This window comes from Pogoniulus pusillus, chromosome 7, assembly GCF_015220805.1.
Source record: "Pogoniulus pusillus isolate bPogPus1 chromosome 7, bPogPus1.pri, whole genome shotgun sequence".
NCBI lineage: Eukaryota > Metazoa > Chordata > Aves > Piciformes > Lybiidae > Pogoniulus > Pogoniulus pusillus.
The window spans coordinates 28,026,123-28,093,878 of NC_087270.1; the positions used below are offsets into that span (position 1 = coordinate 28,026,123).

General features: G+C 44.2%; 3 protein-coding genes across 3 annotated transcripts; 2 read left to right on the forward strand and 1 right to left on the reverse strand.

Moving 5' to 3' along the window:
- Nucleotides 1-4,349: 4,349 nt before the first annotated feature.
- Nucleotides 4,350-10,860, forward strand: TP53I3 (tumor protein p53 inducible protein 3). Its single transcript, XM_064146786.1, has 6 exons — nt 4,350-4,436; nt 6,045-6,187; nt 7,038-7,305; nt 8,538-8,750; nt 9,335-9,531; nt 10,497-10,860. The coding sequence occupies exons 2-6, from the start codon at nt 6,050-6,052 to the stop codon at nt 10,683-10,685; spliced, it is 1,005 nt and encodes a 334-aa protein (XP_064002856.1). The 5' UTR covers nt 4,350-4,436; nt 6,045-6,049; the 3' UTR covers nt 10,686-10,860.
- Nucleotides 10,861-12,662: 1,802 nt separating this feature from the next.
- On the forward strand, nt 12,663-17,558 carry SF3B6 (splicing factor 3b subunit 6). Its single transcript, XM_064146356.1, has 4 exons — nt 12,663-12,820; nt 13,136-13,254; nt 15,209-15,347; nt 16,119-17,558. Exons 1-4 carry the CDS (start codon nt 12,791-12,793, stop codon nt 16,206-16,208), a joined length of 378 nt encoding a protein of 125 aa, XP_064002426.1. The 5' UTR covers nt 12,663-12,790; the 3' UTR covers nt 16,209-17,558.
- A 5,522-nt stretch (nt 17,559-23,080) lies between these two features.
- Nucleotides 23,081-59,243, reverse strand: FKBP1B (FKBP prolyl isomerase 1B). Its single transcript, XM_064146357.1, has 4 exons — nt 58,922-59,243; nt 56,431-56,478; nt 25,993-26,105; nt 23,081-23,551 (listed from the first exon to the last, which is right to left on the reverse strand). The coding sequence occupies exons 1-4, from the start codon at nt 58,956-58,958 to the stop codon at nt 23,423-23,425; spliced, it is 327 nt and encodes a 108-aa protein (XP_064002427.1). The 5' UTR covers nt 58,959-59,243; the 3' UTR covers nt 23,081-23,422.
- Between the last annotated feature and the right edge of the window lie 8,513 nt (nt 59,244-67,756).

Sequence of the window (67,756 nt, forward strand, 5' to 3'; positions counted from 1 at the left end):
CCTGCTGAGAGCTCAGAACGCCTGGTTCTTGGCTGGTGGGTCTGCTTGGTGCCAGGCTGGCAGAGGCAGGCCTTTACTGCAGCCTCCACTTCTTCACACTTCACAGGCCCTGCACCGTGTTTAACCAAAATGCATCTGCCTGCACACAGGCCAACAGAAGATGGAAGTGGATTGCTTGTGGGTTTCAGTCTTTCCTATGTTCCCTTCAGCCTCGACTATCAGAGCAACCTCAGGCTGTTTCACGTTCTGCTTTCTCTAATTCTTGGCCACAGTTTTTGTCAGTGTCATGTAGCAGGTTGAGCTTCTGTTTTCTTGTGCTCCAAATATGATTCTGCCTTATCTGTGTCATATGTGGCAGCTGTGATGGCTCTATTAGAGATTAGGTTTTGCAGGTCTTCACTGCTGACAGTATCACAGAACCACAGAATACTTTAGACTAGAGGGACCTTTAAAGATCATCTAGTCCAACCTCCTAGAGATAAGCAGGGACATCTCCAACTAGATTGCTCATAGCCTGTTCAACCTTGGGGCTGGGGCATCTACCACCATTCTGAACAACCTGTGCCAGTGTTTCACCACCCTCACTGTAAAGAATTCTTCCTTGAATCTAGTCTAAATCCATCCTCAAATTAACTTCAACAGACAGGAAGTTTGATGCACATTTATGTGGTGGGCTATGAACTGAGGAACAGACACATATCCCATCCTGGTAACATTAATAGGGATTACTGGGTCAAAATGGGTATAAAATACTACTAAAGCAGAGTAGTCCTTCCAGATATGGAGTCTTTCCAAGTGATTGTGCCCATCCTAATCTAAAAACTGGGCCTTATATGTTACATTAATTTCAGACTAGCTTCACCCAACTCTTTTTCTGCAGTGCTGCTACAAATGCAGCTCGAGCAGATCCCAAAGCTGCCATTGTGTTGTTTAGCCCTAGGTCTGTCCTGCTGGCTCAGCAGTGAACTCAGGAGCCTATCACAGCTGATAGTAGTTTTTTTGCTGCCATGAGGGGAAGGCAGAGAGTATAAAGTTGGGAGATTGGGGGGAAAAAATGCCAACAGTGGCAAAATGCTGTAACAATTTGCACAAAAGTTATTTGATCTTGCAAATAGTCACACTGTAATTGGCCACTGTTCCTGAGTAAAGTCTGAGGTCTAAGAGTTTCCAGGGTCAGATCTGCAGTGGTTTTGACAATATGTTTCTGGGGTTTATTCTTGCTGTTCTGGATGATTTCTTTGCAAAACAAAAGCTAACTAGCTTTTCTTCACATGTCAGGAGATGTTTCTAATGTGTGAAGAAGTTAGAAAGTGCTCAGTGTTTATTCTTTAAACCAGATAATGCCTTGTGAATACAGATGCTAATATTTACCATTTTTAGCTAGAAATGCAGCTGTCTTCCTTCACGTACTGCACAGTCTGAGGTGGATTTAAGCCTGGTCACCACTGCATATGATTTTTATTGTTGTTGATTTATTTATTCTCTCATTTATTTCTTTCTGGTATTACAGGGGACTACTTTAGAGAGAAGGGCAACTGATTCAGCAGAAAATGTGGACTTCTTCAACCTCAGAGGGACTGCACATGAGAAACTATAGTACAGATGTTTGAAGCATTATCCAGTTTAAACAAGAAACTCCTTTACAACATTCCTACTGCTGAGTTTTCTTCTGTGTTTCATGAACACTTGAGGGCTGTCTGCTCCTAACAGGACCACCCTATGTATCTATAACCTAAGTTTCCTAACAGAATTCAAAGTAATGTCTCCAAGATTCAGTTTAAGATTCTCATCTTAATCTCTCTAATGTTGTCTTTTAGCCCATTTCCAGATAAGAAAAGTAACAATCTCCCCAAGCAAAGAAATGTTTCTCAGTATGTACAGCATCACAGATCCAAAGGGCAAACTGTTACATTAACAGATTTTCAGATTGACCTGGACATCTTTCAGTATTCCAAATAAAACAAATTTTCAACTTGTCCTTTTGCATTGTCACTGACTCCTATAGAAAGTTATCTTGAATTGAAGTGGATTGCAAATTTCTGGGAGGACTGGGGAGGGGGGGACAATGTCACTACCAAGCTTGAATCAGACTGTGTACTGTAAGACATAAAGAATCCAGATTTGAGTAAACCTGTACAGGGGACAGCTAAGGCTGTCTGCATCACCAGGTGAAGAGCAGCCTCCAGACGACCAGGCTCCATGATCTTTTTCATCTGCAGAAACAAATAAAGCACTATCTTTTGGAGCCAATGAGAACAAAATAATGTTTGGCTGTATTTGATTCAAAATTTGGTTAGCTTCAAAGAAAGGTTTAAAAGCCTGAACCCAAATAGCTCAGAATTCATAGGAAAAAAATCCACAGAAGGAGAGACTGAGGGAGCTGGGGTTGTTTAGCCTGGAGGAGACTCAGGGGTGACCTCATTGCTGTCTACAACTACCTGAAGGGATACTGTAGCCAGGTGGGGGTTGGCCTCTTCTGCGAGGCAACCAGCAAGAGAACAAGGGGACACAGTCTCAAGCTGTGCTGGGGAAAGTATAGGCTGGATGTTAGGAGGAAGTTGTTGTCAGAGAGAGTGATTGGCATTGGAATGGGCTGCCCAGGGAGGTGGTGGAGGCACCGTCCCTGGAGGTGTTCAAGAAAAGACTGGATGAGGCACTTAGTGCCATGGTCTAGTTGACTGGTTAGGGCTGGGTGCTAGGTTGGACTGGATGATCTTGGAGGTCTCTTCCAAGCTGGTTGATTCTATGATTCTATGACTATGATTAACAGACATACATCCTTTTTAAATACCCTGAAGTGTCTTTTTTTCCCAAAACACCTCTCAGATACCCAAGGGCTAGTCACTAGGACACAGAGAAGGGCATGATGAAACCTGTTCCTCTGAGGAAAACAGCAAGGCTCAATGAAGAAATGTGGTCAGGTGGCTAAAACAAGTTAGAAGTGCACCAGGCTGATGGACATGAACCAGTCAACTTTGAGCACTGATGTCTTACGGGAACAAGAGCAGAATAAAGCCTCCTCAGTGAATATAAAGTGTCATAAATAACAGGCATAAACTGGTGTTCATGCAAGTTAAGGCTTTAATAGAGTTGCAGGAATCAAGCAATGTACAGGCCTGGGTGCGCAGGGAGACTCTGCTCTACCTTAACACACTCCTTTTGTTTTCAGTTTTCTCTTTTTATATCCTCTTCTATTACATATTCATTACTAATTCTAAGAAAAGGTTGGGTTTTGCTTATCAGTTCTAAGAATGGGAGGTGTCTCTTCCACGCATGTCTCTTTTTACTCGGTGGTCCCTCTGGTGGTCTTCAGGGATGAAGTAAGGAGTCTTATTCAGGTGTCCGCTCCGTGAACTCCAAACTAGTCCTCTGATTGCTCATGCCAAAGGCTGTCTCTTCCACCTGCCTCACTCCTCCACCAAGCTTTCTAGCTTCTAATTATGTATCGCTGTTATCTTAAGCCAAGTGTATGCTTCTGTGATGGTTGTGCAAGGAGGAGTGCAGCTCCATTCAAACCCCCCCTTCCTCCCTGTCTCGGGCCTCTTGCCACGAATTGATCGGATCAAATGTATATTTCTCACAATCTGAACCAGTCAGCTTTGAGCACTGATGTCTTACGGGAACAAGAGCAGAATAAAGCCTCCTCAGTGAATATAAAGAATCATAGAATCATAGAATCGTAGAATCAACCAGTTTGGAAGAGACCTCCAAGATCATCCAGTCCAACCTAGCACCCAGCCCTAACCAGTCAACTAGACCATGGCACTAAGTGCCTCATCCAGTCTTTTCTTGAAGACCCCCAGGGACGGTGCCTCCACCACCTCCCTGGGCAGCCCATTCCAATGGGAAATCACTCTCTCTGTGAAGAACTTCTTCCTAATATCCAGCCTATACCTACCCTGGCACAACTTGAGACTGTGTCCCCTTGTTCTATTGCTGGTTGCCTGGGAGAAGGGGACACAGTCTCAAGCATAGGGAATGGCACACCTTGTGTACCCCTAGTGGACCCTAACTAAACCCGAGCGCTCAGAACGGAGGCAGCAGCAGAGCGCCCTGCCCCAGCACACACAGATACGCATGTGTTCAGTGGCCCGGCACGGCGGAGGCGCCAGACCAAACCTCCCTGCGTGCTGGGGGGACCGCAGGTCTCGGCCTCAATGCCAACGCAGAGAGGAGGCTTTTGCCTCCATCCGTGGAATGAACCAGGTCCACGGGCAGAAAGCCTGACGTGCGGTACTAACGTTTCTGACTCCGTGCTTGTCTGTCCCTCCACAGTAAAACACAACCTCACCCTGTTCCACCCCTGGCTTGCATGGCAATGGCCGATAGGAAGGGCTGAGGTGGGAGAGGAGGAGCTGGGGTTGGAGTGTCTTGCTGAGGGCAGGCTCGGTGTGTTCCTAGTGCACGGAACACCCTCCCTTCTTCACGGGAAAAAGGTGAGACAGATTGTGCTAAGGAACCGCACAACTTCTTTAAATCGTTGTTTTGGCCAGATCTGACGGGTTGAAGTTGTTGTGGTCGGCTGGAAACTGTTTGTTCAATTCCCCTGGTTTCCTGCGCTCCTGAAAGCAATGCAGATGCTCGACCCCTCGCTGTGTTTCTGTAACTTAGCCTTGTGGGTCTGCTTCTAGCAACACAGACCCAAAAATGCAGGTTGGGCAGCTGTGTTGGAAGAGGGACAAAAGCTTCCTCAGCATCTTTTAGCTGACTGCGCTTGGATACGAGAGCACAATCATCTGTTACAGGGTGCTGGTATCTGGTGGGCTTTGCATTAAGTTTTTGTGCTAACACAGATTTGGTGGGACTGGATTAAATAGTTCAGCTGAAAACAACAAAGAGCGAGCCAGTCTTGGAAAGAAAAGCTTTTAAATGACATTGTACATGAATAACGGCGAGTGTTTAATCACTGGGAAACGCTCACCGAGCACCAACCGGTGGGGATCTGCATTCCTGGGCTTTGGAGGGGTTCGTCAGCCCGCATGGGCAGTCTTGCCACCAACAAGACACAACAGTTAGATGCGCATAGATATGCGACAGTTAACTAACACGAACGGTTAAGTACGCATAGGTATTACAATACAAGTGATTCTTACAGTGGTGGTCTGCCACACAATGCTGTTTACTGGGGGGACTCTGGCTCGCAGCCCACGCCGCACACACCTTAAGGCAGCAGCCCTGTGCTGTATTCAGTTACAGTATCAGCTCTGAGTAAGAGGCGCAGTCGTTCCAGTTGTGATTCTGTCTCCTCATCGCCTTCTACCCAGCACCCAGGGGAGCAAAGGGAAGACTGCGCCAGGTTTGATTTTGCCAGGCAGGAGGAGGCTTGACATCTCAGCCCATCTCAACAGCTGCTGGTGCCAAAACAGGAACCTAGAAACTGCCTGAGGGGTCTTTCAGACTCCTGCAGCAGTGGCACCCTCTAGCAGAGCACAGCAGGCACACAGGAATCGCCTGCTGAGGCAAGAGAAATAAACAGGGATTTTTAAAACCCATTTGTTACCTTTAATTTGCGCTGGATCACCTTTGTGCCTCTGAGCACCTTCGAGCTGCCATTCACTGGCTGCACCGTAAAGCAGTTCTCAGATGAGCTAGAAGTGTCAAATAAGGCTTTTTCTGATAAGGCTTTTAAAATCCCATTTAAATCAACTAGGGGCCTGTATCCTTAGTTGAGCCTTTGGGCTCTAATCATGCAAGCTGTTGAGAGCAAAGGATGCTATTTTCATGTGTGTGTGTGTTACATTTTACAGTTGAGTGGGTGGTCAGCAATGCTGAATCCATGCATGGCCCTGTGCAGAGTTTAAGCCTGTGACTTGGTGCAGGGTGATCTTCATGGCTTGTCAAATGGCCTTCACAATGACAGGTATCCCAATGTACATTGCAGTATAACTCCTTGGATTTCCCTGGCAGCCCTCCCCTCTTACACCTTCAAACTCTGTCACAATTTGCATTGTCCACCTGCAGAGTGCAGTCTGTGGTACAGTTTACTGAGGTTTTCCAGCTGTACCTAAGTATGCCTGCTTATTTATTTATTTATTTATTTACAGAGAAGATGTTGGCAGTCTATTTTGATTGCCCAGGAGGGCCAGAAAATCTCTACGTGAAAGAAGTGATGAAACCAGATCCAGGAGAAGGAGAAGTACTTGTGAAGGTCTCTGCCAGTGCTCTGAATAGAGCTGATTTACTCCAGGTGTGTGTATGTTAAGTAGATCTATGCACCTTAAAATGTCATCAGATTTTCAAACCTATCTGAAATTTTGACAGATCTGGAGAGCTAAGAGATTGGGCCTGGTAAGCACTTGGATGGGAGAGTTCACAGGGCTAGAGAAAGTGATTGGCATTGGAATGGGCTGCCCAGGGAGGTGGTGGAGGCACCGTCCCTTGAGGTCTTCAAGAAAAGACTGAATGAGGCACTTAGTGCCATGGTCTAGTTCACTGGATAGGGCTGGGTGCTAGGTTGGACTGGATGATCTTGGAGGTCTCTTCTAACCTGGTTGATTCTATGATTCTATGATTCTACGTCTGTTGATTCAGAAGATAAATGTTTTTTCATTTGGGTCACTGCAGTGCTGGGGTGGCATGGAAAAGGAGCATTGCTTCAAAGATGCAGGCCTAATGCTTCAGTCTTTCCAGGTGCTTAGATCATTCTCTGGGCTTTTGAGATGAACATGGAATGTTCCACTGGCTCAATTCCAGCAGGAGAAAATCACATTCAAATTGTTAAGTCTGAGCTGTTTTAATTTGACCTGGAAGCCGTGTTCTGCAAGTGGAGACCATAATGCTGGCTAGGCTGGCCTGGTCAAAGGGTTCTCACAACAAATGGAATTTGCACACAGGGTTTTAAGAATGAAACATGCTTAGATAGCAAAAAGTGTTGCCAGAGGATAGATCTTCAAATTACTGCAAAATTTGCAGAGTTCAAAATAATGATTAAATAAATAGGAATTCAGATTATAGGCATATGAGTAAAATATTGCAAGTCATTGCACTCACTGATGTATGGCTTTTCCTTCCCTGCCCTCTCCTTTCTTTTGTTTTAGAGGAGAGGGAAGTACCCTCCCCCTAAAGGAGCAAGTGATATTTTAGGGTTAGAAGCAGCTGGAACTGTGGCTGGGCTTGGACCTGGCTGCAAGGGTCGGTGGAAGATTGGTGATGCAGTGATGGCTCTGCTTTCTGGAGGTGGCCAGGCAGAATATGCTACAGTACCTGAAGGCCACCTGATGCCAGTTCCCAGTGGTATGACATTTATCCAGGCTGCAGCCATTCCTGAAGCCTGGATAACAGCCTTTCAGCTGCTACATTGTGTAGGTGAGCAGTGTACTTTCAAATTTATCCTACCCAAACAGCTTAGCTTCCTTTCTGTTGTGAAATCCTCTGTTTGTTGCCTCCATCTGAATACTGTTTGCTTTTGAAGACCTGTTTCTCTGTCACTCCATTCACTAGTCAGAATCCAGTATGCCAGACTCAGATCCTGAAATCTTGACCACATCTCTCCAGTCACAACTTACTGTGCTGACTGCATATTTACAAAGAAAGGATGTGGGAGGATAGTCAGGTTTGGGGTTTTTTGGTCTGTATTTCTAAGCTTGAGTGACAATCTCCATTAAGGCTTAACCCTGAAATAAATTGCACATTCTCCAAACAACTGAAAACAGATCTTACTTCTAAGGATTTGACTTCTCTGCAAGCATGACCGTATCATGAACTTTCTTACTAAATGCCTGTGGATCCATAGTAGACAACATTTTCTTGCACCTGGTTTTGTGGGGACATTAATTATAGGCAAAATCTCCTCTGAGCTGATTTAAAACAGGCATAAGCTCACAGTCTTGTGTTTTGAAAATGTGGTACAGAAGCACTCATGGTAGCACTTGACAGGGTTTTCCTTGACTGACAAATATGCTTCTACTCTGTTCAGCAGTAGCACCTAAAAGCTTCACTAAAGAACAGGAGTTATGAACCAGGAACTTTCCTCGCTACTCAAAATGCAGACGTGCTTTGAGCACTGTTGCCTCCTGCAGGTCTTTTGCCAATAAGGACCATGTCTCCAAGACTGTTTGGTGCTTCACTTCCAGTAGCAATCAGTGGAACACAAACAAATGTGTAAGGGCAAATGACAGATGGTAAAATGAAAGGTAAAACCGGTCCTTAATGTTACCCAGCACTTCTGGTATTTCTCCATTGCTGAGTGGTTGATTTCTCACTACTGACATCCTCTGCATGTGTTTTCTCTTGGTGGCAGTGGACAGTCCTGACATAAAAAGTCTTAACTGCACTCACCCAAGCAGCTTGGTCATGTATGCTCAGAACTGGACAGGGCTAAAGTCACTTCACTGAAGTCAGTAAAACTGAGTCCTGTCAGTACACTGCAGGCTGTTTTAGCTCTAGGATTGTTTCTGTTATGAAGGATATGAAGATATAAACAAAGCCCACTCAAAGGCTTCTCTTTCAGCTTCCTCTTCAGTATTTTCCACCCTGATCATATTTTAATGCAAAGGTGATGCCAAAAGGGTAAGCACTTCCCTTACATCCCCCTTCAGGTAAAATACAGAAGGGTGAGAGAGTGCTGATCCATGCTGGAGCCAGTGGAGTTGGTATGGCAGCCATTCAGCTGTCAAGACTGGCAAAAGCTATTCCCATTGTGACGGCAGGAACTCAAGAGAAACTGAAAGCAACAGCAAATGCCGGAGCAGCTGCAGGGTTTAACTACAAGAATGAAGATTTTAGTGAAAAGGTCTTGGAGTTCACTCAGGGTAAGAATGTCTATGTGAAAGACAGAGTTGGGGAGGAGTGTGTACCTCCTGACATGTATGCACATACGCCGCTTCAACTGTCACCCTAGTCGGTGAAGGAGCTGAGAGTAACTTAGCACATCCCAACAGCCTTTTCAGCCCAAGAATCTACCTTTCTCTAGTTTAACTGAGCTCTGGTTTATGCACAGGCTCTTTTTGGCTTAATGCTCATTTGGCAATAAATACTGTGCCTGTGTTACTGTTGCCTCCACAAGGAATCCAAACGCTTGCACTTGTCTTTGGAAATGTTTGAATATAGGCACAAAACAGTTCTCTCCCCATTTACTAAAAGTTAGCTTTTCTGAGCACTTGGGAGGGTTTATGACGGTCTGCACAATCATTCCTCTTTTCTGCCTGATTCCAGAATTCCTTAAAAATCATTGTGGTAATTTCTAATTTCAGTAGAAAGATTATATAAATATATATAAATCATTGCAGGACTGAATCTGCACCTCCAAAGAAAAAGGGTTTAGTTTTGTCTGAAATTCTCCTGCCTTTGATGCATCTCAACTACATTGCTGAAATCTTTTCTATTTCTACTTGAGGTTCTGGAGTAGATATTATTTTAGATTGTGTTGGTGGCTCATACTGGGAGAAGAATCTGAACTGTCTGGCTACTGATGGCCGGTGGATTATTTATGGACTACTGAGTGGAGGTGAAGTACACGGAGATTTGTTTGCAAGGCTGCTTTCCAAAAGAGCAAATATCCATACAAGTCTATTACGATCACGAGACAAGGAGGCAAGTAACAGCTATCACCAGTGCATACAGTCTGAGCTTAAAATCAGTGACAGCTTTGAGAGCTTTCTTTTGATAGCACTGTTAAAGCAGCATCTATGGACTACTGAGTGGAGGTGAAGTACACGGAGATTTGTTTGCAAGGCTGCTTTCCAAAAGAGCAAATATCCATACAAGTCTATTACGATCACGAGACAAGGAGGCAAGTAACAGCTATCACCAGTGCATACAGTCTGAGCTTAAAATCAGTGACAGCTTTGAGAGCTTTCTTTTGATAGCACTGTTAAAGCAGCATCTAATGCATTCTTACCAAAAAAGCACCACCTTGAACTGTTTGGAAAACACTGTAAAATTAAGTTATAACTTCCAGTTTTCCATCTTTATCAAATGCCTCCCTTCCAGAACTACTAAATCAGAGGAATGACACCTGGAACTTCTATATGTATTTTATGAGTGTCATCATCTAAAGAGTTGGCCTAAGAAAAGCAAAACTCAAGTCATCAGGCAACTCGATCAAGTTGGGGTGGGGTGGAGAGGGAAAATAAAAACTGCTATTTGATAATTTTTTTTCAAAGTAGAGACTGAGACCATTTGAATGCCCAGAAATTAAGAAGGAAAATTTAATTTCTGTGGAAAATGCTCAATGTTATGGTAAAAGACCAATGCAGAGCCCTGAGATACGTTCTGAACATGGTCTAATATATAATGTTACCCGTTTGAGTTTAAATGTTTCTGCAATGAACTTATAACACTTGCTGAGGTAATTTAATTCAATTAACATAGAATTAATCTAAAAGTTTTCTTCCTGTTTGTAACTTACACCTGTCAGATATGCACTTCGGCATCCCTATGCAAATATCAGGAATTCTTTCAGAGAACTCTGCATATTTTGTATGCTGTCCTTGCAGATGCTTCTGTGAATGAAATGACTCAAAGTAACCTTAAAAATGCTTTTATTTTCAATTCAGTATAAGGAAAGGCTGGTGAAAGCCTTCACAGAAGATGTGCTGCCATATTTTTCTGGAGGAACCTCACCTCATCTCCAATCAGCTGTTGACAGCGTTTACTCTCTGCATGAGATTGCAGAGGCTCACAGGGCCATGGAGGAAAACAAGAACATTGGCAAAATCGTCATCAAAATGCCGGCTTCATCTTAAAGAAAGGCTGACTGCTGTAGTCCTTTCAGGATCATTAGCATTATGTGTGCTTGACAGGTGGAGAATCTGTCATTTCTGCTTCCAAATCTGTAATGATTTATTGTGGGAGGATGCCAAACAGGAAAAGTAAAGCAAAGCCTTACAGGATGTGCTTAATAAAAATGTTTGCACTGCAGCAATGGCGTCGTGTTTTGAGTAAGTCACAACTCCGTGCAGCACCACGAGCCTGAGGAAGCCTGGAGTGGCTGGAAAGCTGCTCAGTGGTAAAGGACTGGGGGGTGTTGTCAACAGCTGGCTGAATATGAGCTACCAGGTGGCCAGGAAGGCCAACAGCATCTTGGCCTGTATCAGCAATAGTGTGACAAGCAGGACCAGAGCTGTGATTGTTCCCCTGTACTCATCACTGATGAGACCACACCTTGAGTACTTTGTTCAGTTTTGGGGCCCTGACTGCAAGAAAGACACTGAGGCATTGGAGTGGATCTAGAAAAGGGCAAAGATGCTGAAGAAGGGTCTGTGAGACAACAGGTGTTGTTTAGTCTGGGGAAAAGGAGGCTGAAGGGAGACTTCACTCTCTGCAGTAGCTGAAAGGAGGTTATAGTGATGTTGGCGCTGTCTCTTCGCCTTAGTATTAAGTGATAGGACAAGAGGAAATAGCCTCAACCTGCACCAGTGGAGGGTGGATATTGTTAAATGTTCTTCACCAAAAAGCTTGGTAACTATTTTAACAAGCTGCTCTGGGAAGTAGTGGTTATTTAACAGGTCTTTGGGAGCAATAGAACAAGGGGACAGAGTCTCAAGTTGTGCTGGGGGAAATATAGGCTGGATGTTAGGAGGAAGTTCTTCCCAGAGAGAGTGATTGGCATTGGAATGGGCTGCCCAGGGAGGTGGTGGAGGCACCGTCCCTGGAGGTCTTAAAAAAAAGACTGGATGAGGCACTTAGTGCCATGGTCTAGTTGACTGGATAGGGCTGGGTGCTAGGTTGGACTGGATGAGCTTGGAGGTCTCTTCCAACCTGGTTGATTCTATGATTCTATGTGGCATTTAAGGCCATGGTTTCATGGTAGCCTCGGCAGCGCTGGGTTAATGGTTAAAGACCATCGTCTCAAAGGTCATTTCCATGCTAAATGACTCCTTGATTTGACTGAAAACGCCAGTAAGTGCTCCGTAATGCAGAGAGGGCTGCCGGGCAGAGCCTGCCACGCTCAGTGCTCTGAGGTCCTTTGCTGATGCGGTGCTCATCACCCAGCCCAGGCCAGGCCGGGCCTCGGCACCTAACCACACAGCGTCCGAAAACAAGTAAACCTCTAGAAGTTATTCCTCCTGCAGGGAAACATTTCTTCAGAGAGCCAAAGCAGAGCTCAGGGGCCTGAGATTTCTTCAGGAGTGATTCCCGTGGGCTGCCAGGATGTTGAGGGAGGAAAAACAGCTTAAACCCCGAAGGCTGGGCTGGTCTCAGGGTTTGGAATCTCTCCAGAGAAGGAAACTGCACAGCCTCACTGGGCAGCCTGTTCCAGGGCTCTGGCACCCTCAAAGCAAAGGAATTCTTCCTTAAGTTCAAATGAAACCTCCTGGATTCCAGTGTGCACCTACTGCCTATTTGGCATTGGAATGGGCTGCCCAGGGAGGTGGTGGAGTCACCCTCCCTGGAGGTGTTCAGGACGAAACTGGATGAGGCGCTTAGTCTGAGGATGGTCTGGTTTACTGGACAGGGCTGGGGGATAGGTTGGACTGGATGAGCTTGGAGGTCTCTTCCAACCTGCTTGATTCTATGGTTTGGCGTGCCCCACCCCACCCCGCCGCGCGTGTTTCTGAAGCGCTGAGGCGGCGGTAGAGCCCGGGGGGCGCCGGTAGAGCCCGGGGGGCGCCGGGAAGCATCCGCCAGCGGGACGGAGGCGGCCGCAGCGCCGCCGCCAGGACCGCCCAGAGCCGGCGGCAGGGCAGGGCAGGGGCAGCGGCAGAGCGGGTGGGCGGGCGCTGCTGGCGCGGTGCAGGCTGGGATAGCAGCCGGGGCTCCTGCGCCGCTCCGCTCCGTGCCGTGCGGTGTCCCTTTCTCTAGCGGTGCTTCTCTCCCGAGCGGCAGCTCCCTCCTTCCCACCGGCACCATGGCGATGCAAGCGGCTAAGCGAGCCAACGTGAGTGCTCTCCCCTGCCCGCTCTGCCCATCCGGTGAGGAGGAGCGTCCCTCGGCCCGGCGCTGAGAGGAGGCCTTCCCCGCCTTCCGCCTTCCCCGTCGAGGTGGGCCGGGAACGCGGCTCCCTGCTCCAGGCAGATCTCATGTTGCACACAAACGTGTCAGGTTTGTAGCTGTGGAGGGTTAGAAAAGGGCACGTGAAGCACTTGCCTTCCCTCAGTGATGTTAGACCCGAGACGTCGCATGTACGCTGCTGACTTTAAATTCTGGCGTGACCGATCTGCGTTTAACTCAGTTTCTGTTGTTTCCGCATCAGATCCGGCTGCCTCCAGAAGTCAACCGGATCCTCTATATTAGGAACTTGCCATACAAAATCACAGCGGAGGAAATGTATGACATTTTCGGGAAATATGGGCCGATTCGACAAATCAGAGTGTAAGTATTTTAATTTCCTTTGAAAAGGTAAGGATTTTTTTGTGCTTTAGTATCAGTGTGCTTATTCCACTAAGGAGTAACAGGATTTCACAGTATCACAGTATCACCAAGGTTGGAAGAGACCTCACAGATCATCAAGTCCAACCCTTTAACACAGAGCTCAAGGCTAGACCATGGCACCAAGTGCCACGTCCAACATTGCCTTGAACTACCCCAGGGATGACGACTCCACCACCTCCCCAGGCAGCCCATTCCAGTAGCCAGTGACTCTCTCAGGAGCAGAAAGCTGCCCAGTAGAAAAGATCCTGGGGCTGCTGATGAACAGCCAGCTGAATATTAGCCATCAGTGTGCCCAGCACACAGCATCCAACAGCATCCTGCCTTGTATCAATAGTAGTGTGATTAGCAGGGTCAGGGCTGTGATTGTTCCCCTATACTGAGCACTCGTGAGGGCATTCCTTGAGTACTGTGTTCAGTTTTGGAGCCCTCACTACAAGAAAGACATTGAGGTGTAGAGTGGGTCTAGAGAAGGGGGAAGAAGCTGATGAATGATCTGGAGAACAGGTTTTGTAAGAAGTGGCTGTGAGGGAACTGGGGTTGCTTAGCCTAGAGGAAAGGAGATTTAAGGGGAGACGTTCTTGCCCTATAGTTCTCTGAGTGGAGACTGTAGTCAGGTCTCATCTTCCAGGTATTAAGTGATAGGATGAGAGGAAAAGGCCTCTTGTTGCATCAGGGGAAGTTTAGGTTGGCTGTTAAAAGAAACTTCTTGACTGAAAGGGTCATCAAACATTGGAATAGACTTCCCAGGCAGGTGGCTGAATTCCCCTTCCTTGAAGAGTTTAAAAGATGCATAGCTGTGGTGCTGAGTGACATGGTTTGGGACCAGAGTTGGTAGAGTTAGATAATGGTTGGACTTGATGATCTTGAAGGTCATCCTTTAAATTCTGAAGTGGTCCTGTAATAAATAGAAGTGTTCATTCCAGATCTGCAGAGATTGCAAGGGATTGTTCAGTGCATAAAGGAGGATAGAATTAATATTTAATGAAAATGTTGGAACATAAAGAGGGACATACAGAATTAAAAAGTATCAGCAGCTTTCTGTCAAAGCAATGTGCTGGCCTTCATGTCCAACAGGGAACTGCAGGCAGCCTCCCTGCTGTTTGTTCAGAACTATAGATTCCCATTGTTTGCCACAGAAATGCTGACATGAGAGAAGGCATAATGTGGAGCTCCCTTTGTAATGGCTTCTGTGTACTTTTTATCCCATTCACTTTCTTATACACAGCCTGCTATGGATATGTGTGATGTCATTTGTCCTTGGGAGTTGGGAATTCTTCTGATTATTAACTTGACTATAAATATCTTATGGCTGAGACGTTTTGTAGGCTCTGCAATCTCTCTGGGCTAGTTAGTGTGATGTGCCCAGACATGTCTCCTGTCCCTCTGGCAAAGGAAATTGAGTCAGTGGTCTGACAGATGATGACAGTGCTTTTGAAGTGGTCTTGTACTAGCAGGGCTATTCTGACTCTTAAATTGTTGTTTTCAGTGTGCCAAAAGACATATTCTCTTAAGAAATCTAATCCAGACATCCATTAACTGACAGCCTGGTCTTGTAATATTAAATAAAACCAGTTAATCATAGTAATAAAAGCTCAAAGTACTTCCAGAGACATGACAGATCCTGCAACATCTTCTGATAGTTGTTGTGCAGAGGTAAGTTCCCTTTGGAGCATACGCCTGTGTCACATTTCCTGTTGTCTCCAGCTGTGAACTGTGAGTGGAGATAGGTGTGGAAAGCAATGAAGTGTTATTTAATAGCTACAAAAAACCCCAAACCAGTAATTTGGGGTTTAGCAAAGTTATATTTGTTAACCTAATCTCGGTCACTGCCAAAGACTAACAGAACTATTTCCTGTTCATTTCATTTAACATCAAAACTGGTCTTGCTTTGCAGTGGAAACACTCCTGAAACTAGAGGTACAGCCTACGTGGTTTATGAGGACATCTTTGATGCCAAAAATGCTTGTGATCACCTGTCAGGATTCAACGTGTGCAACAGATACCTTGTCGTTCTGTACTATAACGCAAACAGGGTAGGTGCACTTGGGCTGGTTTGGGGTTTTGTAAGTTACCTGAGAACACAGCACAAACCAAAACTCTGTTTGGCCAGACAGTTGCCTGAATATTTTTTAAAAATCCAAACTGGTGAAGGGAATGGATTGGATAAATTGTTAGGATTTCATCTTTACTTGGTGTTCTGTGTGCAATAAAAGCACCTATGGGCCAAGAGTGTGAAACGTGTTTCTGGTGCATGTACTTTGAAAAGAGGAAGCAAGGGCCTTGAAACTGCACAGTTGCAACAGAATGTGAGATCATAGTATGTGAATGGTTCAGGTTGGAAGAGACCTTAAGCATCATACAGTTCCAACCCCTTGCTATGGGCGGAGGACACTTCCTACTAGACTAGGTTCGTTAAGGCCCCATCCAACCTGGCTTTGCTTTGAACACTGCCAGGGTTGGAGCCTGGACAACATGTTCCAGTGCCTCACCACCCTTGTGGTAAAGACCTTTTTTTTGATGCCTAATCTCAATCCAGCTTCTTCCAGATAGAAGCTATTACTTGGCTTACATTATAAGGCCTTGTTTACAGGTAGAGTATCTCTAGGTCTTGATGTTCTGCCTGTTACTGATGATACCCACAGTGCTGTGATATTCTCAGAGGCTGAGAATTCAGCAGTGCTATTTATGTGTGATACTGATGTAGTTTGTAATGGTGTTATTTGTAGTTAGAAGGAAGTAGCATATAATAAGATGAGATTTTGGGGTTCTCTTTCTTCTCATATCTCCTGTTTTCCTAATTACAGGCATTCCAAAAGATGGACACAAAGAAGAAAGAGGAACAGCTTAAGCTTCTCAAGGAAAAATATGGAATTAATACAGACCCACCAAAATAAATTGATCTTTTTGGAAAACTTCTAAGCTCTGCTCATGAGTTCAACTGTTCTTGAGCTCTGCTGTGGAGTTCTTGAACTAAATGCAGGAATCCTTAATGAAGCCTTACAAATCTTTTTTAAAGTTCTAATTTTAATCTGTAGATCTTCACATTAGAAGTAAATAAGTGTAAAACATCAGAAGATCTGCTTTAAATGGGCATCGTGGTTTTAAGGGTGACCAAGTATATGCTGCATAACCACAGCCCTGTTTCTACCAGGACCTTTTAAGACAAACTGGTTGGGTGTTTCATGCCCCTAGTTAATCCAAGAGCTCAAGGAGCTCTGACCTACCTACATAAGCTGAGGTAAATGTCACTTCCTGCTTTCTGAAAATGGAGTGTTGCAACTAGTCTCCTTGCACAGGGATTTCTGTGCTTTTTATTAGAGCATGGTTTGATACTTCTTCACACCTGTGTGTTGCACACAGAGTACTGCACATTTCTCCCTCCTGGAATGCTTAAAGGAGCCTGAGTCCATTACACGATCATGAGGCTGCTTCTAGCAACAAAATAAGCCCAAATCCATGCTTCTAAGAGTTTATTCTACAAAGTGTAGAAAATATTCTTTTAAAGTGATACAGCTGTCAAATTGTCTTTTCCCCAGTGACAAGAGACAAAATTGGTAAGAAGCAGTAAAATAATCTTGCTCTAATAGTGCATTTCTCTAGAGCTGACCTAATGGAGAACAAAGGTCTTCTTATATGTCCCTGGTTTGTCTTGAGGTTAGCGTAGGAGTGACAGTAATTCACACTTTTTAGTGTGAAGGAAAGAATACCTGTCCAAAATGAGACAGATCATGCTATTTTTTGCTACCTGTAGTGTCTCATTTTCTACTTGGTGTGTTTGAGCTGTAATACATTCCATCGACATAAAGGTTTAGATGTGGGATCTGGTAAAGATTAAACATGAGTTTGCTTTTCAGCACTCATGCTGTGAATAAAAATTAGTGTGCTACAGGGTGTGTATAACCAGTGTATTTTGGAAGTGGGAAGAACTGATACCTGCCTCTGTTCTGAAGCAGATGTTAGTCACTTGGACGCTGTCGGGTGTCCTGCCTTGGGAGGATTTACTTAGATGTGATGTCTTACTCCCTGAGCAGACAGGCAGAGGTCATTTTGGGGGAGAAGCAAACATATTTTGAGGATTTGTAATTTAAGCTTTTTTTTTTTCTTTAAGTGCATTGTGCTGTCATAAAGGAATGTTTCTTTTTTTTGTCATTAGATTTCCATTGAAACCTGTCAGATATGAACTAATGCTGTTCTTTCGTCTGTTTACTTAAATAAATGTGTCTACATAGTTCTGCTATTTTTAATCAAGACTTGCTTTGTGCTGTGCTACTTCTGCATGTAACCTTTCCTGTTAGAAAGGAAGTCATTCATCACCTTCAGTGTTGGTGATGTAGGTCAGAGCTTGTAGAGCATCTGTCCCTGTACGTACACAACTGCCCATACATGTTCAGCTCAAGTGGGGTAGGATGCCCAGGTGTGAGTACCAATGCCCATCTCAAACAGAGGAGGTCCCTTATAGTTGCCGTGTGCAGTGCATGTTGTTTCTTACCTGGCAGGAGCATGAAGGGTGGTGGTGACACTTCGAGCTGTTTCATCCCAGAGGAGCAGAGAAGCAGCAGCTGACATGGCTCAGGTGTGATTTCAGCTTTGGGTGGGGACTTGAAATCCCATCCTGTACCTGGCTGGAGAGTGTTCCCTGGGATGAGTCTCCCTTCTTTTGCAGACAGGCATTTGGGATGTGAGCAAGAGCTGTGTTTAGTGCATACAGTAAAAAAATCCTTGTCCCTGTGCTGTGGCTGTTTTGTACCTATGTCCCACCCTTAAAACCTTGCAGGCTACAGCGACCCATCCCTGAGGTTGGGAACTGGTCATGGGAGACTTTAGCAGCTGGGATTGTGTCTCTGAACTGAGAAATGTAAAGCTGCCATGCTGCTGCAGCTTTCCCACTTGCCCAGCCCTGTCCTGCTTCTCTTGTCAGGTGCAACTGTGATCTGTTGCTGCTCCTGTGAGGTGAGCAGTTACTACAGTGCCAGCTTGCTTTTCAGGTCTCACCCATCAGATTAATACAATCCTAAATTTCTCAGACTAAAAACAGCTCGCTTTTAAAATGTTTAAATAAGTGAAATTCTATTGGAGGGCTTCTATGTGACTGTCCATAGCTTTTGTGTCCATAGCACATATACATGTGCCAAACACGAGGATCAATGGGGCTATGTACAGCAGTTGCTGGGCACTAAGAAAGCCTCTTGCTGCACCAGGAACAGGAGGTGCTTGTCACCATACTGGATTTATGCTTCTAATTAATAAATAAATACCAATAATAAAATGTCAAAGCACTGGTAACAGTGCTGCGTGCTGCCAGCCTTGTTTAGAATCGTGCAAGGACCACACTGCTTCTGTCAAAAGCAGAGGGCACAGTGCTTCCAGTGCAGTGTCTGTTTCGATGAGGATTCAGTGCTGTTTGAAAAACATACATAAAAAGCAATTCTTTAGGGTAATAAGATTAATAAAAATTCCTTCAATGAACCCTCAAGATCAGCAGTTTTTGATTTCTCTGAGAGCTCAGCTGCTGCCTTTCATTAAATATTCCATTTCATACTTTCTTCTTCTAGTGCCTGTTCAGGGCTTTCAATGTCCCTGCACATGTAAAATGAAATAATCATTTGTACCTGCAAGACAGAGGGAATGGAAATTGAATGCCCGGAGGACTGTTCTGATGAGGTCTGCTCAAGATTTTGTTTGAAATGTAATATCAAAGGACAGGGAAATGAGTTCAGTTATACGAATGGCAGAGGGGGCAGCAACTAAGGCAGATGTTACCAGCCCTGTACTCTGCATCTCTGCTTTTTTTGTGTGTGTGCACTCACTTCCCATTTAATTTTTCAGGAAGTAGGGCATGAAATTAAGCCTGGAAGGTCGTATTTTTCCATGGATGCTGGTTAGAAATCAGTAACAAGAGCGTATCTGATTACACAAGCAATGACAGTCACTTTTTTCCAAACTATTATATAGTGGCAACAATTTTATGCAGTGTTGATTGATGACGCAATTAAATAAATTAACACACTTGCAGTCAAGTAAAGAGCTGAAGATTACATTTCCTTGAAAGCTTAATTTCCCTAAGTGTCACAAAATACAATTAGTTTCCATTTCAGATTTTTTTTTAATATGGAATTGGCATGAAAAATGTAATGATCCCTGCTTCCAGTCAAGGTCTCTGCAGAGAAAGGGTGATGAGGGACAGAGCTTCATCATCATCCTGTCATATAGATTTTACAGACTCAGTAATGGCCGAGTTGTACTGCTGAGGGCAAAAGGAAAGCACACAGCAGCTCTGCAGATACAGACAGTAAGTCTGAGGAGGATCAGCTCCTGAAGCCTCGCAGTAGCCTGTTCCTCACTTGTAAGGCACCCAGAAGAAGTGGAAAAGCAGAGCAAGGCCCCGTCTTTAGGCACAGTAGGAACTTGCTAACAGCAGGACTAAGAGATGATGGACAAAATGTGGCTGTGCTAGTTTGAAGCTAGCTAGAATGTTTTGGTGAGAAGAACTAGATTACAGGCTGTGAAAGGGAAACAAGGGTGATGTCTACTTCACTCACAGGCTTGCTGAGATGCATAAGAACTAGACTGTAAATATAGATAAGGGAGACACTCTCTGTCTGGGCTGTGGGCTGCATTTCTCTAACCTAACCTGCTGTCTCTCTGATTAATCCACCTGCTTCCTAACCCCTCTGGCCGACCCCCCATCTGGGGGAAGGTAGAGGGGTGGGAGAAGGTGGAAGGGTGGTTGTGAGCCCCTCCTGGGGACTCAGGTTTCTGGGAGGGCTGTTGTGTTTCTGTATTACCTTTCACCTTGTATATTTCTGTCTATAACTGTATATACTGTAAATATCTGCTTGGATATTGCACTAGCTGTAAATATAAGCTTCATTCAATTTCCAGAGCTGGCTGAGTCTAGTCTGGGTGATTTCTAAAGTGGGGGCACAGGGAACACCCAAACCATCACAGTGGCCATGCCAGGTATGCTGAGCCAAACCTCAGCATCACTGTTCACTTTCAAGGCATTCAAGCAATGTCCCAAAACAAGTCCTTTATATTGTCTGGCTTGTTGGGGTTTTTTTTTGTTTGGTTGGGTTTTTAGGATTTTGGTTGGTTGGTTAGTTGGTTGAGGGTTGTGTTTTTTTAATGAACAATGAACTTAAACTGGGCCACTGGTGGAAGCAGCTTTAGACTGATGTGCTGCATCAACCTGTGTTTGACAGGTGCCACAGAGCTATGTTTAACTGGGATGTCTATAGGAGCTCAAACCTGCAACTGCTGCAACAACCTGTGATCTGTAAACCAGTGCTGAAATCAAGGCCAGTGACAGGCCAGGGCAGTGGCACAGGGGACTGGGAGACACTGACAGGTCTAAATCCCTATTTATTTGAGGGAATTGGCCTAGCCTAAATAAAAGAACTATTAGTGACATATGGACGTGGAAGCTTGTTGTTGCAGTGATCCTAGATTTACAACAAAATAAGTGTCACAGGGAAGGGAGCAAGGAAAACATTCCACCAACCCTCAGTGAATACATATGCAAGAGAAGAGTTTCACTGGCTTATTAAGTAACAAACTGAGATGCATCTCTCTGCACGAGCTGTAGGTACAGGCCAGATTTCCAGCTGTATTCTTCTGTGTTCTTATTTTCTCTCTCTCCTCCAGCCTCCAGGAGGTTATCACCTGGAGGTATCTATACAACTCTGTGGCATGTCTGCTCCTGCTAGGTGTGTTCTCCTTATGCAGCCTTACACAGGGAAACAGCTCACCATTTGCCTGAAATTCTTCCATCAAAAAATCCATTGGTTGCAACTACACAAATAGTTTATAGTCAGGTTAAATAAAGATTGTGACCCAATGATGCTCATTTATTACAGCAGAGGTGAGAAATCAAGTTTAGGGAAAGTAAAATAACAGCAGAGGCAGCTTTGCTGATCAGGTCCTGCTCATGCAGTCAGGTAAATGGCAGACTGTGCCCTTCCTTCCCATCTCCAGGGGAGGAAGCAGCATTTTGTGAATTCATATAACCATCCCATGAGATAAATTTGTCACATCAAATGTGCTAAGTTTTATTGGTCAAAAAGGCCAACACCATTCTGCCCTCCACAAGGAACAATGTGACCAGCAAGACCAGGGCTGTGCATTGGTGAAGCCATAGCTGGAGCACTCTGCTTACTTTTACACTCTCCCTACACAAAAGATGTTGAGGTGCTGGAGTGCTCCAGAGAAGGGAAAGCTGGTAAAAGGTCTGGAAAACAGCTCTTGTGAGGAGCAGCTGAAGGAATTGGGGTTGTTTAGTCCAAAGAAGGGTAGCTGATAGAAGACATTTTTGCTCTCTACAACTCCCTGAAGGGAGGTTGTAGTGAGGTAGGTGTTGGTCTTTTCTCCCCAGTTATAAGTGATATGATGAAAGGAAATGGCTTCAAGTTGCAGCAGGGGAGATTTAAACTGGAGATTAGAAGAAACTTCTTGACTGAAAGGGTTATCAAACAGTGGAATAGGATCCCCAGAGAGGTGGTTGAATCCTCATCCCTGAAGGTGTTTCAAAGATGCAGAGCTGTGGTGCTAAGCAGCATGGTTTAGTACCATACTTGGTATAATTAGATAATGGTTGGACTCAGTGATCTTAAATCATAGAATCACAGAATCAAGCAGGTTGGAAGAGACCTCCAAGATCATCCAGTCCAACCTAGCACCTAGCCCTAGCCAGTCAACTAGACCATGGCACCAAGTGCCTCATCCAGTCTTTTCTTCAACACCTCCAGGGATGGTGACTCCGCCACCTCCCTGGGCAGCCCATTCCAATGCCAATCACTCTCTCTGTGAAGAACTTCCTCCTAACATCCAGCCTATACCTACCCCGGCACAACTTGAGACTGTGTCCCCTTGTTCTAACAACTCTATGATTCTATGAAACATTGCTCAATGTCAAGTGCCAGAAGGCAGGCACACAAAGCAAGTTTGCAGGCCATATGAACAGCATCAGAAGACACATCCTGAAAATACCCCTTGTGTTCAGTAGCCAGGTATCCCACAGCGCACATTTGGTTTATAAGGTGGATGCACAGTTCTGCTCTCTTTTGTCAGATCTAGTGGCAATTTTTACTACTTTTACAGTCATAGAAGGACAGACTTGGACCAGCATTGCAAGTCTTTGAGAAACATCACTTTCTTCAGCAGCCAAAATTTGGGCAGAGTTGAGTGGCTACCAGCAAGGCAGGAAACCTCTCTGTTTCACCAGCCCTTACTTGCACATTCCTGGTACCTCTGGTCCCACAGAGAATTTCCACTGTTCGGTGCCATGGTCTAGTTGACTGGATAGGGCTGGGTGATAGGTTGGACTGGATGATCTAGGAGGTCTCTTCCAACCTGGTTGATTCTATGATTCTATCTCTAGCAGCAGGAGTGCACAGAATGATGTGTATTTCACATGAGAAGAGAAGTGAACAAAAAAGTGTGTCCATGATGGTTCTCAGAACTTCTTATACGCCACAGGGAATTCCAGTGGCCAGAAGAAGCAGAAACTATAAAGAATCCATTTTTTATTGTTTGGTGGCCTTTTTTTTTTTTAATATATATATAGGCTTTTAATTCTTAACTGAGACAGCTCTTTGTTTTAAAACAGCAGCAAGCAGAAGGTACAAGTTGAGAAAAGTGGCAGCGCAGGTAACTCGTGTGGCTAATGCCCGTTCCTGTACAAGGCGTACATTAGATTGTGGCTTTTTATTCTTGTGAGCACCTTTTGTGTTTTCTTTTTCTTGGTTTTAAGTGTACAGTAAGGCAGTGGTTTTTCAAAAAGGAATATATAGCTATATTTATATTTATATACTCTTTTCAATCATCACTGTAAATTCTTCTTACATGCAAATTAAATAAAATGTACAACCTGAAGAATGTTACAACGCTGGACATTTGTCTCGGGACAGAGCTTCTAATAAAAGGCAAATACAGACACCACAAAGTTAAAAAAGAGAAAGAAGGCATAAGGAACCCAACTGCAGGTGCTACTGACAGGACAGCTTGAGCAGGGAAGATTGAGATTCCAGTGAAGATCTCTCCTGCTGCTGGCAAGGCGAGAAAGAATGGATGGTTATTAACAGATGTCTCCGGCCAACTCCCTCGAGATGATTCACTCTAACCTGAGAAGCTCCACATCAAAGATGAGAGTAGCATTGGGAGGGATAACCCCAGGGTGGCCTGTGGCTCCATAGGCCATCTCAGGTGTGCAGGTCAATTTTGCTCTTTGTCCTAAGCTCATCTGGGTTTTGGATGGTAGAGAGAGGAGGGGGGAATAAAAAGAGAGAAGACAAAAAAGCAGTATTAGGAAGAAAACAAGGAACAAATCACTACGTGACAGATGTACAAAACTGAGGAGAGTTGGGGCCACCAGACATAGGTTGGACTCGATGATCTCAAAGGTCTTTTCCAACCTGGTTAATTCTATGATTAATTCTGTGACATCTTTCAGCTTCAAGCTAAAGTTGTCACAAACAGATGAGATGGATGTCTCCTGACTCCTCTGGCTTCTCACAGCAGTTATCTGAGTTCCTAGTCTGGGAGTCACGTAAAGGGTTTTTCATGCATACTTTGGACTATTCTGTCTATGCTGAAGCCAGCTATAGAAGTGAGCTCCTTTTGCAGAGCACAGCATATATGTAATACCATCAGCCTGTATTAGGAAAAGTCTCTCAGCAACAGGCAAGACCAGAGCTTTATATTCACGAGAGATCAGTGCCCTATACTCAGCCCAAACCTGAGGACAGATGTCTCACCTCAGGTGTTGCTTGTTCACACTGCAAGCCCTTGGCCCTAGGATGGACAGGAATGATGATTTATTTCACCCTAGCCTAGCACTGGAGGTAAGAGTGCTCACTGAGATTTAAGGTATTAAGAGTTTAGTCCTTGATCTCCCAAAAGATTATTCTGGGGTGGAATGCTCCCAAGCTGCTACTCATGCACCATACACTGGTGACTGAATGTTCAAGAAACACAGCCAAGAAACAATCCCTGATTTGAAGTACCAGTTATAACTCCAACTTCTCTCCCAACATCAAGCACATCCCCAGGCTACAGATTACATGGTATCTCCTGTTGAATTTTTTTTCAGGGTCTATAAAAGATGCCCAAAGTAGAATTTTCACCAGTTCATGTAGAAGAAAAATGTGAATATGAGCTTTCCTATATTCAGGCAGTATTCATGCCCTGGGGATGAGGGTGTAAGAGCAGCTGACCCCTTCTGGTCCCTGCAGAGCTTTGCAATAGAGCAGGCTGTCTGCTGCTCTGATGTGGCCCTGGCAAGGTAGACAGCTGGTAAGTCATACACAGGTTTTTGGCATGGAGGAACCTTGAACTGTTAGAAATCGAGCAGAGAAATACAGATATGGCTGATATCTGACAGTCATTAAAGCATAGTTTGAGAAAACCTGCATGTCAGACACAGCAAACTGCCTGTTTCCAAGCGCCTTGTGTTAGTTACACTCCACAAACCCCTCCAGAGCCTAGAATGAAGGGAGACAGTCCCAAGCTCGACTTCAGACACTAGGAGGAGCAGCAGGGCAGAGTGTTGGACACATTCCTGGAACAGGTTTTGGCCACTTACTAAATAAGGGACACGAGTCAGGGAGCCAGCGGTCAAGGAAGGGACAGACTGATTCACCCAGCACTTGTTGCCACTGCTTTACCTGCACTGACTTAACATTTTCTACAGACACTGGGGTCCTGAGCATCCTTGAAGCCTTATTGTAAATGAAGGTCAAATGCTTGAGATGAAGGTGGGTATTTCTAGGATTCCTCAAATGGAGCTCTTTAGCTGGAGAGAAGTGAATGCTGGCATTGCTTTCTCCAATGGGCTGGGCAGCATTTTTACTTTCATCCCTCTCTGGAAAATCATGGTTGCATCATTCCTCAGTGGATTTTTTCTCATTTTGCACTCTTCCCTTGACTCTATTTAAGTATAAGAACTTGTCCCAGTCATAGTTGTTCCTATAATAATATCTGAATGGTTTCTTTCGACATGGATCTCTAAGACCCCAAAATGGGCTTCATTCTCTCTTGCACTTGAACAGCCCAATCACACTCCTTAGGTAGAGGGCCCTCACAGCACTGCAGACAAAACCCAAGAGTTGACAATGAATTGCATCATGTGGCTCTTCTAGAGTTCTACTGTTTTGGCACTCAAACTGTAGTTAATGGAGGGCAATTTGCTTTTTCTCAATGGTCAGTCAGTGCTCAGTTTTGTAGCTGGGAGTCTGAAATCATGAAAATTGGACATTGTCATTTGGTACTTTATTCAGTAAGGGTCAAAGTCAGCAGCTCAGTCATGAATGTCACCAAACAGGACAGCATGGACTTTTATTGTGTAGCTGCCACCTGGAACAATTTAGAGGCTGCTACTGTCTATTTGTGGAGCTGGCCATGGAAAAAGTGACAGGACTTATGTGGGACACTGGCACCTGGAGAGGAGACTTCACTTCTGCTTTCCCAAGCACATACCATGTGGAAAGCCTCATGAGTAGGGGATGCCCCTGGAGGGAGGGAGAATGACTACAGAAAACGCTGGGCTCAAACAGACAGTGCTTTCAGAAAACATCATGTCCTACACTGTGGTTTTCACTTGGTCTTGCCACCGTTGCAGCAGACACTGCTGTGCTCACACACCTTCAGCCAGCCTGAAGTTCAGCTGGAATAACTTCTTCATACCTGTGTAACACCTTCTTCAAAGCCTTTAATGACTTCTTGCCTGCCAATCTTGAATCTAAAAGGCTTGTTTCTGTCTCTGGAGGAATCAAACTTCTTCCCATTCTGTAGCATTCCTGCCAAAACAAGACACACAGTTTCACTTTGAGCTACATCTAAATTTAAGTGCTGAGAAGGAGGGAAGGGAAAAATAATGCTGCTGATTTCCATTTCACTTTGAAGCCTCATCCAAAACAAATATGGCAGATGTGGTTTCACACTGTTACCTTTGCCTTCCAGTACTTTAAGCTCTAACATGGAAATTTCTTCTTCTTCTTCTTCATGCAATAGGTTATAACTCATATCATGCCAAACAGTGCACAGACATACAAAACAGCTGTTGCTCACATAACAGAACTTCCTGGCTAAGTAGGTAAAAGTGGGCAGCAGCAGAAGAGAGAAACCCAGTGCAGGAGTCTGATCCAGGCCTGCTCCTAAACACAAAAAAGTTCCCTGAAGCAAGCCTACAAAGAACCCAAATTTGACATAAATGTGATTAGGTTTACTTCTCGTTAAGTACTTGCCATTTATTTTACAGTATTCTTGTTTTAAGAGTGTAACTAACCAATGTAAGTAGTCTTTGTGGAGTACATGTTGGGTAACGAGGGGGCTGTTGCTATGTGTGGCTCAAAGGTAGCCACAATCAACAGGAGTTTTCCACCACTTCAGAGGGTCAGGATGTAGACTGAGGTTTAGGAACCCAAGCCAAATTTGCTGCCAGTCTGCATGCACAGGGCAGTTCTTCTGGCTTGCTCCTGCAGATTTATAGCAGAACACAATCTGCTTTCTCTACCTGATTTACTTATGAGTACTGGAATAACATGCATTACACAGATGTGGCCTCCCCACACCATGCACAGTGAAACTTCTACACAACTGCCTGTATCTCCTTCTCACACAGAAAGAACAGGAAACACTGCATTGAAAAACACAACAACAGCAAGGACATTTTTATATGAATACTCTGCTATCCTCATTCTTTGTATTTTCATTCAGCCACAATGGACAGCTGCAGAAATACCTCACTCCCTCCTTTTTGATGAACAACACCACGCTATTTCAGCCTGCATTTTAAGAACACATGCCCAGATTATACAGCAGATGAATAAACCTTCACAGAGTGCTACACAATTAGGCATTGTGATGGTTTGAGTGTTACACACACACACACTTTGGAAATCACCCAGACGAGACTCAGCTGGCTCTGGAAATATGAATGAAGCTTATATTTACAGCTGGCACAATATACAAGCAGATATTTACAGTATATACAGAAATAGAGAAGGTAAAAGGTAACACAGAAACACAACAGCCCTCCCAGAAACCTGAGTCCCCAGGAGGGGCTCTCAACCACCCCTTTGCCTTCCCCCCTACCCCTCTCAACCTTACCCCAGTCCCAAGGAGGAATGGAGGTTCAGCCAGAGGTTAGGAAGTAAAGTGGATTAGTCCAAAATGGAGGGTGGGGTTAGAGAGTAAGATGCAGTTCAGCCAGCAGCCCAGTGAGAGTGGTTATCTATGTTTTTATTTCTTGTTCCTATACATCTCAGCAAGCCTATTAGTGAAGTAGACATCACCAGTGTTTGCCTTTCACAGCCTGTAATCTAGTTCTTCTCACCAAAACATTCTAGCTGGCTTCAAACTAGCACAGGTATTCCCATTTGCTTTTTGACCAGTGGATAATTATGGTAGTTATCAACCTAGAAGTACTTGGTAATTGCACTTTCAAAATGCTAGACTCTGAATACTGCAAGCTTGGGGCTGTTACTTTTATATTAGAACAAAATATTTTTGTATTAGAATAAACTCTTTTTTGTAATGCTGTAGTGCTGGGGTTCTGGGCACATAACTATGGCTCTCCTCTGCAAGGTGCTTTACAATGAACGAAACGTTCATTAATATGCAAACATCTGAGAAAGCTTCTGGTTGAAAACAACATTATGAGGTGCAGCTTTGACAGAAATTGATGGGAAATGCTGCCTTTATGATCTGGTAAGAAAAATACAATCTTACTAGTTTCTTTTCATTAAAGCAGTTATATTAATAGGCCAGCTTGATGCACAAGTTCTACTTTTCAGTGAATATCGTCTATTGTTGGCCAAAGAACAATAGGAAGAGCATTATTTTGCTTGCTTAAAAGTCCATGTTATGAGTCAAAGGGAAAGAGATGTGCCAGAATGATAATGCAACAGGGTGGATTCCTCTTTACACTTCTAAGAGGTAGGAACCTTTATGTTTCTAAAATGCAGACAGCTACTTTGAGGTAATTACTCTGTTTTCCTCTACAATGAAGTCAGAGAAAAATGCAGTTTCAGGAGGTGATTCATCTAACCCAATCAAGGGATCTACATTAGAATGTAATGAATGGCACCCTAGAAGTGCCTGTTTCTTTGCAATGAATGGAAGAGAAATCCAAACAACCAGCTCAGATGTAGAAGCCTCCATATTCCTTAGTAGTTAAATCACTGGCGATGGCATTCTGGACTCACAGTAATGAGCATGCGGTATTTGATTGTCCTACTGAGGTTCCTCAATAGGGGAGGGGAGGCTGTAGCCAGGAGGAGGTTGCTCTCTTCTCTCAGGTGGCCAGCACCAGAACGAGAGGACACAGCCTCAGGCTGGGCCAGGGGAAATTTAGGCTTGAGGTGAGGAGAAAGTTCTTCACTGAGAGAGTCATTGGGCACTGGAATGGGCTGCCCGGGGAGGTGGTGGAGTCGCTGTCCCTGGAGCTGTTCGAGGCAAGACTGGATGTGGGACTTGGTGCCATGGTCTAGCCTTGAGCTCTGTGGTAAAGGCTTGGACTTGATTATCTATGAGGTCTCTTCCAACCTTGGTGATACTGTGATACTGTGATAATATTTTGTTTTCTCTCTTGCTAGCACATCAATCAATTTTAATGAAAAAAAAATTGTCAGGTTAACACTCTTCAACAAGGACAGATGCTCATCCTTGGCCTGCTAGCACCTTTAGCTAGCTATCAAGAAGGAGAGCAAAGACCCTACAACCTGGAACTGAACAATGACATGGTTTTGCAAAGTCACAACAAGAGTTTTGACTGAGCAAGAATGTCTAGATGCCTATGTGCTCGCTTACTAAAATCTTGCTTGTGATTCTGAAAGGTAACAACCATAGTATGAAAAGAATTGTACAAACTAAGTGATCTAGAGGGGTTTGAGTCTGAGTTTGGGGTGAGATACAAGGCAGATTTGAAGGTTGCATCCTGGCCTGCATCAGGAATGGTGTGGTCAGCAGGAGCAGGGAGGTCATTCTGCCCCTGTACTCTGCACTGGTTAGACCACACCTGGAGTATTGTGTTCAGTTCTGGGCTCCCCAGTTTAAAAGGGACGTTGAGATGCTTGAGCGTGTCCAGAGAAGGGCGACGAGGCTGGTGAGAGGCCTTGAGCACAGCCCTACAAGGAGAGGCTGAGGGAGCTGGGATTGTTTAGCCTGGAGAAGAGGAGGCTCAGGGGTGACCTTATTGCTGTCTACAACTACCTGAGGGGTGGTTGTGGCCAGGAGGAGGTTGCTCTCTTCTCTCAGGTGGCCAGCACCAGAACAAGAGGACACAGCCTCAGGCTGCGCCAGGGGAGATTTAGGCTGGAGGTGAGGAGAAAGTTCTTCACTGAGAGAGTCATTGGACACTGGAATGGGCTGCCCGGGGAGGTGGTGGAGTCGCTGTCCCTGGAGCTGTTCAAGGCAGGATTGGACGTGGCACTTGGTGCCATGGTCTGGCCTTGAGCTCTGTGGTAAAGGGTTGGACTTGATGATCTGTGAGGTCTCTTCCAACCCTGATGATACTGTGATACTGTTATTGAGTATTAAGATATACGAAGAGAACTTTCCCCCAAACTTCTGTACAGCTCACCCACACAAATCCTTTGTACACGGTTGGTGAAACTGTTTTACAGAATGTCTATTTACAGCCGACTGAGCAACTTGGTAGAGGTTTTAGAAATGTCCTGGTCAGAGAGTCTCGCGGCATAAAGTGTTGCTGGTAAAGTTAGTAAAATCCCTTAGCAACTCGGATCAAGAGAGTTCAAATACTCACTAGTTGGAAGTCTCAGTGTGATGGTTTGGGGGTTACCCCGCCCCCCCACACTTTTGAATTTGCCCCAGCTAACTCAGACGGACCCTGGGAATATAGATGAAGCAATTTATTTACAGCTAGCAGAATTTACAAGCAGCTATTTACAATATATACAGTTATATACAATTATATACAGAAATATACAAAGGATAAACAATACAAAAGCACAACTCCCCTCCCAGAAACCTGAGTCCCCAGGAGGGGCTCTCAAACCATCCCAACACCTCCCCCCGGCCCTCTCAACCTTACCCCAGTTCTCAGGAAGAATAGAGGTGCAGCCAAGAGGTTAGGGAGCAAGGTTAGTAGGAGCAGGGTTAATGAGATGTGACCAGGACTAAGGCCAAAGCAAGAGTGAGAAAACAAAATGGAGAATGTTTTCTTCTTCTTCCCAGAGTTCTCAGCGTGACTGTGAGAGAAGTAGACACAATTGTTTTTCATTTCACTGCCCGTTATCTAGTTCTGTTACCAAAACATTCTAGCTTGCTTCAAACTAGCACACTCAGTATCTCCCCAGAATATATATCATAGAATCATAGAATCATAGAATCACAGAATCAACCAGGTTGGAAGAGACCTCCAAGATCATCCAGTCCAACCTAGCACCCAGCCCTAGCCAATCAACCAGACCATGGCACTAAGTGCCTCAGCCAGGCTTTTCTTGAAGACCTCCAGGGACGGTGCCTCCACCACCTCCTTGGGCAGCCCATTCCAATGGGAAATCACTCTCTCTGGGAAGAACTTCCTCCTAACATCCACCCTATACTTTCTCCGGCACAATTTGAGACTGTGTCCCCTTGTTCTAATTGCTGCTTGCCTGGGAGAAGAGGCCACCCCCACCTGGCTATAATGTCATTTCATGTAGTTGTAGACAGCATATGTAGTGGCTAAAGCCATGTGGTTGACTTCACATGGAACTAATAGTTCAATTCGAATTGGGGCACTCTGTCTGAGAAGATTCCACGGATGCGATCGGGCTGATGTGGAACAAAGGATCACATAAAGCGAACAAAGGATCACATAAAGCGAACAAAGGTAGCGGCAGCAGGCAGGCTGGGAGAGGTGAGCGGAGAGAGTGGCAAGAGCATCTTTTTTACCTGGATTGCCCTATTTATCAGATGTGGGCCAAGATTGATGGTCCTTTGGCCATGATATCGTCCAACAGGCTTCTGGCACTCAGCCAAAACACACCAAATTAGGAAGGGCCCACAGCTCTGGTACCCCCAAATATGGGGAGCGCATGGGCTCTACACCCAGCAGGCCATACGCTAAGTGCGTGGGCTTATGCAGCTGTGTTATACAACCTGGGCCCTGGGCAGGCCAGACTTTGTGGCACCAGGCCTATTGTGCCCCTTTGGTCCATCTAGAATCATAGAATCAACCAGGTTGGAAGAGACCTCCAAGATCATCCAGTCCAACCTATCACCCATCCCTAGCCAATCAACCAGACCATGGAACTAAGTGCCTCATCCAGTCTTTTCTTGAAGACCCTCTGGTTTGGGCAGAAAACCATGTCTGGGCAGGGAAACATGTCCAGGCAAGGCAAGGCAAAAATAAGCTTATTTTTGGGTCCACAGGCCCTCCACGACACTAAGTTATCAGAATATTGTGTGGGTTTGAAATCATTCTGATCTACAAGGTGTCCTAATTAATAAAGAGATTTTAAACACTCAGTGGCTGTAGAAAGGGAGATGTTTCAGATCATGAGTCTTGCTGAACCTCTGAAGTTCAGCTCATTGAAGCTGAAAATCAAAGACCAGACAAATGCTTTCTAAAAGATACAGGAGTAAATACTTTTTAAAAGATATATGAGTAGGGATCCAACTAAACTGCCAAACCCACGATGCCATTTGGGCCAAAACAGCGAAAACAACGCTTCAGTCTAGGCTTAACATAAGCTATTATTTCTCATTAAAACATAGGTGTGTCTGCACTACTCTTTTAACATGAATTAACTAAATGAGGTCCAACAACCTCAGCTGAGATCACATCCTTTAAGTCTGTTTCCTAAGGGAGAGGGCTAATGGCATTGCCTGTACTTGCCTAGAAACGGGCTGAAAGATTCAAGTTATAACTATATTTGACAGAGGAGTAGGTTTCATATTGAAGTAAAGATCCTGTGTATGGGAATGAAAATAAAATTGCACAGGAAAAAGATCCTGTAAGTGCTTCTACTCAGAGAAATGTCTGTTATCAGAGAATGCATTCTTGAGATACAGTCAGGAATGGAAAGACACACATCTTGCATCTGGACCACAGTCTAAGTTTCTTTTTAACCAGAGGGTTCCTTCAGCTGAGAATGATTCACCTGGGAATTCAACCAGCCACGTAACACAAATCTACAGCACCAGCCCTGTTATTTACACACCTAATATACAACAAAATGATGTCCCAAACCATGTCCAAAGCATAGCCTGTCAGATTCTCATGCCTGAATCTGTAAAATTTATGTGTAAAATTCTACTGCCACCATTCACTAACTCAAAGATAGAAGCTGTGTCTCAACCTATCATCGAGGTCACTGCTGCAGTTAATAGGGACAAATAAGCATTTCCATGAAGGATTCATCCCACATAGACTGCAATAACCTTCTGGAATTGTTTATCATTCTCAGTCAACTACCTTACAAAAGTTAACAACATTACTTTTAAATGCCAGACTGTCAACCTTTTATGGGCCCTTTCTGAGCAGGTATTAACTCATCCATCCATACCTACATGAGGCAGACCAAATTGCATCCCAGGCTTCAATGGCTTCAGCGTTCACTGATTCATTTCTCTTTGCAGCATTGACATATTCTGGGAATTAGAAGATGGTGATTCTAATTCAGAACAAATCCCTTAATTTCACTAGCTGCTCCCTTTTTGTCCTTTACAGTGGGATTCACTTACCTCACAAATATTATGAGGATTAACTGAATAGGTGGATCTCAAAAGACAGCAACATTCATCTGCAAAGTATTCCATTACCATAACGTTTCAAACTGTAGTTGCCTACAGAACATAAAGGCAGCTTGAAGACAGCTACTTTCTGAGCATATGTTGGCAGCAGAAAGAGGGGCAGATATTCAAGGGTTTCTAGGACACCACCCTGTTTCTTTTTCTGTAGATCTGAGGTTCTTCAGGACAGGGACTAAATTATGATGCCTTTCAATGAAATCACCTTTCCAATTATGCCTTGTAATAAATCTGTGCTGTTATAAACTTGGCATTCAATTTGGTCCCTAGGGTTTTCAGAGGCATTTGCTGCAATTAGTGGGCTAAGAATTTGTGATCTCAAGTGTTTATTTTTTTTCTCTTTAAGATGCATTGTTTCTATGTCAAAATATGTCCTATGTTGGGAGAATGTTACAAAGACTGACAATTCTGATTTCCCTCTGATTTACAACCTCTGACTATTACTAATATACACATTTTGTCTGAAAAAAATACATTATTAGGAAATCTCTAGAAACTGTACAAAAGCCTTTGTGTCCACATTGACACCTTCACAGTGTATAAAGCACCTTCACAGTCTTGCAAAGCAGAGGAATCCAGCAAAATCACTTAGGAGCAATGGGAGAAACACATCTCTAACATCACAAATCACATCCTAAACTGTTTTACACCAGCAAAATTCCACTGATTCTAGTGGTGTTATCCACATTTTACCTTAAAATAGATCTGTTCTCTTTAGGACCCAGTTCTGCCATACTGCAGTAAAGCAGATCAACTCCTCTGCCTTCAGTGGTCCTCCACCATCAGCGTGTGTCTGAGTCTCACACTGAGCCACCTAAAATGCCTGTAGTTCACCATCAGGAACAAGAATGGTTTCCATATGTCTTAGTGTTAAATGCAGAGATCTGGGCAACATTTTCCAAGGCAAACACAGTTGGTGCTTTGTGTTTCTGTCTCCCAGGGAAATGCTTAGAGGACCTAACATGCCACAGCATTCCAGCCCATTCCATCAGAATCTAGATCTGTATAAGCTGGACACCTAACACCTCTTACATCTTTATTGCACTGTTACCTAAAAACAGTGACACTGTTTTATACTTTTTCATCATAACAACAGCTCCCAGTAATCTGTAGTTACATTTAGCCATGAGCCTCCTTCTAGGCAGTGAGTAGTGTACACCTGTTTTCCTTATTTTGACTTCCAAAGCAAACTCTTTTCTAGACAGATTTGGTATCTCATCCATTTTACTGTTGAAAATTGTTTTCATCCAAAATTCTGATTGTTGTAATGGAACTAAAGAGTACTGAATGAGAGCTGAAGGATGATTTAATTTCCTATGCTATGTTTGAATAGTGGGCCACCTTATTGTGTCCTCTATGGGGACCTGGGCAAGTGAACTGAGAAGGGAAGCACAGGGCTTTCCAGGGAAACGCTCAGCTAAGGAGGTTTAGTACTACTGTAAATGCAGACTCAGTTTTTCCCTGCTAGTGCTTCCTCTCCTTCATATAAACAAAAAACAAGGGGAAAAAAAGGATTTGCTGGCTTAGACTGTTTTTTTTTTTACAGTCTACAAGCACTTAAGAAACAAACAAGAATAATATTTTTAAGGGAAATTTCATAGAATCATAGAATCAACCAGGTTGGAAGAGACTTCCAAGAGCATTCAGTCCAACCTATCCCCCAGTCCTATCCAGTCAACTAGACCATGGCACTAAGTGCCTCATCCAGGCTTTTCTTGAAGACCTCCAGGGATGGTGCCTCCACCACCTCCCTGGGCAGCCCATTCCAATGCCAATCACTCTCTCTGCCAACAACTTCCTCCTAACATCCAGCCTATACTTCCACCAGCACAACTTGAGACTGTGTCCCCTTGCTCTGTTGCTGGTTGCCTGGCAGAAGAGACCATCGCCACCTGTCCACAACCTCCCTTCAGGTAGTTGTAGACAGCAATGAGGTCACCCCTGAGCCTCCTCTTCTCTATGCTAAACACCCCCAGCTCCCTCAGCCTCTCCTCACAGGGCTGTGTTCCAGGCCCCTCACCAGCCTTGTCGCCCTTCTCTGGACACCTTCCAGCACCTCAACATCTCTCTTGAATTGAGGGGCCCAGAACTGGACACAAGACTCAAGGTGTGGCCTGACCAGTGTTGAGTACAGGGGAAGAATAACTTCCCTCATCCTGCTGGTCACACTGTTCCTGATGCAGGCCAGGATGCCATTGCCTCTCTTGGCCACCTGGGCACACTGCTGGCTCATCTTCAGCCTACTATCTATCAGTACCCTCAGGTCCCTTTCCTCCTGGCTGCTTTCCAGCCACTCAGTCCCCAGTCTAGAAGGACAATGGTTTGAAGACACTGGAGGATGCATATCAGCTCTCTACCAGATTTTTTTGGTAGTTGTTGTTTAAAAAGGCATCAGCAACTATGTGAATGTGCCATTTGTTGCTATGACAATCATTGACTCAAAGTATAGATATGGGAAATGGATAGTAGTGGTGGCCACTTCTTAGTTCCTGTTACCGCAGAGCACTTCAGTAATGGCTGATCTTTTTAACACAGACAGCCTTGCTGCTTCATTTTCTTCATGTATTATATACTCATATATCTTTAATGTGGAGTAAGAGCAACACAATCAATTATTTATTATGCAGCTGACAGCATGCAATGAAGACACAACAGACAACTATTCAATAATGCATTATCACGCACTATATATCAGTGCTGTGTACAACTACAAGACAATATGAAAGAGCCTTGCACTTAGGTTGACTTCACAGCCAAGAAAATTACATGCAGTTGTCTAGCTCACTCTGCTAAAAGACATTACCCTGTCCTAATGGCTTTATAGATTTGCATACTTTTAAAGGAGAAGAAAAAGTAGATTTACCCTCGAGGCAGGCATGAGGCTCAATAAGCATATTCTACATGATTTCTAAGGAGACCAAAACAACTCATTCCTCTTGTCTTAAAAGAGGACTTTAAGGTTTGATTCTGTTATCATTACAAAGTTCAGCTGTAAAATATACATACTCTGAGGCATAAGGCAAATTTCATTTGAGTAAGCATGGCAGAATCAGGTCAACTTGGGTATGCCAATGAGTAGGACAATAGATATCTAAAACAAAGAGACTCCATTGCTACAGAAGTACTTTGCACTTCTTGCATGTCTACCTCTAAATACCATGTCCTGTAACACAGGTTCTGGAAGAAGAGGGAACACTCCTGACTGGGCTGTTTTCCCTCTGCTACCAGCCAAAAAGCACTAAGAGCAGTTCAAGACCTTGGTTGGAATACAAGTAAGACATTTTGCAAGATTTCCCACCCAAGAACATGCAGCAGAGCTTTGCCAAAGAATACTGGCCATCTGGTGCACCAAGGCGATACGGCAATGCGATCAGTCACTTTCTTTTTGGCTTTGGTTTATTCTCAGTCTCACCCCACGCCACAAGACACACATGTGATTTCCTTCCTCCCACTTTTGATTGATGACTGTCTATGCAATAGTGGCATAGACTTGACATTTTAGCCTGTAGCACATATATGAATGTGCAGATGACCTTCCACTGGGAAGTTATGCGCTTCAGTAGGGGGTAAAACCTCACTGCAATGTGTGAACATATGACCCACCGATCTCTTAGTGTATGGCACATGAAGGACCCAAGCTAGGTCAACAAAGCTTCTGAATACAGATGTGGAGAGTACGCAAAACACCACAGAAAGCAAAAAGGGAGCTCCAGACACCTCCAGAGAAAGCTCTGAGTCCCCTGTTAACTGCTCTTTGTTGCATCCAGCTGTCCTTACGCACAGCACAGCACCTCATTCACAGCAGTGTTTTATTGAAACTCATCTGGACAAACACAGCAATTGTCTAACATCCTGCAAAGCACTTAGTAACTACTCTGTTCTCAAACAGAAGGAGAAAAGCACTCTTGAAAAAAGAAAGATGCAACCAGAGGAAAACACAGTTGATAAAAATGGGGGTTGACTGAGCCATGTAAGGTGGCACAGTTGGGATGCCAAGATTACAGATACTCCAAATAAGTCAGAAGCAGACACTGCTGGTTCCATCATGATCTCCTATGTATGTAAAACACACATAATGTAGAATTCAAGCACTTTATATCCAGGGTTTCCCACTCTTTGATTCAGACTGGTCAGACTCATCTTATTTTAAGATTGTGGTATAACCTTCCTGGTCAGCATTATGCAATATTCTCTCCCATCACAAATGCTCAGAGCATTCCTGGAGAATCAAGTCCTCCCGTCTGCAACTCCTTGTGGGAAAACAAGACATGACTCTACTGGCACAAATCTGGGCCCCTCAATTCAAGAGAGATGTTGAGGTGCTGGAAGGTGTCCAGAGAAGGGTGACAAAACTGGTGAGGGGCCTGGAACACAAACCCCATGAGGGTAACCCCTGAATGTTCAGAAATGATATTAACTGCAAAATTCTTCTGTTGCCACCTTAGGTTCCTGGTTCTGCTCATTGTTTCTGGTGTTGCAGATTCACTGATATTGATGGTTCCCCTGATATCCATCAAAGTACAAAAATATATGTATCAGTTTAAGACCTGGATCACACTAATTTAAAACTAAATTGAATGATGCACTTGGGAGTATTCTCCAGAGCAGAATCCTGCAAGAATTCAGAACAGCACAGATTTGTGACCAGAGCAAAAAGCGAGATGTCAAAAAGAACAGGTTCTGTCACTGTTAGTGTCTGTTAGGTAACTGTGTAAGTACAACTCACCATCACTTTATTCCCTGTGAAGCGACTGCAGTTTCACCCATATCAGAAAGAGAGCACTAGAATATCCAGCAATTATATTATTAATTAATATACTTTGCCTTCAGTATCTTGAAAGGCTTCATTCAGTAAGCCTTAAAAGTATTTTCAGAGCCACAGTGAAGAGCAGCTATTAACAGCACAGTTTGTTATTATAAATAGGTCTTTTCTATCTCTAAGGGTTGATCTTGGTGATCTTTTAAATGAACTACAGAAAAAGTGGCAGCTGTTATCTTGACAGATGGGACTTAGGCATTGCTCTGCTGGACACTGGACAGTCATCTCTCTGGAGGACAGTAGGAATTTTCAAGAGCCTGTAACTATTTTCATCCACTTAATAGGCCACTCATGTCTTGAACTAGTAAAGGGAAGAAGCAAGGAGAATGCAAAATAAATGTTTTAGGAGAAACATCTCAGAGAAAGGGGTGAGAATCAGATAAGTATCACCTATTAGTGATTCTCTCCTTGAGTTTTACTGAAGTGACACACAGAAAAAGAAGCAGTTTGTTATACAGGCCATGGAGGCAAACAGGCACTGCCAGAAGGTGAGATACAGAAAGCCTGTGCACTGAGTGAAGTACAGCCTGCAGTCGACTAGCAGGACATTGTAAGTGCAAGGCTGCAACTCAATTTTCAGCTCTTCCTAGAGCTGGGTGCTAGGTTGGACTGGATGATCTTGGAGGTCTCTTGCAACCTAGCTGATTCTATGATTCTACATCTGGATGTAGAGCTCTGAATCCAATTTTAAAGACAGACACAAGCCTGAGAAATTATCATCCTTTTTAAAGGGTGGTTGGTATGGAGGGGGCTGTTATTTTCTATTAAAAAGATGTGCTAAGAGCACCACAAGTTCAACTTTACATCAAGCCTGAATTTCAACCTGTGTCCTTCACCTTTTCTGATGGTAATACAATATCACAGTATCACCAAGGTTGGAAGAGACCTCATAGATCATCAAGTCCAACCCTTCACCACAGAGCTCAAGGCTAGACCATGGCACCAAGTGCCACGTCCAATCCTGCTTTGAACAGCTCCAAGGACGGCGACTCCACCACCTCCCCAGGCAGCCCATTCCAGTGTCCAATGACTCTCTCAGTGAAGAACTTTCTCCTCTCCTCAAGCCTAAATTTCCCTTGGCGCAGCTTGAGGCTGTGTCCTCTTGTTCTGGTGCTGGCCACCTGAGAGAAGAGAGCAACCTCCTCCTGGCTACAATCTCCCCTCAGGTAGTTGTAGACAGCAATAAGGTCTCCCCTGAGCCTCCTCTTCTCCAGGCTCATCACTGGAAATCAAACCCTCAATGGGATCACTCCCTTGAATCTGTATGGCAACTGGAAATGGAAAATGATGAAGTTAGGAGTAAATTAAGCAAGTGGTAATTAGGGAGGTCAGTGAGATGAGTAGAGACCTGGATCTCAATCATTGCTCCCAGGGCTCGTTGTGTAGGGTTTGTCCCTGCATTGCTCTCATTCACTTTAACAGGAGTTTGAGGGTGGACTGCACAGATGTGAAACGTTTTTCCAGAAGCAGTATTTTCACACACAGGACTGCTGCAAACAAGAGACATTTACATATGTTTGGGAAATAAGAGGTCAATCCACAGGCACAAACAGCAAAGCTAAACATTGACCAACACCTTAATAGCACAAGAGGGTGGAAGATAAGATGAAAGTGGACCAAACATTGAAGCTTTATGTAAGCAAATGTATTATTACAGCAGCAGCAAAAAGCCAGAAAATTCAGACTCTACAGCAAAATGTGTAACATCATCGGCTGTAAAATCAAAGACAGGAATGATCAATACTCTGCACAAGTCACAGGAACTGCTGTAGACCAGACAGACCACACTACCTTTCATCATCCCAGTAAGTGTAACTGAAAAATTAGCATCCTATGTGAGCAACTTGCCACAGGAAGTCAGTAAAAACCTGTTCCTAACATTCAAATAGCAAAAACATATAAAGGTCAGAGCATTTTTCTGCTATAATGATTGTCCTGTTTAATTTGATCCAAAACACCAAAGAAAATACAATTCAGAATATATTGCTTTATTTTCCTATTATTAGTATGAACTATTTAAATTCAGCTTTGGTGAGGTCTAAGGAATTCTGGAATGCCACCACTCTAATTATTTAACACGAAGTATTGTTTAGCTACATCCAAGCTAAAAGACACCCAAGCCCTTAAGGAGAAAACATAAAAGGGAAAGAGAAAAGTTAAAAATCACAAAGCACAGGCTGAAGGGGAGGCATATCACATAAAATTCAAGTATCCAGACAGCCAAATCAGGCAAAAGAAAGGCAGAAACCAGCTAAAATTTGGATCAAATAAAGCAAGATTTATATGAGAGTGACACAGTTATCTAGCCTAAAATTCACCCAGACCCTTAGAGGTATTCTCCACCACTTACAAAAATAATTGAAGAGAACAGATGTTCCCAAACCAGGTAGCATGGCTTACTCTGTAATGCATAATACACAATTCTATGGAACATGTAAGAGCCCAATTTGTTTAGACTGCTGCTTCCACGTTCCCATTTTGCACAGCAAAGAGAAAGGTCTGTGGGAGTTAATTTGTCTCAGTTTTGTGTACTGTTCTAATGCTCAAACACGTGTCTGCAGATTTACTGGCTGCCTGCATAGGGAGCTGCAGTGATCCCGCTCACAAGGGCAACAATCACCCAACCTGCTGAGTCTTTGGAAATCATTCATCAGAGTTCTAAGTAATCTGGCTGTTCATGTTACCATACTGTTGCCAGGGAGGGGGGGAGGAAAAAGAAAGGAAAATTACATAAATCAAATGAACTTAAGTTTCAAACAAAGAAACTCTGCTGACTGGACTCAAAACTCACATAGGTACCAATCTTTCTCCTGGCAAAACAAGTACATTTGTGGATTTTTCAAGAGAATGGATACAGAGAATTTAAACTTCTTGGTATATCTAATTGGTGATCCCCATCACAACTGAGTATCTGTGGGCTTCTGCCTGCCCCCCGTTACTAAAGATCACACAGGATACAGCCAGGCATGTTTAAGCCATAATTCTTATTTTAACAGGTACAAACCACAAGAAAGCATGTTCTGCATCTCATTTCACATCTCATGTGGGCTCAGGCAGTATCCTAGAGACACAGAACAGCATATACTGCATTCATTTTTTCTCTGTTATAATCATCCACTTATCAAAATAAATATTGTTGTGTAGTAAACTCACAAATTTTCACCAAATCCAGCTACCCTTTTTGGCATATTTTTATAGCTTTCAACTTATTAATCTGACCTGAAGACAAGACACTAATTTGGGAGAACTCCCCCATATTTTCCTGTATTTTCCTGTTGATAAGCTGAGTTTTGGTTTCACCTCAGGGGTTCCTCTCTGTTGTTGACATCATAGCGTGATGAAGATGATCAGGCAGAAGAATCACGGAATGGTTTCAGTTGGAAAAGACTTCTAAGATCATCAGGTACAACTATTAGCTAAGTCAACCAAGTCCAGTGCTAAACCACATCCCTCAGCACCACATCTCGTCATCTTTTAACACCTCCAGGCATGGGGATTCCACTGTCTGCCTTCAGTAGTGTGGTCGCTCGTGGATGGATATCTGATCTTACACATATAAGGGCACTGCTTGCACTCCATCCTGAACATCAGCCACAATGGCTGATGAAGGAAAGACATCTAGAGCTGTATCAAAAGTCTACATCAGCTATAATACTACTGGTAATTCAATTCTTGATCTATATTTGACTTTAAAAGAGCCAAACCATGTGCCTTGCTTGTGCACTGTGTCCTAGTATTTACCTTCTAGCAAGAGGACTATATACTGCTTTCTGTCCTTACAGAACCTCACTTTTTTTAAACTTGCTGTTCACAGCCTTCTTAGAGAGTGCTCACATATTTCAGGGTCCAGTATGGTTGGTATTTAGCAGCCAATTTGCCAGGCAAAAAAAAAATAGCATATAAATTTTTGCACAGCTTGTGAACAAGCATGCAAGCCTTTTTGTGATCTGCCCTTAGCACTACAGTGGCTTCTGTAACATAAACCAGCTTTTTCTGCAGTGATCTTAACACCTGATCCTGCAGATTATGACACCAGACTCCTGGACAGCAAATCTCAAAGTAACACTTTGCTAGACAGTGTCAGAAATAGATCTTTCATCAGTCTTTTTCCCAAGGGTTCAAAGGAAAGCAGTGTGACATAAAATAACCCAACACCAAACCCAAGTGGCTTATAAACCAGCTGCATCTGGATTGCAACATTGCATTAACCAGAGAAGTCACTTCTGGAGCAAATAAAACAGCCTGCTTCTGTATAGTAGTATTTTTGTACCTCTGTTACAGCAAATTATGTGTGTAACACAGGCACAGTGCACCTTGCAAGAAGCCAGAACTCAAACAGTGTTTAGTTGCATCTCTCTGAATTAAGTGAACTGCTTTATAGGACCAGGAAACCTAAATACCAGTGCATTGCAGAGCTGCAATATCATGCCTTGTTTTCTGCCTACTGCCAGATTACATCACCTTGTAGCAACTTTTTTAGTGGAGCAGCCAAAGCTCCACTGACTAGAAATCCAACAATTTTTTTTTTTGGTCTTCCTGCTGCAAGTAAGACTGAAAGGATGGGAAGGAAGAGAAAATTAGAGCATGATATCAGCAAGGAAGATGACAGATGGCCCTGGGAAAGGCCACAATGCAGGTACTGTCATAGTACAGCGTACACAGTATAGTGGATCATATCTACACTCAATGAACACATAAGCAAAACCAATTCTTCTGAACTACTGCATGCATGGACACACATATTTTATTTTCTCATGGTAGTTTGTGCTCTTTGTGTCAGGTTCTCTATCTAGCAAGCTGACAACGGCTAGGGGTGAAGTCCTAGCAATGAAAACAACCAACAGAAAAGCCCTGTTTGCCATGGTACAAGCATGATTTCTGCTACAAATGCTTTGCAGGGTAAGACCATGACATGGGGCTGTCATGTAACATGACTGCAGGTCCAGGATGCATGTCAGAATATATTTGTCTTGGCCTCCAATGTCAGTTTGAATTTTAGAAATGGACTGTGCATGCTCAAATCAAATACCAGAATTCCTCTGTGTGAGCTACAAGACCTGTTTTGACTCTAGATATTGCTTAATAAAGAGGGGAGGCCAATTCAGACTGCAGAGTTTTGTCATTTTTTTCAGATGATCTAACACTTTGCACAGCCATACAAATTGCACAGATTCTTCACACACAACGTGAAGCTGACAGTGAGCATTTGTAGCTATGGCACAGTATATGTTTTTACTCTAAGGCAGCCAGACTTCATTCCAGTGACTGGGAGAACATGTTATCTGATGCCTAATTTGATTGATAGTCTGTAGAATCTTTTTAGGCTGGTGTCTGGATATGATCTTTGTTTTTGTCTTTGTGGTGACGGTGCTACCAGACTAAGTGCACTAGGGTACATCCCAGTTTGCTTCTCAATCATTTAAGCTCTCAGAACAGAACACAAATCAGTGTCACCTGTATTTTTAAGGATATAAGAACATCTAACTCTTGTTCTGATCCCATTCGGAGCAACTTCAATATCCTTCTTGCTCTGCTGAAGTGTCATAGAACGCAAAGCAGAAGCACTACCTTTTTATCTGCTTCAGAAGCCTTCATGGAGATTATGAAGTGTGGCCCTGATCTCTCCCAGTTCTGCGCCACCTTGGTATCTGAACACAAAAGGTCAGACTTAAAGCTGGGGTAAAACAGTTGAACCTTGAAAAGGTCAACAGAGCAATGCTAGTTTGTTCCAGCCCAGAGCAAAACCTCACTGAGCCTTTACAGAGATAGGAGACTTGAGATGTAGTAGTTTTCCCACCACACACTTTCCTATAACCATCTCCTACTCTCCTATGCACTTTTTTTTTTCTTCCCCTAAATCACTGTATTTCAAATCAATTTTCTTTCCAGGAAGCCAGAAAACTCTAATGTTCTGGTCTTTGCACCTGCCACTTCTTCTAATGTGGATTTATTCTGTAGGACCCAGGACTAAGACACAGTGAGAATATTTACAGAATACTTACTTAAAACTTCTTATTGTTAACAGTAATAAACAGCACACAAGGATCAAAACTCTTTACTTCACTTATCCTTGCATCAAGAGCCTTCTGAGAGCTCAGGAGAAAGAAATGATAGAGCTTTTCTCAGTAGCCTTGCTTATAGACTTTGAAAGGGCAAGAATTTGAAGGAGATCTTCACAGTTTCATTTCTGTGAAGGGAAACAAATCAACAGTGTATGAGACATTAAACTAGTTAGGTTTCAACACTTTTCACTGCAAAAGCAAACATCTGATGCAAGGTGGTCATATCAGTCAGCGACTTCAAGAATAGAAGACCAGGTACAAAATCTCCCACCACACACATGAAGAGTAGTGTGTTGGATGAGCACAGAGTAAAATGATCTGATTTCATCACCTTAAGATAATTGTTTGGAGTTTGAGGTTTATATTCTGCTCATACAAATTCAAAGCAAACTGAGCCAGGTTTAGTTCATCTGGGTTTGCTGGATTGGTGTGACTTTGCTAAAAACAGGCAAATCAAACCAAAGCTCCCTACTCAAATCTGACCCTAAATCAACAGAAATATTCATGACCCTGAGACACTCCTACATTCAACAGTCTGAGTCAGAGCGGACTGCCTGACTCATTCAAATTGCTCTTCTCATTCTCAGTTGGAAATAGCAGTGCCATAGATGTTTCAGGAAGGGCAGTAAGTGATACTTGTATTAGCACCTTCATTTTTGGAAATCTGCTGTGCCTGCTACAGACAGCTAGAGGAAGGCAGGCAGGCCAAAAAAAAAAATCAAATTCTGGCTTGTATACAGAGACAGTCATCCTTCCCTCTGAGTGGGGAAAATGCCAAAGAACAAATTGGATGGTGTGTACAGAAGGAATTAAACCCCCTCTATCCTGCTGTTTACTTGCCCAGGCACATGCTATGAAACGTGTGTGCCTTGGGGGAGCGATGGTCTATCCCCAGGAAACTATGGCCCATCTTGAAGAGGGTCATAATATACTACTGGAAAGAAAAAATTAGCAGGGGCAGTAAGAGGCTAAGATGTTCAGATTTAACCTTTGTTGGCCCAAAGCCAAATATGCAAGCAAGGCTTAACAGAACTTTATTTCTGATACCTCTGTGCCAACAATAGATGTGGACAGGACAAATATTTGCAGACAAAGGGAGACTGAATGGGGGGAGCCAGACTGCCTGAAGTGCTAATTATAATGATTAGCCCATAGCAGCTTTAGAGCCCTGAAGTGACTGCTCCCCACAGTCGCAGACAGGATAGAATGATTCAACGTCAATGCCACCAGCACAAGATGTCTTTACACATGTACTGTGCCATGTCGTCCTCCTTTTCCCTGAAGGTGTATTAGTAACAGTGTGGTCATACTGTACCCAGTACAGTATAACCACCTCTCTCTGAAGTGAGCACAAGTAAGGCTGCCAGTGGGCTAAAACACATTCACAACAAAATGTTCCTGGTGACCTGAAGGAGGTGTGGACTCTTGTGCTCACTTTCTCTCTGAGCATCTCTCTGAGACCACCTCTCCCAACAGACATCTCTCCTCAACACCCAAAAATGTCCTTAAGATTACAGAAAAAGAAAGTATTAAATGGCTGATTTGGCTAAGAGATGTCTCTTACTTTATTTACATCTGAAAATGGAAAGTAAATGTAATAGTAAAAGATATGTGTTTCTGACTGTGTCCTTTCCTCCTCTGTTCTTTGCTGTTCACCTCCCTTAGCTGTCTGGGAACATGTTTCTCTCAATCTGCTTTTTGCACAGTTAAGCACAATGAAGCTCTTGAATGATTCTGTGATACAAACATAATCAAATTCTCTTTTCTCTGTTCCTGGAAACAACGACAATGCTAAGAAAAAAAATGAACATCTATAGTAGAGGGTAAGCATTTTAGAGCAGAACTTGATCCTTTCAGATCTGCATCTGCACTGAGAGCAACCAAAGGATCATTAAAGTGGTTCTTTACTTTTCCAGAGCTGAACTTGTTACTCCACCCTTAAAACTGCCATGGATGAATTTGATCTGAATATATCCCCAGCTTTGCCTTCCAGAATATTTATGTCTGAAGGCCCAGAACTGCCACTGCAGGACAAATCTTTAGCAAAAAGGACCTTGACATGAATAGCCACATCCTGTACCATCTGATTACACAGGTTTAATTGCATTATTTCCAACCATTTAAAATTATTCTCCCTCTTCCTACATAGCCATATTTACTATAAGAACTGGTAAGAGAGTCAGAGATGCATGGAAAAATGAAGAATTTTTATGCAAAAGCAGTTATGTATTAAAGTGTCTTTTCAGTGGGAGGTTGAAGTATCTCCTGTTTCTCACTCACCTTGAGCTTTCATACAGAAGTCCTGATGCCCTGCTCATAAATTATTCTTTTATTTACCTTTTCTCATGAGAAAAGAAAATCAATCAATCAATCAAAAAACCCCAAAACACGCTCAAACTGCAGCAACATGCAGCCTTCAGCAGAGAAACACTCTTCCTGTATAGCTCTAAGGAGACCCATAAAGCAAACACAACTCTCTGACTTTGCAGATGAAAAACAGTTTACTTGTGACTCTGCAGAGTAGCAGGAAGGGTGCTCCTAGTAACTGCTCTACAGTGCCCCTTAAATTCCTTGCTTTCTCTCACACTGGCCTCTACATGCAAGAAAATGGAAGGCCATGAGGTGACCAACTGTACTAGTTAAATTGTGCATTGGATATTACTTTCATCAGGTTCTTGGTCTGCCCAAAGTAAAAGTAAAGACAAGAAGTGGTAAAATGCCCAGTGAGACCAACAGCAAACTCTGTGGATGGCTCCTGAGCCACATTAGATTTGCAAGCTGAGCAAACTTGAGGCTGCTCCATGAGTATTTTAGGTGGCGCCATCAAGGAGCAGCTTCCAAACACTGCACGTGTTGGCACTGCTACTGTCCAGACAAATATAATCATTCTCTGTCTGATCCTAAAACTGAATTATTTTCCTTTTGTTTCTGTTTCCTAGTCAGAAATCCTGAAGCAGGAGCTGACCTGTCTGATCCTAGCCAGGGTCTCAGTCAACATGGACTACCATCAGTGCAGAGCTACAGAAACACGGCTGGGGCACACTGAGGTTATGGATGCTTCACCAGTTGAAATTGCTCTCCTTCTGCTGTAGCCATGCATCCTCAACTTTCCAGCTTGGAGACCTGGCTATGCTCTGAGAAAACAGGTATTTCCAACACTGTATGCTGGGATCACCCAAATGCTGCTCTCTGGATCAGGATCCCTCCATATTTGGACAGCAAAACCACAAGTGCAACCCCAGGCACAGCCCAAGGGACGCTGTGCCTAAGTCTGTCTGACAGCTCAACATTCTGCCAGGCACCTTAACACACAAAAAAGGGCAGTCTGTGGAGTGCCTGCAGGGCACGCCTGTGATTAGAAGTGGTGGCTCATACAACCCTCCTGCTCCCAGCCCTTGTCGGCTGTAATGTAGACACGGCCTGGGGTGGTGCTGAAGAAGAGAACCTGGCAGTCTTCAACACAACAGAGCCTCTTGAGCTAGAGGCTGAACGTGTCATGTCTCCTAAGCACACATACACAACACATACACACAACAAAAGGCAACAAAAATCTTTATCAAATAAATTAAAAATACTTAAAATTGCAAGCCAAATGAGACCAATCTTCATTTAAAGTGGCCAGCAATGTTCTACAGTCCCTTGTCTCTATGGGTCCTGACATGAAAAGCTAAGTAAAAGCTGAGAAATGCTCACTGCCTGCTAGAGCAGCACACAATCTTCTACCTGCAAATGTATACACCATGTGGTATGTATTAATCAGATTTAAAAGGTCAGGACAGAAGAATACAGTATCTGCTATTACACACACTCCTCTAGAAATGTTGATTGAAGAGTCAAGTTTTTTCTCAGCACCTCTGCAAAGCTCACACTGTAGATACATGGACACATTCATGCCAGAAAACACCACAGTAGCACAAATGGTATTGTTTTTGCATGGAAGTGCAGCACAAAGGGAGATACTTGAAGACAATTAGGTGTCTAAAGAGGTCATACTGTGAGTACTTTAAAAGCATCTGGGCATCTGAGTCCTCAGATTTCAATTACACTACTTTAAAACCTTTTCAACTCTAAATATACGAGGGGCTGAGGCTGATTGTATGAGATCCAAAAAGGCCAAGTACTGGGTCTCCATGCATAGAACACTGAAGAAATACTGGGTAGAAGAAAATAACAGTTAATGTGTGTATTAAGAAATCATTTAACATTATTCATGCTTACATTTTGATAGAGTATTCATAAATACTAATTCTGAGTCAGCTTTGACCTGGCAATTCCCATGGAGCAGACCGAGGTGCTATTTGGCTGAACTTGCTCACAAACCATATCCATCGTTTTAAACCTAAATTTATTTCTGCCCTTGTCAACCTGCTACCTCATTATCTCACTATTCACTGACAAAAGAAATGATGAATCATGAGCAGTGGGGTACAATGAGCCAAATACACTCAATAAAATTAACCTCATTATGTCAGTTGTGTGTAGCATGATGAAGCCCTCTGGTGGGACCTCTGAAGGCTGCTGTAACACATGTAAAGAATAGCTGCATTGTACTGAAAATAATGATGAATGTATACTTGAGGAATGGTGCACAGCAACATCAGGGCTACAAGTAGATTTGCACTTGAGAGTTGTTGCTGTGTGACATCCACAGAGAAGAGAATTTTGTCTTTTTTGTGTGTATGGTTTGATCACTAGGCAATTTTCTCTACCAATATCCAAAGCAGGAATCATTTTCTACTTAAAAGAGAATAAATCCATTTAAAAATCAGGCAAAATGTCTTATACACAAACCATCAGGGGGTTTAAAGTTGTGTGAATTACACTAGGCTGTGTTCTGCCAAAAAGACAACATGAGAAGTACTTGCATCACAGGGAAATTGGAACATTCAGTGCTATGGAATCTATATGTATATGTAGAGATGCAGGGCTCACATTTACTGTACCTCTAGTTTCTGATGAAGTGCATGCTTCCATATTCTTCTCCATAGGGTGACCCACAGAGACCAGAAAGGTCCCAAGGTCAAAAATGTGCTATGCAGCAGACAGCAGTTCTCAACAGTTACTAACTTGCTTCTCTCAAATATATTAAAACCCTGCTGTCTATCTTGTAGAAGAGAGTAGCATTATTGCCCAAATGTGGGATCAGCATTTCTATATTTAAGGTGGATTACTGTGGATTTTCACCATTTGTTTTTCTGTTCTTGCATTTGAGTGAGAGATCTCTACTACAGGTGCATGTGTGTGCCTCTAGTCTTGAAGTATAAAGATCTCAGATCATAATGTTAGAAACTTCAAGTCAAAATAAGTGGAGTTTGTTAGTATTCAAAACATTTGAAAATCAATTCTGTTTCTTCTGGTTACCCAGAACTGAAGTTCTGAAATTTACTGTTATACCTTGTTCAGACAGCATTTCTCATCTGTATTTTGGGTCAGTAACAGTGGCAAACTTCTGAACTGAACTGAACAGAACAGGAAAGGATTTTCTTTAGAAGGGACAGTTAAAGAGAGGTTCAGAAAAAAAAAAAGAATTCATTATTTTAAAATCCAAGAGCTGTGAATCTTCCACGGGAGGAAGAAAGCAGCACTTTATTGTGCAGCACTGTCGCTGTTTGAGGCGAAGGTGGGGGTCCTGAAATACTTTACCCTGGCAGGGCTTGTTGCTACTGCTCTACGGTCAGGAACAAACACAGCTCTGGCAAAGCCTGCTCAGTGACAGGTTTGTGTAAGTCATGTTCAGAAGTTATCTTGGCTAGTGATTTATTTTCTGACAAGAAGATAAAGGCTTGAAATTTGTAATCACTCAGTAAAAGGGCAACAATGCTTCCTTTCAACAAAAGGCATGCACTTTGCCTTAATAAACATATCAATAACAATAATTCTTTCCTCATGTAAAGACACCTTGCCTGCCTGTTCAAGGTAAAAGGCTTGCACTGTGGACCAGACAATTTGAGGTAGCCTCTAGAGCTACCAGGGCTTTTTGAGTTATCCATGGGTCAGCAGTGTGTCCTTGTAGATAAGAAGGTCAATGGGATCCTGGGGTGTATTAAGCAGAGTGTGTCCAGAAGATCAAGGGAGGTTCTCCTCTCTCGCTATTCTGCCCTGGTGAGACCACATCTTGAGGACTACCTTCAGTTTTGGGCTCCCCAGTTTCAGAGAGATAGGGATCTGCTGGAGAGGGTCCAGCGGAGGGCTACAAGGATGATTGGGGGGGGAGGGAACACATGACACAGGCTCTTCTCACTTGCTCCCTGTGATAGGACAAGGAGCAATGGATGTAAGTTGGAGCACAAGAGGTTCCACCTCAACACAAGAACACAACAACACTGGAACATGCTCCCCAGAGAAGCTGTGGAGTCTCCTTCTCTGGAGACTTTCAAGGCCTGTTTGGATTCGTTCCTCTGTGACCTGAGCTAGATTGTATGGTCCTGCTCTGGCAGGGGGGTTGGACTTGATGATCTTTTTAGGTCCCTTCCAACCCCTGACATCCTGTGATCCTGTGATCTCAGCTCCAGAATCACTGTCCACCCACTCACTAAACAGCTCTGCACCAAAAATGGGCTTGAGAGATTCAAGTGAGAAATATTCTGTTGTCTTTTTGGAGAGAAAAAGAACCCAAATAAATTTAGTCTGAGATCACTTACATAAATCCCAGAAGTGCTAGAAAGGCCCCACCAAGGCAGCATTAAATAGCCACAGCATGCTAAAAAAAGAAATTTGTCCCCATATTGTCCCCAGTTTGTCCTCAAAAAAGAAATCAGTCCCCAGTTTGTCCTCACTGAGAGTGAGCTATGGAAGGGTATCCAAACTGTACACTACAAGGAAGTTTGGCAGGTCAGAAATGTGAGAAGGAAACAAAACTATTACCCTTTGTAAGGCTTCTTCTCTTCTTCTCTACAATCACCCAAGCACCTTGGTTCTCCTCACCACAGCAGCACTTTGGACCTACAGCAGTGCTGGGTTACAAGTGCTGACATTCCTCTTTCCGTGGCCCTGCATTTCCATCCTGTTGTCCTACTGTCTTCACAACCACTTTTTTAATCCTTCCCCAACTTGCTTTTCATTCGTGTCAGACTTTTCAGCCCAGTTCACAGTGCAGCAGCCACTCTGACATTTCTCCACACAGCATGGAGTGGTGCAAAGGCAGGAGGAAACAGCTGGGGACCTCCCTGCACTCCCTGTTTCAGCACTATCTATTCACATCATAGCATCTTCGGTGCCCATGGCGAGCAAGTGATGCAGCAGAACAAGAAACATCTTCCAATGTGGGCTGCACTCACATGTACTCTGGGATGTGTCCAAGCTCTTCACTGCAATCAGAAATCAAGACCCATCCTTTAATATACTGCTAGAACATGCTTAGAAGCTGCATGGTAACACTGGCAACTGTAATAAAACTGGCATGTGACTAGAAGACTTGAAATGTCTTTTTCTAAGAGTCTTCTACAACCTCTTGTTGTATTTAAGAAAAACAAGAAGACAGGTGGTCCTCTGTACAGTGAGAGAGTTAACAGGAGGGTGCAGTCAGAGGGGATACTCATTCATTCATTCACTCATAGTGTAGCTGGATGATGTCTGGTGTCTCTCAGATGGCAGACTCCTTTGTATCGCATCCAGAGAACATGCCACATCTGCCTGCATCCTATCAGCTAACACCCTCTTGACCTGCATTGTCCATCAGTTTCTCAAGGGAAATGGAAGAGCTCAGACAACTACTGTCCTAGTACCCCTTGCTTTTTCAGCACGGGTACTTGACCACAAAATGTGCAGAAGTGCCTGAAAGCTGAAGTAAACGTGGCAAGCGATGATGACTGGGACCTATTCTCATCTCACTGCCCTCTAGAAACACAATGGCTAACCATGTCCTTTAATGCCCTCTTCTACAGGATGGAGGAATTTTGCAGTCAGTCAACACTTCTTCCCACACCTATGAAGGGAAGAATCCCAGCCCGAGGTTTCACTGCTGCTTTTCTGCAAGGCAAACAATTTCTCAGTTCTCCATTGCCTCTGGCACCTGAGTTTAGAGCTCCAGGCTCTCTCAGGTCCAGTCTACTTAGTTTGATATCATTCTCTGAAACACTTCAGAAACTTTTGCATCTGAAGAGGAGCTCTGACTGTGCTATGACAGCAAGTCTTAGGAAAGCACTTCAGAAACGGCTAAGCACTTTTAGCAAATCAAGGTATTGCAAGTTTTGTATATCTTACTGAAATGAAGCAAATTGTTACAACCAAACTCCCTGTTATTCTCACAGCAGGTAAGATCAAGCCCTTAACCCATTTACAATACTTATATACCCAGTCAAAACAGAACAAAAAAAACATAAAGGATAACTTAAGCCATTTAGATAGTTTGTTTTCAAAAGTTAAACGCTTTTGGGGTCTGCAAAAACAGAAACAGCTCTTCTGTAGAGCTGGTACAGTGCATATATATGCATTTATGTATATGTATAGATTTATACACACACACACACAAACATGCATACAAAAGACAAACTGTAGAGGCTGGTAATGTAGAATATAGGACTTCAAAAGCACAGAAACTTTACCCCCAGCTTTATCAAAGGTTTGCTCTGTTCTCTGGGTGAATAATTTCCTTTCTGAATTTCCCTGTAAACAATGCCTTTCCCTCCCCAAACAGATTTAGGAATGCAGGGTGTAGCACTTTGCTGGGATTTAGCTTTTTACACTGTCCACAGGGGATTAAGGACGGCAGTGCTTCATGACTGTATCAAATCTGTTTGACTCCTAAGCATTTAAAGCTCCTACATTTCCAATCATAAATCTGAATCGATGTCAAAAAGGAGATGAGCACTACCAGTCGCTTCTCATAGAACAAGTCTTTGTGGCAGAAGTAAGGATCCTTTGTAATGAGGCATTTCCATCCTGATCCAGTGCCTTTTCAGCACCTCTTCTTAGAGGTACAGGCTCTGCAAGTCCCCAGCAGACAGATGTAAAAGGTCATGACTTTTGAGTTCTAGCCAGGAAAAGGTGGGATGCCATAAAAAGGGCACAACCCATGTTAGATGATAACCCTCAGCTGTGCTGTGCAGAAGCACTGCTGACTGCCCCACAGAGGAGCAGTGGATCTGCTCTTTATTTTACTGAAGAAAAGGTTTTTGAATGACAGCAGAACAAAATTCAAAGGAGGGCATAAACTAAAAACTATTGATGGCACTGTCTGTGCACTCCAGAAACTCCTCTGGCAGGGTAGAAGAGACACAGCCATAGCTTTTCCAGAGTTATTGCCAGTTGGCTACTGTGAGACACATAGGATGTGGGGAGCTACTGTGAGACACAAAGGACTGTGTTCACATAGGCAGCTTGACAGAGGAACATCTGCTCTCCCCAGTGGAGATACTTGCAGCCAGCAATCTTGTGCCCAAGCCAAGGTCAGGTGCTTCAGCAGGACACAGCATAGAAGCTTCTCTCCACAAACAACAGAAGATGACTTCCGAGAAAGACTTCACTCCATGGTTAAAGGTAATCTTTGGGATTATTCTCTCAAGTTCTTCCAGAAAATAGGAGGACAGTTTCAGAGTAAGGAAGGTTACAGGTAATTCTGTTTTGACTCTGTAATTTAAGTGTGTGGACAGTGGTCAGATGCAGGGATACTGCAAATGATGTCTGGATGCTCCTAAAGTGGCTGCTCATGTAATAGGGTAACTGTCATGCAGCATCACTGTCACATCAGAAAGACAAGGGTGACAGCAGGGGCAGACAGAACTGCCTGATAAGACAAAATATTTTTGCCTTACAAAGCAAATGGGCAGAAACCACAAAATACTCATTTGTATGCCAACTGAAGATAAGATGAAGCTGTAAAATCCAGATTCACCACCTTAAATACTGCCTCAAATTTTGGTTAACACACAATACTTCAGCCCAGACCAACATGACTAACCTGATGGCCTTCTACAACCAAATTACTCCATTGGTGGATTAAGGAATAGCAACAGATGTCATCTCTCTTGGCTTCTGTAAGGCCTTTGACAATGTCTCACACAACATCCTTGTGGCTAATCTATGGAAGTATGGATTCGATGGACTATTTGATGGATAAGGATTTGGCTGAATCCAGACGGCCACATCCAAAGAGATGCAGTCGATGGCTTGATGTCCAAATGGAGATGAGTAACAACCAGTGTCCCTCAAGGCCCATACTGGGACCAGTACTGTTCAATATATTTGACATATAATGACATAGTGGAATTAAGTGCACCCTTGGCAAGTTTGCAGATGACACCAAAATGAGCCATGCACTTGATTGGCTTGAAGGAACAAATGCCATCTGGAGGGACCTTGAGAGGCTTGAGGAGTGGGCCCATGTGAATCCCATGAAGTTCAGTAAGGCCAAGTCCAAGGTCCTGCACTTGGGCCAAGGCAATTCTCAACATCAACAGATTGAGAGCAGCCCTAAGAAAAGAACTTGAGGATACTAGCAGATTAAAATGTGGACATGAGCTGGATGTGTTCTCGTAGCCCAGAAGGCCATTCGTACCCTGGGCTGCATGAAAAGAAGCCTGGCCAGCAGGTTGAGGGAGGTGATTTTCCCACTCTGCTCTCGTGAGATCCCACCTGGATGGAGTACTGCATCCAGCACTGGGGTTCCTAATACAAGAAAGACATGAACCTGCTAGAGACAGTCCAGAGGAGGGCCACAAAAATGGTAAGAGAGCTGGAGCACCTCTCTTGTGAGGACAGTCTGAGAGAGCTGGGATTGTTCAGCCTGGAGATCTTAAGAGGGCTATTCTATTCTGTTCTATTCTACTCCACATGTACTTGGTGCAGTTTATTAAGTAGTTATTTATTTACTGTACCTTTGCCAGCACACCACAAATAGTGAGCATCCCCAGTTCCTTAAAGAGGAAATTGTAATATTATCACAGAAATCCAGGTGGCCAAAGAAAGATGAAGAGGGCATGATGTCAGATCTGCCACAAGCAACACGGGGCAGGACAAGAGAAATGTCAACTCCAAAGAACTTGGGAAAAAAGCTGCTCCTCTGCTATTAAGTAAAGATGTGGGACATCATGCCACTATTCAGCAAGAGGGCCAAGAATGGGACTCATCTTCCCAGAGTGCAGGTTTTACTCAACACTCCCTAGACAGAGCATTCACAACAATGTTTTGTTCAAGGGCCTTCCTAGCCAAAAACTTATGTTTGGTGTCACCTTCCTAAATCTCTGAAAGCTAATTACGGTTGCCAGAGTCAACAAATATAAACCACAGGAAACAAAACTGCAGAAAACACCTCAGTTCTACTGAGGCACTCCAGGACTAAGGACGCTGCTGTTTGTTGACTTGTGTCACTATCTGTACTACACTGGCACCTGAAGACCCCATCAAGATGAGGATGCTGTTAGGTTAGGCATGGAGAAGGAGCCAGTTCACATCCCAGACTGCTTGCAATCCATCTGCACAAGGCAAAGTACAATGATCATTTTGCAGATGGAAAACAGAAGGAGTAAGCAGATTGCCAAAGGCTTTCAGAAGCTTGCTCAATGAAATCTCTGACAAAAATACAATACAAACCTTTGCTGCTGGAAATGTATTTTGGTGTTAACCCACTACCTTAGCTACTAATCCCATCATGTATATAACTTTTTGAAGAAGATATTGCTGATACTATATAAAAAGGTGCTTGAGAATACAAACAGGTTTACCTCAGTAGTTATATTTACTGGAAAGTGTTCCTACCTTGCTGCAGCTGTAAACTAGAGAAGCAAATACAAAACTGAAAGGAGGCAACAGCTTCCAGTGAGAGCTCCCCTATAATGCTGAATGCCAGAGGAAAACAGATCTGAGCACAGCTCAGCAACTCTCAATCCCCACATCACCTAAGTTGTGCCATCTCCAAGGAAAAGGCCACATCACATGGCAGCTCTTGATGAGAACTTCCCAGCTGGAAACTCAGACTGCAGAGGTCTTTGCATTCTTTTGACAATTTACATAACTAAAGACAAAATATCACACTCCAAAGTGATTTCAAGGACACTATCCCTCTGCACAAAGGTGCAGCAGAAACAGCTCCATTAACAGACCTGTCACTTAAGATTCACCCAAGTCCATAAAGCAAGTGTTAAATAGACTTTGCATTGATCTTTTCAGTCTGGAATGAATCTTACTGCCAACACATTGACATGTGCTTTTAAGATATATACAATCATTACTGATCTGTGTTGGGATGAGAGGCTGGAAAAACATGAACCCAGCATTTTCATGCTTGATTTCATTAGCCAGCAAAGTGGCTTAAAGAATCAGGTCCACAGCTTCCTCTGATAACCTCTCACCATTGAATGCTATACTTCACAAACCTAAGAGTGTGTACCTCTAAATACCGTGGCCTGAACTTCACAGCTAGAAGCAAAGTCTTCAGGAAACCCATCAGAGTGTAGGAGAAAGCAAAAAAACACAAGACACACATTTGGAATTGTCAATTACTGCCAAGGCAGTAGGTATGGAGAGAACATTCAGAACGTGCCTTACCTGTGTAGTGCACCACACACGTCTGACCCTTCTTCGGAAATGTCCGTCCTGTTAAGATTAGAAAAGGTGATTCTTTTCTTGCCTCTGACTGGCTAGGGATGTTTATCTTGCAAGAGGAAAATGTCTGGCTGAGCTCTGTAGTGACTATGCTTTACCAAATCACTAATAAGCAAGACAGGAATGCATATAGTTTAGGGTAAAAGGTCCCAGCTTGGCTTCTTATGTAATTTTCCATCCATCAGTGGGCATTATGTATGCATTTACATAAAAGCATTGTCAAAACTTCAAGGATCATAACCACAAATCTTTCTGAATGTTTTTGCTGTAATTTTTCAAATAAAGTTGTGGAAGGTTCAATTTGCATTCACATTTTCTAATGCTTTTCACTCAAGAGCTCTGACAAGGGCATCTTTAATTAGCCAGGACTTTTACCTACAAAGGAAGTTTAGTTTTGCAGCACTGGGCAACAGCAAAAAGGTGATGCCCTGGGCTCTTGTGAGAGCCTCCTAAAATTTCCACACTGTAAAGAAATGAGGGCTTAAATTATTTTCTTGCAACTGGAAAATAAAATTACCATTTTCACTTTATCTGTTCTAGGTGCTGCCTAAGGCACTAAAAGCCAGTGGAGGACTTTCCAGACTCTATTAAGTGACAACAGTGCATTAAACCAACTAACTTTGATTTCTTCAGGGCAAAGCCCTGGACTAACTATTAAGGAGCATGCTTGCCAGAAGACCAGAAACTGAGGCTCACCTCTCAGACGGATTGCTGACTCCTCAGCATGAATTAACATGGCAGATCACTCATGCATTATATGGTGCACTGGAGGGTATAAAACATCCAGTAACACATACACTATGTATTTGGGGCTTATACCAAAACCACCGTGAGCAGCAAATGGCAGGAGAGCAGGCTAACAGGGGTGAATCAAGATTTATAACATGAAATTGAGATAGTGATGCTTCCAAGCATTATCTGAACAGCCTTGCTCTTCATCAGCTTGCATTTGGGTGCTGTGAGTTGCATAAAAGCACAGTACAATAGCTCTGAATCAGGGCACTAACCCTAAAGCAGGATTAATCTCGTTTAACTTCAGCCATCTAAAACACCGGCAACTATCATATGCCAATCTCCTAGACTTCCTCTGTTTGCAGTGGAGAATTAGCAGCACTTGGAGAAAAACCCTATCCAGAGGAAGAAAAAATTCTTCTCTGGAGATGACTAATTATGTGAGATGAATCCTGCCCTTGGTAAAAGAGGTGTTGTTCAAATGATGATACAGAGAGATGTGACAAAAAGAGTATCAGACCTTACTGATGCATACTCTGCTGTATCAGTAGCAGCAGGAAAGTCAATGAAGCTACATAAATTCAAACCAAAGTTGAATTAGAAGCAAAGCTTCTCAGGACCACTGGCTAGCTGTAGTTTTACTACAGTGTTTAAAATCAGCCAATTTTTATTATGACTTGCATCCAAGAATACTAATCCATATAACCTTATGTGGAATAGTATATTGCTTACAAAGGCAGGGCCAATACATTTAATAGCTAGAGAGTAAAGTTACCCAGCAACAGTACTTCCACCCACACATAAGTATTCTGCTTTTAAATCTCTGCAACCAAGAGAAGAATGAGACTCTCCCAAGCTAAATAGGACAGAGGGAGAAGGATATTTAAAAGCACACACAAAGAAGGAAAAGATACTGGACCATGGAAGTTCCTCTGAGATGGACTTGAACAAATTATTTATGGCTGACTACCAGCCGAGGATGAATCTGACTTACTCTATACGTAACTATGGCTGGATGTTCTATTTAAAAAACGAAAACCCCAAAGCTACGAAATGATATTTTAACACCGCTGAAGAACCGGACAGGAACTGGCTCTGGGAGAGCCTGCGTCAAGCAGAGGTGATTGCACCTCAGCCTTCGCCAGCATCCCACGTTTAACCGGGAGGAGGCGGCGGCCCGGCCACGCGGAAGGGATGCTTACACAAACGGCCGGGGGACGCCGGCGAGGCTGGGCGAGGAGCCGGGGAAAGTTTGCGGCAGGGCGCACTCCCTGGCGAGCGCCGCGACGCTGGGACGCCCCTGGCCCCGCCGCTGCCACCCGCGCCCGGCCGGCTGCACCGCGCAAGGCTTCGCGCAGCTGTCAAGCGGATGCCAGAGACAAATCCCCAGCCTCCTCGCCGGCTGCCGCTGCTGCAGCCCCGGGAGCCGCCAGCTTCCCCCCTGCCGCTGGGACCTGGAGCGGCCGCCTCGCCCCGCTCTCCTTTTCCCGCAACAGGGAGACAAGCCCGCGGGAGTGAAGGGGAGCGGGGCGGCCGTGCCCTCCCTCCTGCACCCCGCCGCCTCCCGACACAGAGACCCCGCGCTCCCTCCTCTCCCCTCAGACTCGGAGCCCCGGGCGACACCCGCCGGGTCGAGTCGCCGGTCGGATCCGGGCGCTCCCGCTCCCGTGCCACAAGGCTGCTTCCCTCCGCGGTTCCGTACCGTCTCCCGGAGAGATGGTCTCGACCTCTACCCCCATGGCTGCACAGAGGAGGCACGACTCGGTCCGACACCCTTCAGCTCAGCACACCACCGCTCCCCGGCGCGGCCGGACCCTCAATGCAGGCCCCTCTGCCGCCGCCTGACAGGGGCCTCCCCAGCTGCCCGTCACCGCCCGCAGCCAATGCGGGGCAGGGGGCGGAGAGGCCGGGGTGGGGGCCGCCCGCCTCCGCCTGGAGCGCTTGAGGGGTGCTGCGGTTGAGGGGCATTCGGTGGCGGCGGCGAGCCCGCCCGCTGGCACGCTTTCCTGCGGTCCCGGCCGTGCGGGAGGTGCTGCCGCCCTCTTCCGGGCAGGGCTTGCTGGAGCGGGGTCCCACGCCGGCTCCCCGTGCGGCGGTCTCGGCGGAGCGCTAGTCGGGAGGCTTGCTGCCGTTTTTCTCTCCCAGTACGACCGTGGCCGCCGCCGCGGCGGGAGTGCTGCGGACGTGTGCGGGAGCTGGCGATAGCAGTGGGACGATTCCGAGTCCACTGCCAAGCGCAAGCCCGCCGGGCGGGCCGGGACACCGGGCGTCGCGCCCCGAAACCCTCCCAACCCTTCTTGCGCTCAGCCTAGGTGCGAATGAGGTGCGAGTGGCAGCTTTTTTCTGGTCACGAACGGCCGCGCAGGAATCCCCCGCATTGTGCACGCTGACCTGAAAGCGTGCCCGTCCCTGTCAGAGGAGCCTGCTGAGAGGATCCATCGATGGTGGCCACCACAGCGTCACCTCAAGTGACAGGTCTCCAGCACGCCACTTTGAGGTACCCTGAGTACTGCACAGGGCAACTAACAACTTCCTGTCCTAATTACAGTATCACAGTATCACCAAGGTTGGAAAAGACCTCACAGATCATCAAGTCCAACCCTTTACCACAGAGCTCAAGGCTAGACCATGGCACCAAGTGCCACGTCCAATCCTGCCTTGAACAGCTCCAGGGACGGCGACTCCACCACATAGGAAAATGTATGTGTGTGTTGCTCCCATGATGTGATACTCCAAATCCAAAGCCTTTGCAAGAGCTACAAGTACCAGTGATGAGGGTACCAAAAATAAATGAAAAACTCTTTCCTCTTAAGCGTGCTGCGTACACGAGTCTCACTGTTTCCACTGACTCTAAATGAACAGTTCTGTTTACAGTTCTGTGTGTTCTGGGTTTAAAAAAAAATAAAAGAAAATAAGAATCTCAACACCATCAGTTTACCAAGAGCTGTCTGTATGCTTATCCTTCCAACCTGCACTTCTCTGACATTGCTTTTTCAGTACTTTTATCTGTTACAGGCTGGATTCCATTCAGGGTAAACTTTACTCACCTACTTGAAGCAGTTGTCAGAATGATTGAACCAGGCAGTTGTTGTGTTGTTTTGTAACTGATAATGTGGCTCTGGCCACCTCAAGTATGCACAGAGAAGAGCTCCACCTCATCAGGATGTACACCACCGGCTACTAGAGCCATGAAACTGGTAGCTAATACTTCAAAATAGAGGCAAAAATTCCACAACCAGGACCTTTTGGTCAAGCACTGGAACAGGCTACCTAGGGGAGTTGCCATCTCTAGAGGTGGCACTTCAAGGCATGCCTTAGTGGGCATGGCAGTGTTGGGTTGATCACAGAATTACAGAATTAACCAGGTTGGAAAAGACCTTCAAGATCATCCAGTCCAACCTATCACCTATATCTTCTAACTAACTAAGCCATTGCACCATGTGCCTCATCCAGTCTCCTTTTAAACACCTCTAGGGATGGTGACTTCACCACCAACCTGGGCAGCCCATTCTAACGGCAAATCACTCTTTCCATGAATAATTTCTTCCTAACATCCAGACTAAACCTGCCCTGGTGCAGTTTGAGACTGTATCTTCTTGTTCTGTCACTGGGTGTCTGGGAGAAGAGCCCAAGCTCCACCTGGCTACCTCCTTTCCTTGTACAGAGCAATAAGGTCTCCCCTGAGCCTCCTCTCCAGGTTGGACTTGATGGATATTAGAGGTATTTTCCAACCTTAATGATTCTATGGTTTTATAAACTAATGGAGCTCAGTTCCAGCAGAGATTAATATGGGCTCAGATTAATGTCTTCAGACACTCCCTCAAGCTTCTTTCCCCCCAGTACCAGAAAAGTCACTAACATACTGCAGCAATGCCAAACAGTCCAATGTAGTTAGTAGCTGGAGAATGTGAAGAAAGAGAGATGGGTTTATTGAACCTTCAGAAGACAAAGCTAAGAATGGATCTCAGTTGCTGTCTACAGCTACCTAGTGGGTGGTGGAGAGGATATTGCCACACTTTTCTCAGAAATGCCCAGCAAAAGGACAAGAAGCAATGGATACAAGTCACATCAAGGGCAGTTCTGAGTAAATATGGGAGGGAGGAATTTTTTGAACAAAGCTTTGAGCAACCTCATAAATAAGATTTTGAAATCAGTCTTATTTCAAGCAAGAAGTTGGACCATATGGCCTCCAAAGATCCCTTCCCCTACATTGCTTTACAAGTCTGTAATATTTTTCTTACAGAATGAAGACAAGAAGGAAATAAAGACGTGGCAGTGAGTTCTGAAATTATCTGCATGACCCTAAATCACTTTGGCTCCATTTACAGTGCATAATGCTCCAAAGTCACTAATACATCTACTGGTCACTGCACAACACCACATGTGAAAAATGCAATATAAATCTGAAATAGCATCCTTGCTAATTAGCATGCTTGCAGATTGCTGTGCTGATATTGTTTCGCTGCCTACTGTTGTGAAGCCAGACTGCAGAACTGAAGACACGCTCTGAATTGCTCTGTGCCTCAGTATTTCATTTATGTAATGAGAATGATCACTCTGGTTTTGTCTGTTTAGCTTGTGAACAACTCAGGGACACAGGTCCTCTTTTATTACAAATAAATACAACACCTTGGAGCCCAGAGTTTAAGCTCAGGATCACAGAGGGTGTTCTCACAAACAAAATTCCCAGTAATAACAATATCATAAGAAGACAGCCCAAGAGGATTAGATTCTCTCTTCTGCCCAATCTTTCACAGAAAAAAATGGATTTAAAAATGTAAGTCTATCTGAACAGAACAGAGCTGGAATCACGTTTCTAAACAGTAAACTAATTATTCCAGATCTGTCATTTCCTTGGAGGTTACAGGAGGAAGCCATCCCCTTGACAAACTTTGTATTTATAGGGCAGTGCATAGAATCCTAGATTTTTTTCACGTGGGAAAGACCATCAGGATCATCGAATCCAACCATTATCTGTCTACCAAGTTGGGTGCTAAACTATGTCTCTCAATACCACATTTCTATGTCTTCTGAATAACTCCAGGGATAGGGATTGAGCCACCTTCATGGGGAGCCTATTGGTGTTTGATAACCCTTTCAGTCAAGAAGTTTCTTCTAATCTCCCATCTAAACGTCCCCTGGTGCAATTGGAGGCCATTTCCTCTCATCCTATCACTTGTAACTGGGGAGAAAAGACCAACACCCACCTCATTACAACCTCCTAGGGAGTTGTAGAGAGCAAGAAGGTCTCCTCTCAGCCTCCTTTTTTCCAGATTAAACAGTCCTAGTTCCCTCAGCTGCTCCTCAGAAGACCTGTTCCCTAGAGCCATCACCAGATTTGTTGCCATTCATTGGGCATGCTCCAGCACCTCAATGTCTTTCTTGTAGTAAAGGACTCAAAACTGAACACAACACTCAAGATGTGGTCTCACCAGTGCAGAGTAGAGGGGGACAATCACTTCCCTTGTTCTGCTTGTCACACTTTTCCTGATATAGGCCAGGATGCTGTTCACCACCTTGGCCACCTGAGCACATTGCTGACACATTTGACCACCTTTCCAGCCACTTCTCCCCAACTCTGTAGTTTTGCATGCAGTTGTTGCAGCCCAAGCACAGGACTCTGGCATTTTGCCTTATGGTATCTCATAAAGTTGACCTCAGCCCATCCACCAAACCTGCCCAGGTTCCTCTGCAGAGCCCTCCTACCCTCATGCAGGTTAACACTCTCAGCTTAGTGTCAGCTCTCTCCAAGAAACGTCTTTTTTCTATAGTTTTGATATTTATTCTACTTGGTGAAAAAATGTCACTGGCAAGACTTGTTGGAAGCAGTTCAAACAACAGAAGGAAACCAATCAAATCACAAATATTAGCTACAAGCTTCTGATTAGTTTTTGGATGATTTTGGACAATGTAACTCTGAAAAAAAAAAGAACTGGCATTTTCAGTCCTCCAGAAAAATGAATCAAGGGAGCTGGGTAGTGGATTCAGAAAATTAAGGTCATGTTTGTTTTCCTTCATTCTGCATGTGCAATTCTAACACTTCTTAATCAATCTCTTGAATGTCCCAAGCAAAATGATGAGCAGCTACAACTGAAAGATCAGCAGGCAGAGAAAAAGGTTGTACATTAGATACTCCTGAAATTGTCCCCTAGTTGTCCCTAAGCAGAACAGCTCTACCAGTACAGCAACAGCAAAACTACTTATGTAACCTGGCCAATAAAAGTGTTATTATTACATATAACCAATACAACAAGCAAAATAGATTGAGAGAGAGACTCCACCTTTTTTCTCAATCAATATTCTCAACCATGGTTTAACTTAGATACTAGAATCCACATGATTCAGAAGCAATCAAATTTGATAGGCTTCATGAAATTTGCTTTCTGTTGCACTTTCCAAAATGCATGTTGCTAAGAGTTTGATTCTGTCTACACTGTTAACCAAACAGTTTCAATACAGGGTTTCAACAGTTTCAATCCAGCTCATACTGTCCAATGTCCCTTGACAATTATATATTATTTGTCCAGTGCAGACAGAGCTTTAGTGACCTTTAGAAATTAACAAGCTAGGATGAATATATATCCACTAAAAATATGACTACAGTTTGCTCTTCAAGTCACAATGCACTTCCAAATAAGAGCGATCTCATTTCACACAGTATCACAGTATCACAGTATCATCAAGGTTGGAAGAGACCTCACAGATCATCAAGTCCAACCCTTTACCACAGAGCTCAAGGCTAGACCATGGCACCAAGTGCCACGTCCAACCTTGCCTTGAACAGCCCCAGGGACGGCAACTCCACCACCTCCCCGGGCAGCCCATTCCAGTGTCCAATGACTCTCTCAGTGAAGAACTTTCTCCTCACCTCCAGCCTAAATCTCCCCTGGCGCAGCCTGAGGCTGTGTCCTCTCGTTCTGGCGCTGGCCACCTGAGAGAAGAGAGCAACCTCCTCCTGGCCACAACCACCCCTCAGGTAGTTGTAGACAGCAATAAGGTCACCCCTGAGCCTCCTCTTCTCCAGGCTAAACAATCCCAGCTCCCTCAGCCTCTCCTCATAGGGCTTGTGCTCAAGGCCTCTCCCCAGCCTCGTCGCCCTTCTCTGGACATGCTCAAGCATCTCAATGTCCATCCTAAACTGAGGGGCCCAGAACTGAACACAGTACTCAAGGTGAGGTCTAACCAGTGCAGAGTACAGGGGCAGAATGACCTCCCTGCTCCTGCTGACCACACCATTCCTGCACTGTAGCAAAGAGTGCTTAGCCGTTCAAGAAGTTCTTATGTTGGGTGGTGCATGTGGAGCAAATGATAAAGTATGACTTCAAAAAAAGGGACTAATAAGAGATGTCTTCAGGAACAAATACATGTAATACCTGTGAAAGAAAAAGACTGGCACGATTTGGAAGCCGAATGTTGACTTACAGATGGAAAGACCTATTTGCCAAGACAGGAATGTTTCCTAAAGAACATTTCATACTCTTCTGTCTAGTCTAATTTTCCTAATTTAAGTACTGGGTTAAATCCCATTCTGAGAGCAGTAAAGCACACAGGCATCACTGTCAAAGGAATGCTGATTTACATAGTGTGATCAGTAGCTCTGCTCTGACAGATTATGTATTTTGTATCTTTATTAACTGTGCATCATTTTTACATTCTGTTCCAGTTAGCTACTGACAGAGAACTATTTTTTTTAAATCAGATCTCAAGGCAAAGAAATCTCAGTGTGGAAAAACAAATACTTTACTCAATCTCCTTCAAAGTATTGAGCTAAATGACACATCCATTTAAATTGGTGGAATCCTGATGAGTAGCTTTAAATAGCTTTTGAAGTAAAACCACCACAAAATACTAGACATTTTGTAAAGCTGAGTTAAATTAGTATTAGACAAATTATTACTCTTACATTTTTTGTTACAGATGGAGCTGTCTTCCTCTGAAGTCACCAAGAGTATTAACATCAATTTAGTTAACTTTAAGGAAGATTTAGTCCACAAAGAGTTATTTTGCCATGAACAAAGGACAAAATTGAGTCTGAATCTCAGCTTCTCCAGCAAGGTACTGAACTCAGTTCAGAGGTACTTAGATGCCATCTCCCACAGGACAAGAACTAGACATGTAAATATATTTAAGAACCTGAAACTCATTAGCTCTGATCCATATTGATGACACCATGTATTCACCATTTCCCAAAATAGGTGAATATTAAGTATAACAATGTGGGAAAGCAGCAAGATAAGATCTGTATTATACCAAAGGAGAGCTCAGCCTCTGCAGTGATGAGGGCTGGATTCATTTTCCAAAATTCACTATGAACCAAGGGCACTCATGGAGCACAAATCCTATGAGGAGAGGTTGAGGGAGCTGGGCCTGTTTAGCCTGGAGAAGAGGAGGCTCAGGGGTGACCTTATTGCTTTCTACAACTACCTGAAGGGGCATTGTAGCCAGGTGGGGGGTGGCCTCTTCTCCCAGGCAACCAGCAATAGAACAAGGGGACACAGTCTCAAGTTGTGCCAGGGTAGGTATAGGCTGGATATTAGGAAGAAGTTCTTCACAGAGAGAGTGATTTGCCATTGGAATGGGCTGCCCAGGGAGGTGGTGGAGGCACCATCCCTGGAGGTGTTCAAGAAAAGCCTGGATGAGGCACTTGGTGCCATGGTCTAGTTGACTGGGTAGGGCTGGGTGATAGGTTGGACTGGATGATCTTGGAGTTCTCTTCCAACCTGGTTGATTCTATGATTCTATGATTCTATGGTTCTAATTTGAAGCAATGTGCAGCTCGGTGGCTAGTGTTCAGTTTTGGACTTTGTACTCTATCTCTTAACAACCACCCCCTCCACAGCAACAGAACCTGGCTGACTGGAATCACCCTGCAGGACAGAGTCAGCCAACGCACCAAGTTTTTCTTTATACTTAGGTGAAACTTCCTGTGATATAGTTTGTGTCTATTGCCCCTTCTCCTATCACTAAGCACCACTGAAAGAAGTCCAGCCTTATCCTCTTGACACCTGCCCTTTAGATACTTGGTAACACTGATTAAGATTGATTGGTGAGATCCCTTCTCAGAGTTCTCCAGAGCCCCAGACCTCTCAGCCTCTCCTTGTAAGAGAGGTGCTCCAGTCATTGCTATTATCTTTGTGGTCCCCCATTAGGCTCTCCAGTAGTTCCCTGTCTCTCTTGAACTGTGGAGCCCAGAACTGGATACAGTACTCCAGGAGTGGCCTCACTAGGGCTGAGTAGAGAGGCAGAACCTCCCTCGACCTGATGGTCATGCTTTTCTTAATGAACCACAGAAGAGCATCTGCCTTCTTCACACAAGAGCATACTGCTGCCTCATGATTAACTTCTTGTCCCCTAACTCTCTCCCACCTTTAAAAAAAGAAAAGCACAAACAAACAACAGAACTAACCTTGGGAGGAACTCTTCCTTGAGATCCTCAGATCTTATTCCAGTTGGAGCCTGAGGTTCAAACTCAAGTGCTACAAAATAGGCCTTGTGGTGTGTTCAAAACTTGAAGATTTCAAAGAGCACTGATTCTTAGCTGTCTTTTTAAAGGCCACAGTAAATTCAGAGGTATTGTGTCTCTCCAAGAGCCTAGCCATCTCACACTCACGGGAGCTCTGTTGCTTTCTATGGAGTCAGAAACCTCTGAACCTCCTTTGCTTTAAATGAATTGTGGAATTCCTTCTCTGCTAAGTACCTTTATTGATTTGCTTCAGACTTTCTAGAAAAACTCTTCCACAGGATGTAAAGATTTTCTGTGACAGGAAGCAAGAGGTGAATTATCCTGGTGAAATAAAGGAGCTAGAGTTTGGGGAAAAGACAAAAGGTCACTGGACAAATCAGTAATTTGCTGTCACAGTATCACACAGTATCACAGTATCACAGTATCATCAAGGTTGGAAGAGACCTCATAGATTATCAAGCCCAATCCTTTACCACAGAGCTCAAGGCTAGACCATGGCACCAAGTGCCACGTCCAATCTTGCCTTGAACAGCTCCAGGGACGGCGACTCCACCACCTCCCCAGGCAGCCCATTCCAGTGGCCAATGACTCTCTCAGTGAAGAACTTTCTCCTCACCTCCAGCCTAAATCTCCCCTGGCGCAGCCTGAGGCTGTGTCCTCTTGTTCTGGCGCTGGCCACCTGAGAGAAGAGAGCAACCTCCTCCTGGCCACAACCACCCCTCAGGTAGTTGTAGACAGCAATAAGGTCACCCCTGAGCCTCCTCTTCTCCAGGCTAAACAATCCCAGCTCCCTCAGCCTCTCCTCGTAGGGCTGTGCTCAAGGCCTCTCACCAGCCCTGTTGCCCTTCTCTGGACACGCTCAAGCATCTCAATGTCCCTCCTAAACTGGGGGGCCCAGAACTGAACACAGTACTCAAGGTGTGGTCTAACCAGTGCAGAGTACAGGGGCAGAATGACCTCCCTGCTCCTGCTGACCACACCATTCCTGATGCAGGCCAGGATGCCACTGGCTCTCTTGGCCACCTGGGCACACTGCTGGCTCATGTTCAGGCTATGAATGTATCATGCCTCTTT

What these genes read in the sequence shown, in the direction of transcription:
- TP53I3 (XM_064146786.1), top strand. Translation starts at nt 6,050, where the DNA reads ATGTTGGCAGTCTATTTTGATTGCCCAGGAGGGCCAGAAAATCTCTAC. An exon ending in TCAGCTGCTACATTGTGTAG is followed by an intron (nt 7,306 to 8,537) that starts GTGAGCAGTGTA and finishes ATCCCCCTTCAG; the next exon opens with GTAAAATACAGAAGGGTGAG. An exon ending in GGTCTTGGAGTTCACTCAGG is followed by an intron (nt 8,751 to 9,334) that starts GTAAGAATGTCT and finishes TTTCTACTTGAG; the next exon opens with GTTCTGGAGTAGATATTATT.
- SF3B6 (XM_064146356.1), top strand. Translation starts at nt 12,791, where the DNA reads ATGGCGATGCAAGCGGCTAAGCGAGCCAAC. An exon ending in AAGCGGCTAAGCGAGCCAAC is followed by an intron (nt 12,821 to 13,135) that starts GTGAGTGCTCTC and finishes TTTCCGCATCAG; the next exon opens with ATCCGGCTGCCTCCAGAAGT. An exon ending in TGTACTATAACGCAAACAGG is followed by an intron (nt 15,348 to 16,118) that starts GTAGGTGCACTT and finishes TCCTAATTACAG; the next exon opens with GCATTCCAAAAGATGGACAC.
- FKBP1B (XM_064146357.1), bottom strand. Translation starts at nt 58,958, where the DNA reads ATGGGGGTAGAGGTCGAGACCATCTCTCCGGGAGACG. An exon ending in GTGTGTGGTGCACTACACAG is followed by an intron (nt 26,106 to 56,430) that starts GTAAGGCACGTT and finishes TTGTTTTGGCAG; the next exon opens with GAATGCTACAGAATGGGAAG. An exon ending in TTGAAGAAGGTGTTACACAG is followed by an intron (nt 23,552 to 25,992) that starts GTATGAAGAAGT and finishes TCCAAAACCCAG; the next exon opens with ATGAGCTTAGGACAAAGAGC.